At 33.7% G+C, this 72,089-nt stretch overlaps 1 protein-coding gene and 3 long non-coding RNA genes across 5 annotated transcripts; 3 read left to right on the top strand and 1 right to left on the bottom strand.

Moving 5' to 3' along the window:
* The first annotated feature begins 37,183 nt into the window (after positions 1 to 37,183).
* LOC141645977 (uncharacterized) lies at positions 37,184 to 38,121 on the top strand. The gene is made up of 3 exons (XR_012545245.1): positions 37,184 to 37,421; positions 37,858 to 37,963; positions 38,052 to 38,121. It is a non-coding gene; the product is annotated as an uncharacterized LOC141645977 (long non-coding RNA).
* Positions 38,122 to 39,221: 1,100 nt separating this feature from the next.
* Positions 39,222 to 48,012, top strand: LOC141645979 (uncharacterized). 2 transcript variants are annotated; one of them, XR_012545248.1, is made up of 4 exons: positions 39,222 to 39,292; positions 46,415 to 46,487; positions 47,215 to 47,299; positions 47,387 to 48,010. It is a non-coding gene; the product is annotated as an uncharacterized LOC141645979 (long non-coding RNA). The 2 variants fall into 2 exon arrangements; XR_012545247.1 differs by having other exon boundaries at positions 47,215 to 48,012.
* Positions 42,741 to 43,705, top strand: LOC141645978 (uncharacterized). The gene is made up of 2 exons (XR_012545246.1): positions 42,741 to 42,913; positions 43,576 to 43,705. It is a non-coding gene; the product is annotated as an uncharacterized LOC141645978 (long non-coding RNA).
* A 1,670-nt stretch (positions 48,013 to 49,682) lies between the features above and the next one.
* LOC141647337 (oxysterol-binding protein-related protein 1B-like) lies at positions 49,683 to 51,863 on the bottom strand. Its single transcript, XM_074455477.1, has 4 exons — positions 51,633 to 51,863; positions 51,015 to 51,170; positions 50,652 to 50,819; positions 49,683 to 50,514 (listed from the first exon to the last, which is right to left on the bottom strand). Exons 2-4 carry the CDS (start codon positions 51,156 to 51,158, stop codon positions 50,011 to 50,013), a joined length of 816 nt encoding a protein of 271 aa, XP_074311578.1. The 5' UTR covers positions 51,159 to 51,170; positions 51,633 to 51,863; the 3' UTR covers positions 49,683 to 50,010.
* Positions 51,864 to 72,089: the final 20,226 nt, after the last annotated feature.

Consider the following 72,089-nt stretch of genomic DNA (forward strand, 5'->3'; position numbering starts at 1 on the left):
TTATAGAGTATTACTTTTGAGTTGAGAAATTATTGGGCAAACATTCAAATTGTGTTCCAAAAATGTGATGAATTTTCCAGTCTAGCTACTACTGCTGTTAGTACTTCCTCCGTCTCAGTTATTTATTGTTTTTTTTTATTTTGGTTGTTTTAGTTAATTGTTATCCTTTTTATTTTAGGAATACATTTGATGAACAATTTTATCATTTACACTTAATTTTGTCAAATTGTCATCTAGTAATTGTCTTCCTCCTCTTTCCTTAGTCTTTGTGGCAAAACTAAAGGACAACCATTCAAATTCAATAAATCCCTATTAAAAAGTCATATCCGTCAGCGGAACAAGTACATACTACTACTCCGTAATTGTCTTCATATTTGATCCGTTTTGAAAATGCCGTCTTAAATTCTAAATTATGGTCAAAATTAGATGGTTGAATTATAGACCTGTCAAAAGTAATTCCGATTCGAAAAGGCTGACCCGATAACCGGAATTGACCCAAACTACATCACCTGAATGTCACCCAAAACTTGATTTTACCTGACGCGGCCCGTAAGAACACGACCCTAACTTTCTTGACCCGTAACTGACCCGACCCAAAAATGACGCGATTCGAAACCACCGAACCCGAAAATGACCCGACAAAACATAACTCTAATTGAACCGAAAAGACTTAAAATAACTTTTTCTCTCTTATTCATTGACCCGAAAATGACTCGGCTCGAAACAACCCGACCGGTTTGACCCGAAACAGACACGACCAACAAACTCAAAACAGACCCAAAACAACCTCACCCGAATTAACTCGAAATCAATGAAAGACCGAATTGACCCGCCCCGAATCCAACCTGATTGACCCGTTTACCGAGTCTAGTTAAATCTTATATCTTATATAAAAAGAGAATACGGGGTTTTGCTATTTTGGCACAACTCATACCCGTGGACGAGAGTCATATTTACAGTCAAACCATTTTGGCTTTACTTAATTTACCAAGCAGAAATATTGCGGCTGCTCCATTGCTTTTTCATCCACCGTCAACGAAAGCGGTGCGTTTCCAATCTTCTATCCACCGCCAAATACGCAGAAATTGATTCGGTTTTATTTACTAGAAACGATTATTGGTTCATTTCATTACAAGAAATTTCTGCGGAGTTTTCAATTTGGTAAATCTGGGACATTCATAATGGGATATTTGTCGTTAGACATCACATATACAAGGTAATCGAATTTATTTATTTTTTATTTACCTTCCAAACAGCAATATCACGAAAATCGCTTGTCTTTTGCTTGTGCTATTTATTATTTACTGTCTTGAATTTCTGCGTAGTATTTTTTTTGTGCATTGCAAGTGTTTGTTGAAATGTCTCATAGAAAGGTAACCGAATTTGTTCATTTTTTATTTACCTTCCAAACAGCAATATCACGAAAATCGTTTGTCTTTTGCTTGTGTTATTTATTATTTGTTGTCTTGAAATGCTATATTCTTTTTTTTGTGCATTGCAAGTGTTTGTTGAAATGTCTCATAGAAATGATATGTGTTACCACTCTCCGCTAGCCATAATTCGAATCAGAGAGGGAAATCAACTACTCGCAAGTGAGCTTTGCTATACTGGGTATTTTTAAATACATATTGCATGTTGATTAACTTAGGTTTCATTTCCATTCCCTCTATTTATTTCCTTTTACATGATGATGCGGTCGTAACTAAGGTAATGTGAATACACGTCTTATTTCCACGTTGTCAAAGAAAATACTCTTGAAGTGTAGAGTCCAGACTCCACTGTGCTTGCTCGGATATTCATAGGCCTTGAACTTATTTGACTTTCTGTTGGATTTGCTTAATTTTCGCTTGTTTTCGTGTTTACATTATATGCCCCTATACCTGTTTGGAACTTTGGCAATCACATGGATCACCATGATATTAGCAGTTGTCCAGATAGCTTCTGTTTTGAAATTTGGTTGAAATATGTTTTACGATTGTCCTTCAAGCATGCTATAAGGATTAAGAATGGTGTTTTTGTACAGTCTTTCTATTTGGTGTAATTTGCGATATTTTCAGGACAAAAGTATTAACTTGAAAATCTCTGTTAATAACAATCACAAAGTTCTAGGTTGTGATTTAGTGATGTTATGCTGTAGGATCCATCTTCAAAGTTAATCTTTTTTTAGTTTTGCATATAAGACTGCTACCTTGTAGTATAAACCCAGTTTTCTCCCTTTGAATTCTGGTTGAAACTCTGCTAGTTATGTAGAAAACTCAAGATTTTGAAAAGAACTTCAAGTATGAAGTTGATCTAAACGGCCAGTGAATCCTACATCGTCCCGGGTGATACATAACCGCTTTTTAATTTTCTAATGGTTGCTTAAGTTAAATAAAAGATGCAAAGGATACTTGCTAAAGAGGAACCTTGTTTCAACACCTGTTGTGCAAATTTCACTCTAAAATGGGTTCAAAAAGTCACAATAGGCCTATGCACTCCGTCGACGTTCGTCCAATCTACAACTCTGTTATCATTCTGATTGTTGTTCAAGGGAGTTTACCCAGACACCGAAAATATGGGATAGGAAGGCGACTAGGTTGTAGAGTCATAGCAGTGTCGCGCTTGACGGCCATTTAGAAGGGCAATGAGTCGATGACTACCAAGTTTGAAAGACCTTACTTCCTATTTTTTTTTGTTATACATTTTAAATAGGGGCCAATGTATTTTCCTAGGGCCTTAAAAAGATCAAGATTGAAGCTGGATCGTAGGCATGAAATTTCATACCTTTCATATAGATGTTTGTTGGTTTGTTGAACATCTTCTAATGTATTGGTAGTTTTGAAAAGTAGATATCATTCATATAGATTTAGGAAAAGTCGGCTATGTACATAAAAGGTGGTTTAATATAGTTCAGTCAAAATTCATTAGATTCTTAATTCTTTATACTCAGTATGCTTAATCATATTTTTTTCCTAATAAAACTTCTCTATTGTGTATACACCCTACGTCCAAATAACTCATGATTATCAACTAATTTTTATAATCCGTAAGTATTCGTAGTACGCAATAAGTTTAGTATTATTCCCACTATAATTCGTCGGTATAATGTATCGTCAGTAAAAAGAAGAAAAGATGGAAAATAACCCGAATGGTACTGACCGTAAATAAAGATAGAATTAAAGGGCAGAAGAGGTGTGTGTGAAAGAAAGATTTGCAGGTAAAGAAAGGATAAGGAAAATACATCGTATGGAGTAAAAAAAGATCATGAACTTACTCATAGGAGTCACGGCATCTACACATTTCGTCTTCAAGGACAGTTTTACCATTTCATAAATGATGCACTTCCAACACAAGAACAACCACGATATATTCAATTATATTTCTTCGACACTGATGTAGAACTTTGGCATCGTTTATGAAGTTGCCCCGATCTCACGCAAACTGTCGTTAGTACACTAATGAGGATTATGAATGTTAATCCTTACGCGGTATTTTTTCGGTTTTTGCGAGAAGTTGGTATTAATGCAGAAAGTCGTATTGTTATTCGCGCTGATCCAACCCAGGATCAGTGTACTCAAAATGCACCTACTACATCTCAAGTTGCAGCGATTTGGGTTGAAGATGAAGGTTCATCTGAACCTCAGAGACATGATATTGTTGTATTGTCTCGATCAGGGGCAAGCCATCGTGTACGACATTATTATGGTTGTTATGACCCTTTATAATATCCAGTTCTTTTTCCTTACGGGATTGATAAAGAGAAGACGGATGAGACTCAAGATCAATCCAATAGCCTTGGAAGTGATTAGGTTGATTAGAGAGGTCATAGGCGCAGTTAGGTTTTGTAAAAAGTGATTTGTAAACTGATAATACGAAATTTATAATCTCTAATCACCTTAATAAAAACCGCGGAATTAATCCCGTCAGACCGGTTACTCGGTCGAGTACGTGGGGTACTCGGTCGAGTACGTGGGGTACTCGGCCGAGTACGACCCACTCGGCCAAATATCTCACTACTCAGCCGAGTTTCCATGGACAGTAACCTGACCAGAAGTCACCCGACAACCTATTCGGTCGAGTTGCAGTTACTCTACCGAGTTACAAAGCACCGAAAAACCGTGGTATTACACATTAGGCGTAACCTTACTTATTATTTCCGTCTACTTCCGTTAATTATTGATGTTAAATGTGGAGTGGATAGCATGACTTGGCGTTGACTTGGTGTCAATAAGGCATTGACGTGGATTTGTGTTTATGACTTGGATTAACCCTATTGAATTATTCTTACCTCTTCTTTGTTTTACTGCAAACTTCAAACCTTTTCACATCCCCTTCCTTTGTTTCTCTCTCCATCTACTTGCAACCCAGAACTCCACAGCCTCCTGCCCTTCTCTCATGCAAAACCAGTTTCGGAGTGCCGAGCTCGCGCCATCACACATCACTAGGTGGAACGACCACCATCGCCTTCCAACCACGCAGCCATAACCACCAATTTAACCACCATTGTAGATTTGCAATTCGAGCCGCCACACCTTCACCACGTACTGTATGGGATTCGTCCTTTGATATGGCACCTACTGATTCTCAATGGTTGTTGATTATCACCACCACCCCTTCTTTTCTTTTTAGAAAACCCTCTTTCAAACCAAACTTTTAATCTTTGTCAATTTTTATCCCAAAATTCAACTCTTCCAACGTCACTCCTTGTTTCTCAACTAGCTTAGAGTTGATAAAAAATTGAGTCAATTCCAATTCCAAATTGTAGGGGTTACCAAACACTTAAAATGTCTCAATTATGAAATTTAATTCTAGGTTTTCAAACATATAATAAAGGAATTCTTTAAATCATGCTTATATTATATGAACCAGATTCAGGTTATATAGGCCACCTTACTCAATATTTATTGCTAAATATACATTTGCTTAAATAAATTCCTAACCGCTTTGTCTCTAAATAGTAATTTTTGATACATAACATCTCCAGAAGCTGACGTTCTCTTCGGAAGAAGTGATTCCAGAGCAACAATAACAGTTCTGTTTTTGCTAGTCTCTGTTACCTCTGAAAGAGGTCTTTTTCTTACGGCTTTCATTTATATATATGTATATAAATTATAGAAAAAAAAAGAAATATTAGAAAGAGCAAGTGCCTGAAGAGTAAGTAGGAAGAGTACAATTTATAAGGAATGCAAGAAGAGAACAAAACAAACAAGGTTAAATGAAAGCGGTGGATGTTGGCGATTGTAATTTAATGAGAATAGAAAAAAAAATGAAACCTATCCTTAATGTTTAATATTACAAATCAACGTGGCTTCCATGCATATTACACTTAGGCATACCACTATGTTATATTTGTATCTAGCGCTTTGACAAGCGCCTAATATGACAGAAGCGATAGAATTTGAAATTTTTGTTTTAAAACAGAAATTAAAAGCAGAAGAAGTTCAGTATTAAAGATAAGACACTTTCGATTACGAAAGCAATGACATCCTAATAGCATTATACATATCCATATACACGCATCCTTCTGATTTAAAGATAAGTACAAAAATTTCAGAATTAAAAGAGAAAACAATCTGTAAAACGCACACACTGACATAAACAAATTTGTACATATCTCTTAAAAATAAAAATAAAAACTGCACAATCCGCACATATATAGACATATATGATAAGATAGTGCATGATAACAACTACATGTAGCATATCTACTTCTGAATATCAGCTTACCTACGATGTGTGACAATCACCGTGCAAGAAGTAAGCAAAAAAAAAAAACAAGTAATGCAGGAAACAAAAAAACAGCAGTATTTATGAACTGCTACCAGTATTTATGAGATTCGACCTGCCAGTATTTATGAGATTCGACCTGCCAATGCAACCTGCCACATGTTAAATTTTATCGGTTATATAGTAATTTAGATGGTAAAACTTTATATAAGGTTAAAACATTTTTAAAAAAATGTTCTTTAACTGAGGGAAATCGATTTGTTTAAGTAAATAAATTACCCGATTCATTATGTTTAATATGACATCATTTTATATGGGGAGAAATTTTCACTAAACTGTAAATTACATATGTACTGAGAAAAGTAGAGATAAATAGAATTAGGAAAGTTGATTGTGGAGTAAAAGAGAGTGTCAATGCAAAATAAGATAAGAAAAGAGTAGGAAAACAAAATCAGTTTGTAAAGTGTGCGAGTCCTCCATACACAATTATATTTTAGCAGTTGTTTTCTTGCTCAACAAACGCTTGATCGCTATCATTTCCGCATTATAAGATTAGCTATCATCACAAAAGGTTACAAAAGCAAAACCTTCCAGGGACTTCGCAATACACAATAGTTAGTTTAACATAAAATTAGGCTTCCATGATTCACAGAAAACTAACACCTGGAATAAAAGTTAATCACGAGAAAAGATAAGACATTATACGAAATAAAGAACAAAAAAAAATTCGATACAACGTAGTTACTGAGATAACACTCATACTTGTCTTTTACGGTTAATCAAATATTTTGCAATCAATCTTGAAAAAGAATTTAATTTTAGAAACACACTACAAAGACAATTATGTTAAAGGAAGATAAGCATAATTAACCTACATCCATTCTAAAGTAGATCAAACAATTGAACAAAATTTATGGGGTGATAGACTTTAGCTGAGTCATTAATGCTACCCTAATGTAGACACTCATGCATTAGTAAATACTTGGTACTATGTTAGTGAAAAAAAAAATACATAACTTACCAATCGTATCATCGTCCCAAAAAATACCGTAAAGATAGAAGCACTTAAACTCTTTAAGCTATACGCAGGGGCAATAAATAACTACAACGATCGAAAGAGAGCCGCACAAAATTACCTCTAGTTTTTTTTCTTCCATTGAACTTCTAATTCCGCATTTTGAAGATCTAGCTACGAACTTTTGGTTTCTTCTCTTCGATATCTTGTAAATAGAACAAATTTACATAATTAGTCGTTACCGATGAATCTCATAAGCAAATTCTATCTTCAACAAACACAATAGTAACTAAATTTGGGTTCAATGATTGCTCATCTACGAAACCATTTGCTTTTAGATTCTTATTCACAAGCACACGCTATATACTCTGAAATCGAATCGATCTTCCTTCAAAATTCAAAATGCCGAGAGCGCATGGATATCTCTTCTTCATCCTTCTCTTTAGAGATTGAATTTACCGTAAACAATAAGAAGGGGTTAACCCAATTTGAACCGCCTTAGCAAGATTACACTCTTGCGCTTTGGTGGTCCGTCATTGGCAGGAGTAAAGATCTGATATCCAGCGTGTTTTAGCAATGCAGTCAGTTACTCTTGAAGATTGTGCTACAGCCGATGTCTTAGATCTTCCTAAAGCTGGGAATTCAGTGCAAAAGTCCCAATGTGCATCTCCTTATATGGAATAATTTCGGTGGAACCATATTTCACTGGCTTATTGTCAAGTTTGTGGATTATATTAAAAAAATTGTCTTTTGTGTGTTTTGATTAATTAAAATTTGGTTTATATAATCCAACTTCATCTGTTTATTTTATTTATCTATCTTCATTGTCAAATTCATGCACATCGTAGCTGTTTAACTAATCTTAATTTCAAAAAAAAAAATAAGTAAACGATAACTCCTTAACTCCCTAACATAATTGAGCATGAAATTTGGTCCTTTACTTGAACTATCTTACAAAACACGACATTAGACACTTAACCCTTTGTAAAAAAAAAAAATAATTGAAAACTTCACAGAAAAAACAAAATGACATTCAAATAGCTTATCTTACGCCACACTTGTGGCCGAGTTGGACATAAATATACGATATGACATCAATAATGTTTTAAATGAGCAGGAAAAAAATCAAACAAATTACGAAACATCAATTCATAACAAGCAATACCAAAAAGTAACAATGCCCACATTTATATTTGACGATTCCGCACCAAAAAAGGTATTACTCTAGTAGTTCAAGACATCATATAATAAACACAAAAAATTTAGATGGGAAATTTTGATGGAATTGCAGCTTTGAATGTAAATAAGAAAAAAAACCCATTTTTGCATCCAAACAACCCCTAATAGTATAAAAGAAAGATATGATTGGAAACTACGGGTAGGTATCAAAAGCAAATGCTTAATTTAATTAAAATGTGTTACATTTAAAGGGATGAGTAACATACACAAACACCACGTTTCTATAAGATCACAGTCACGGACGTCAATATCAGCATTAAGACTTCTTTAAAACAGAACTAGTTTTAATCCCGTGCAAAAATTGCACGGGGTTACTTATTAAACAATTGTTATTATTAAATTATGAATGAAGAAAATGTAGAAATATTGAATTTCAAATATACAAAATTATAAGTAAGAATATCAATCGACAATATTGAATATAGTAAAGACAATAACATTAATACAGTCGTTATTATATGAGATTGTTTTACACGGTGAGACGATTTCATTGTATATAAAAACAACTTACTTATTAGTATTAGACAGTGGCGGACCCAGGGGTGCGCCCCCTTAATTACGGGATTTTTTTTTATATAAAAGCAGTGAAAATCAAGTACCTATATTATTTCCGCCTATTATGTATCATTAATGTGAAGTCGCTTAGTTGGTAGTGCAACTGTCACTCAGGCGTGAGATTGCGTGTTCAATCCCTCTCAGCCTCCATATTCCCCCTCCCTTTGTTCCCATGTTTTTTATTTGGTGTAAATCGCTGACTACAACATTCCTTTGTTTTTTTCCCGAGGAAATTCGATTTCTTTTTTAATTTGGTGTAAATCCTCAATCTTCAAACTCTAACTTCTAAATTCCCTCTACCCATTTTTTAAATTAATTTAGATTGTTAGTTTCAAATTCTCTTTTATTAATTTGTATTATGAATTTTTTAAGTTTTATTTTTAATCCATAAAAAAAAAAACGCATAAAAACCCTCAATAGGTAGTACTTACAAGCTAGAGATAAAAAATACACCATTTTCATTAAGTTAAAAAACTCAATAGTTTAAAAGACGATTTTTAACTTTTAGGATGATTTCAAATCCTTATCATTGGTAAAAAAAATTTGGCAAGATGTTTACTATGTAATGACAATGATGCAGTTGAATCATTTTATTATGTTGTCCGAAGTTTTTCGTTTTTTCAAGTGTGCACTCCCATTCTTAAACTCCTGGGTCCGCCACTGGTATTAGATAAATAGTTTATTTGTAGAAATAAACCCTCTTAGAGGGTGATCCGTCTTACTCTATAATTCGTTTCAATCTAAATAGGCTGAATAACAAACTGTTGGCTCAAAATCTAAATATGATTAAAATAGGCTTAAACAACCTCAAACTAACCCATTAAAATCCCAGTACATATCGCCAAAGCCCCCACCTTCACCTAATATTAGTAAATCAGTAATGCTAACCTAACATACTTCACACGTCTCTTTCTCCCTCGCTCTCTCTCATCAAACACACCGTCACCAGTCACTGTCATTATATCACTCCCTCAAACTCATTCTCTCACTTCTGTCTCAACTTTATCTCTCGTAAATCTCATGGATTCATAGTCCCTATAGTTTCTCTCTATAATCCTCATTCTTTAAACAATATATCATCTCCTTACTCGATAATGTTTACCTAATTGTCAATCTCTCTCATTATCAGCTATGTTGGTTTCATTTTTTGTTCATGTTTCTGTGATTTTTTTCTATTCAATTTCTCATAGATCTGATGGTTATTTTTCTAAAAGTTGATTTTTTATTTTTTTTTATAAATTTTAAAATTATTAGTGAATATCATAGATTTAATGAGTATTGTTTTTTTAAATAAAATTACTCAATATAAGTAAATATGTGTTTTTAAATAATATTCTTTTACTTTATTTCGTTGCCTATATTATGTTTAAATTATTTTTTTCATTTATTTAAAACTTATTTTCGTTAATTTTAAAAAAATTCATATTTTGAATGTAATCTTCCCCTTTTTTGAAGTTTCTTTATTTTATTTTTTTTGACAAAACAATAAAGTATTTCTAAGAATGGAAATCAAATCTATTAAATTTAAATGACTTGAATATTTTCTGAAGAATATTTATCAATTAAATTTCTAAATCTTATTTTTTATATAAGTTTTTTATGGTTTAATGGCATATTTTTCCTATACTGAATTACAGGATTTTTAAAGAGAATTTTTTGAAATAAATTGTTAAATTTAGTTTTCGGATTTTTTTGAAGATTTTAAAACAATTTTTTCAAAAAAAACATAAGTAGTTTTTAGATGTTAAATATTTGTTATCTCTTTTTTGAGATCATTTAACAGAATTAGATTATATTAATTCAAATTAGATTAGCTTAGATTATACAGAGTATTAATACATTGATTTTATTATAAAAATAACGTGCAAAATAAACTCAAAATCGTTTTCTTCGGAGTAATTTTTCAGATTTGAATTGGTGGAGGAGATGAGAGGAGAGAGGGTAATTAAATGGTGTATAGAACATGGTGGGTCCTATATTGACCAAATTTCTAAAAAATTCAGCCAATGAGAAGCCTTAAAAGAACCTAGCTTTTATACTAGGTAGATACGGAATATAATACTTTAGTTGCAAAAACAAAGAAATAAAATATCAAGCAGGGTAATCGCTGAAAATACAACCCATACGCAACAAAGTCTCCATATACAAAAATAAAGCAAATATATAAAGATTACCTTCTGTAGAAAACCATTAATCCTCTCCAGTAGACAAGATTGCAAAGGTCTGGCCACCGAGAAACAATCAAATCACTAAGGGGCCGTTTGGTTCAAAAGGTCGGAATTGATTGGAATGGAATGAGATACCATGAGGGAATAGATTTAGAACCCCATACCTATTGTTTATTGTTTGGTTCAATCTAAAATTATATGGAGGGGGAATGGAGTTAGAAACCTGAGTGGGAAGTTGGGTATGGGATTCTAAGGGGTTGTGGTGGAATTAAAATCCTGATGGGTTCTAACTCCATTCCAAAATGATCCAACCAAACACTAGAATCACTCAAATTCATTCCATTTCATTCCAACACCCCCAACCAAACACCCTCTAAGTTCATGGAGAACTTTCATAAACAGCTTGTAACAATGAAAATCGATTGAATGAAATGCGGAGCCACACTATAGCTAAATTGTGGAAATAATACTTTATTACTATCCTTTTGAGCATAAGGAGAGTACTCCTTCGTCAGTCTCACTTTTCCTTGTCCTTGTCGATTAAATAAAATGACAAACTGAGTAAATCAAGTCCAATAGAAGCGTTCAAGCTATTGACCGGTAACAATCAAATATGAAGTAACTACCACATAGACAGGTGTAAGGTCTCATTACACAAAATGTGGTAAACTACATTCCTCACAAAATGGATGATATCTACTACTTAGAAGGTGTTCTGTTTTGTTGTTGGTGGAAGTCATAGTTAACCCAATGAATTAAGTGATGGTGATGAAGGGTGTTTAGTTACTGTGGCCATGTTGGATCCACCTTTAAAAATAATAACAAAGGACCAAAAGCAAGGATGACAACTCTAAAGACTAACCATCCTTGTATCACCAAACTTGACCCAATCTTTTGGAATTGACATGTTCTTACAATCCTACTTGTCTACATTCTTTTGTTTCAGCATGTTGTTTAAGTCGGGATTCACGCCATTTCTTTTTCACATTTTCCTCCCTCGATTACCTAATTAATTGCTGAGATTTTCTATGCGAAATTCCAGTGCACACTTGGTATGGCTATAATATAAGCAAACTCACTGTATTCACGGCAGCATAAACTATAATTCTACTATATTGTTTTCGATTTGCAGCTTGGAAAGTAAATAAGAAAGCACACCATCAACCGCGCACTTAGGAAAATGAAGTTAAAAATGAATAAGAGGTTAAAGATGATGATAGGAAGATAATAATAGGATTAAGATGAGAAACTCGTAATCTTCCATATGTATAATCAGCGCAAAGGATGAGGACCTTCTTCTGAGTTTTGTTTTCCGCCATTATTGGTGTAATTGTTCTCGAGTTTAATTGTTTGTACTTGTACAGAAATTTTAAAGAAGTGACAAAATTAAATTCCCTATTCTCAGTAATCTCAAATCAATTAACATAAATTTAATTTTTACATAGAAGATAAGTAAAAAAAATTAACATGGGGAGAATGGAGGATGAAAACGATAAGAATGATAAAGGAAAAGTTTCTGGATAAGAATGTCATAAATGATGTTCCCAAATTTGTTCTAACCATCCCTAAGCTATGAGATGAGACAGGACGACTTTTAGAAGTCGATTCAAGTTCATTTTCCATGGGAACCGAAAAGCATATAAGTAAGCAATACAGAGTCTATCATTGTTAATTTAGATAAAAAGTATAGTAAGTGGATCATACAGAGTCTAGCATGATGTTTGAAGTATTTGTAGAGTGAAAGGTGATTTATTAAAATAGGATATTTGGCCTCTAACTGACTATAAGCGATGCGTACAGTCATAATATTTCAGCACCATGGATGCAGCCCCCATAAAATAAAAACACAATCCACGAGTGAAAAAGTATACGACTTTGATAGCATCAAGAAACAAAACGAACTACGCATAAACAATCCTCCCAAATTTAAGAACTTTAGAACATTCAAAATCAATTAACCAACTCAACCAATTCAACCGAAAAATTATTAGATTAAGTGACCAACCTATGACAAGAAAATAGATAAACACCGTATTATTAAGTTTGAAGTTCAATTACAATGAATTCTTAACAACCCTCAACATACCACACAAGACAACAACTTCATGTTCGTCTAGCATGATTTCTTATTCCCATGGTCTGATTTCTTCACGTTTTCAGATACTGTTCATAAGAGACAGTATTCTATTTTTACGTGCAACCAACCCCTTCAACTAAAAGCCATCACCCATCAATCTATCCCTTAACTCGTTAAAAAACCAAAATAAGCAAATAGCTCATCTCGTGATAATCTTATCATGCTACCACCTCAATCTGACCAAATAACAATAACCAAACGGATTCCAAAATGTGGTGATAACCACACGAGAATTAAATTTAGTAGCAACAATACACGGAGTAATACAGTACCTAATAATCTCAAACCAACCAACCATTCCCGTCCTAACCCTAGCCTTTAAAATCAACACTTTGGCAAACTACTTCCTTTATCTCTTGCATTTGTTTACTTTTTATAATTATTCTGTGTATTGAATATTGTTTTATTTTGAAATATATAGTGCAATCATCATGTCAGCATTAGATCAGGCAAAGAAGCTGGATGAAAATGAAATAGGTTTAACAAAAGTGGTTGGAATAAGGTCCAGTGTGAAATGATCTTGGCTTTCCTGTCATTTGCTGATTACTTCCGCACTAAATATTTTCTTCTGGAGAATGTTAGAAACTTTGTGTCATTCAACAAAGGGCAGACCTAATGATACCTTAATCTTGCACGTAAAACTGTCTACAGGGCAGGGCAGATGGTTGACTTGGTACCATGGTGTCTGCCAAACACAACAGAAAGACACAATCAATAATGGAAGGGATTATTTGGATGGAAACTTAAAGAGGCAGTTGAGAACAAATGTCTGCAAAGATCATAGGTTGGAAGTACTGATGCATTTCGGCTTTACCATTTCTGGTGTATGTAATCTTCGTTGTAAGACGTTAGACTTGAAATAGTTCTTGAGGGATCCAAACAAGTTATAAATGTACTAAGAAGAATTTTGAATTTCGTGGTTAAGAAGAGGAATATTACATGAAATCCATACTTCACTCTGAATCAATTGCCAAACCATTAAGTTATTCAAAAACAATATTACTTATACAAATTAAAGTGACTTGAAACTATTGATTTCCACTTCTTTACAGCGGAATAGGAGTCGACCATGGGCTTGATGTGAATGGCTCCACCGACTGCAAGTCTTTAACGATGTCCAAGTTGCTAGGGTAATAAAAATGTTGCAAGGATTTATTTTCACATCGAAGAGCATGACAGTTGCTGGGTGAGATACGAAATAAACCTCATCTTTTGCAGCAGCACCCACGAAGGACTCAAATATCAGACGTTGTTGATCACAACTATCATAGCTAACATCAACATTTTTAACCCACACCTTATTACCATAATCCACAAGATCCCAAGCCACGAGTCTTTTGGGTGTAAATGGTTTCACCAATCTGAGGCTCCCTTCAAATGCTACCAAAGTGAAGAATTCACTAGAATTAATATCAAGCGGATTCATTGGTGGGAACGGAATGAGATCACACTGCAGAGGTTTGCAGAAAGGGTTATATGCAGCAATGTAGTTTTCCCCACACCAGTGAAACTTTCCATTGGCAAACACGACCTTATTCCCATACGGCACGCTCATCCAACTAGGAGGAAAAGGAACTCGGAAAATGTTCCATCGACCCACTTCATCATCGGCAGAGGACAGTACATGAATAACAAATACACGAGCATGCTCATTCGGTTTGATGGACACCACATTGAAGTCAATCTTGTTTGGGTCATAATTAGCATTGTGCTTAATGAGGTTATCATCATAGAAAATCCTAGAAGCTAGACCTTATCCTTCTCCTTGAGCTTGTTGTAAATAATAGCAAGTGAAATCAATATGATCCAAGGTTGGGATCATAGGTAGTTCCCCCAGTGCTTGGTGATCGGGTTACAGACATAATAGTAATAATAATGTGGCGGACACTGATGCAATGAAGAAACAACAATAGGGTCTCTAAATTCGCCCTTTAGTAAGACCAAGCCGCCATAGGTGCCAATCAGGTTGATGCTCATCAGCAACCTGTCTTTGACTTTCCTAGGGTTAAGGAAGTAGTAAAGGTTAACATCATAGTTATTAGGTTTGAGGGGTGGGATGAAATCAAATGAGGAATTGTCGACGAGATGATCATCATGTACAAGGGGAATGGCATAAACTTGTCCCATACATGGTAAACTACGTTGAAGTTTGAAGAGTAGCATCTTGTTAGCAGGAACATTGGAAAGACGACAGTTAAGGATAAAGGAGCGGGCGAAAGAAGAGGAAGAAATAAGAGAGAGTCAGCACTTTGAGACGGACTTGCAGCGATGAAGGATTTTGGCAGGAAGCCTGAGCAAGATCTCAGCCAAGATATCATCAGTAAGATCATTCAACCGTTGTGTTATCCAATCGTAGTACGGTTTCTTAAATATACAACCACAAACACCGTCGCTTGTACAATCACATAATCTCTTCCTTTTTACTACTCCACATAATCTCTCCATTCTCAATTTTTAACAACAACAACAACAACAAAGGCATTGGTTTAGTTATGATTTATGAAGGTTTGTAGATTCCTCCTATATATACTCTCTCCTATTCACAATAAACTTCCTCTTTCTTTCCTCTTTCTTTTTAACACAAAAATTAAGGAAACACGCTAGCCCACCCTATAAATAAATTTGGACCACACAAATACATTATCCCACTATACAATTAAATTTGAACCACACAAATACTTACAAAAAAAAAGGAATTAAAGAAGTTATTGTGAATAGACGGAAAATGAAATATGGAAGTTTATATTGAATAGGAGAGCATATATATATATATATGGGTTTTTCTAACGTGTGCCCTAAGGGCACACATTAATAAACCAAATATGGAAAGATTCATAGGATATTCTCATCATAAATCCAAATATAAAGTTAGTTTTACAATAATTAGTGAGAATATCCTATGAATCTTTCCATATTTGGTTTATTAATGTGTGCCCTTAGGGCACACGTTAGAAAAACCCTATATATATATATATATATATATATATAGAATTAGGATCTATTGAGTCTAGCTTTTAGGGTGAGTCCGGCCTATCAATCCTGACCGTCAGATCTGCCTTGATCAACGGCTGAGTATCGCGCATCTAGGTAAGGGCAAAATTGTAAATTCCCCGATAATTACAAAACTTGTGGCACTTCTCAACTTCCGTCATTCTGTGTGTTTAACTTTCTCTCTCATCAAATTTGTGCTTCACACTTCTCTGTGAGTTTTTTTCTCGTTCCACCTCATTTCCATCATTCAAGTATTCAACAGGTCTAGTTTCTCTCTCATCAAACTTCATTTACGTTTTCTTGTTCAAGCGCATCTGAGTTCTCCAATTTTGCACCCAAATTTATCCTGCAATGATAACTATTTCATCTATTCATTGTTATGGTTCATTTTTTCGTTTCAATTACGCCTAATTGTTAAAACCCTAAATTGAGCGTTTTAGAGTTCTTGAAAATCGTGTGTGCTTTTTTCACTCAAATTGAGATTATACCTCATTTCGAAGTGTTTGATATTATTCTCCGTCGTAGTTGATTATTAATTGATGTGTGCTTAAGCGGCAGATTATCCTTAATCTCTATATCTTTGTAGAATCTTTAACTATCTCGTTTTTCTCTGAATGAAGGACATAATGCACATATTATGTTCTCCCTAATCTACCGCATCTCCGGCGACAAATAAATCGACGGCAGTGCGTAATCGGCTACATTGCTTTGCTATATGTGTTCTCTGAAGTGACAAAACCATATTTAGATCTTTCAATTTCTTAATTTGTGAACTCAATTGATTTCCTTTGATATAGAGTATTTGAAACGAACTGAGCAATTTTCATATTGTTTGATTGTTAGTTTTCTACGGTTTAGTCATGTTACATTAACGGTTATACTTTGTTACAATAACGGTTTACTCGTGTTACAATAACGGTTATACTTTGTCACAATAATTGTTTAGTTGTGTTACCATAACAGCTATACTTTGTTACAATAATGGTTTACTAGTGTTACAATAATGGCTATATTTCTTTACAATAACGGTTATACTTTGTTACAGTAATAGTTTACTCATGTTACAATAACGCCTATACTTTGTTACAATAATGGTTATACTTTATTACAATAATACTTTAATCGTGTTACAGTAACGGTTGAACTTTGTCACAATAATGGTTTACTCGTGTTACATTAACGGTTAAACCGTGTTACAATAATAGTTACTATAATCGTTTAATTGGATTTTACATATTTTGTTATTGTCTAACATAAAGTCATAATTTCCCTCTTTTTTACTCTCCTTGCACGATAGTGATACCCACCAAATGAAACTTATTGAGAGTGGAGTAATGTTGAATTATAGTTGAGCATTTGCATTATTTTGCACAAGTTCATATTATTGTACTATTGTTGCCTTAATTATACCAAATTAGGAGTTCCTCTGGTTTTGCTTTGTGTTGCAACAATATCGAAGTAGTTCAACGTCTATTAGCTCAAAGGGTAGAGCATTGTGCCATTGCACAAGATGTGGGTTCAAATCCTACATAGACAAATAAATATAATTAATTTAATGTCGCAATGCGATTAAGTTAATGTCGCAAGCAGGTGTGGTCCTTTAGTAGCGTTAAAGAAATTTATCAAGAAGATAAAAAAACATGTGCTTACATTTTATTCATCAACATGTTCACAATAAGGATATCAGAAGGTTACAGAGATTTAAGCATGGTTAAGGCTTGAAGTTGAAGAATGGAATGACTTATTAAGAATTTCCTGTTGGACTGTAAAACCAGCTGCTTGTCAATGGGCTAGCTTAGTAGCTTAGCTTTTGTTTCTGTGCTGGTCTGATACCTGCTGTCTTGTGGCATGTATTGTAACATTACTCCTATTTGTAAATTCTTGATTCAATTAATAATACACCTTACATTTCAAAAAAAAAATCATTAGAGACATTTATCGATCATTACCTAGTCGCATTAGTTAATAAGTCAGCGTAATATGGGATTTCCAGTTCGCGAATTTAACAATTTTTGGGTTGTTATTCTAATTATGTAAGCGTGTTGTTCTACTCATTTAAGTGTGTTATTTTAATATATCGATCAATCAACCATGTACACTTAACAAACCGAGTACTATTTTTTTATTCACAATCTGTTATATCAATGGCCTTTGATGATTTTGGGTATAATTCAATTTACGAAAGCGTGTTATTCTAAACATGTTAGTGTGGAAATATAATCATAGAAGTGTGTTATTTTATCAAATTCGAAAATCACAACAGAATTATGTTAAAAAGTCTATTGATAAATGATAACAATAAGCCCATGTAGGAATTGAACCTACATCCTTTGCGCAAGTGCACAAATGCTCTACCAATTGAGCTAATGAGCTAGTTTATTTAGTAGAGATTTGGATGGTCCACCAACACACTAGATTTGATAAAATCACCATAGTACAAGTTTATTCACCTGTATATTCCAGTGACTTACTTGTTATTTTATTCCATATAGCCACTTATTATTGTTACTGTAACACAAAAGTCAGGCAGCATAACTCCATAACCCGTTACGATAACACTGTTATTGTTAAGAGCCATAAAACGCGAAATATTAGTTCCATTGCAACCTTATGAACAAGTTATATGCATTGGAGTTCTGACTTGATTCAACAACAAATTAACTAAAGCATTATAAAAATTGACAAAATCCGCAACGAACTTGATGATCTTGTAACAAGGCTAAAGATAGTTAAAAGCTGACAAATAAAACAAAAGAGCGACAATCAGAGGTATGAGTCAACTTGAATAACATAAAGAGTGAACATATTCACAACATCATCAAGCATAACAAAATAAAGTAAGGGGAAAAACTATACCAGTATAACAAAGATATGAACTTTTGCACCTAACTGAAACTAATTGGACGATGCACTTGTTCTGTAGCATCTGTACCTAGTGTTACTTCGGGGATTACTTGTTATTCCATAGAGTAATCAGTGTTACTCCAACGACATAAAATGCACTCTGAAGTAACAAAAGTTATTCAATAGAGGCGCATAAGTTATTCAAATCCGTAACATTATTATAAAATTCAATCACACAAAATAGTTAATGGAATAACACAAGTTCTAACAATTCAATTACAAAAACCAAATGATTTCATATTTTTCACACTCGATTTAACATTTTCCTAAATCGTTGCTGCAAATGAGATATCAGAAAAGATTTATACACAAAACTAAAGCGCACTCAAAAATCAGATTAAATAAAACATTAGGACAAATTAGAGCAGTAAAAACTGAATCAAACATAACTATCTGAATGAAACAAAACTCACCAATTCAATTGTATCTTGTACCTCATTATAGGTAGAAATAGAGAATATCCCATCATTTGTTTAATTTTCTTCGCGCTGTAGTAAAGATTTTGTTGAATTCGCGTCGAATCGTCATAAAATTAAGAGAATTAGAAAAGAAAAAGGTTGAATAAATGATTAGATGAGAGTTGAACGGAATTTTTTCGAGATTTTCTAGGGTTTTCTTTGATTTAGCATGAATTCAAAGAGAGATTTGCGAGAGGAGAGAGAAACTGAAATGAAGAATGAAGAGGACGATCGATTTTAGGGTGGTGAATGAAATAACTCGGGTGACGTGGCTTAATCTGGCGCATCTAATTCTATTAGATCCTACGGTTTATAATTACGGGACGGACTCATTTAAAACCCTGGACTCACCGGATCCTTGCTATATATATATATATATATATATATATCCATGGCTCTTATACTATGTTGGTACAGTAAAAAGATCCGCTTAAATTTGGTATCAGAGCCATGGAAGTATATATAATTTATGATAGTTAAGTCATAATTCAACATTTTCTCATCTTATGAGTTTACGCGTACTTAATACGGGTAAGTCTACTGTGAAAAATAGTATGACTGAAGAGGTTGAATATCCTCAGAATTTAGAGTTGCTAAACAAATGGACAATTCCAGAAGTTAGCAAAAGAACTATTTATAATTATGGGTTTTTTGAATATATCGGGTTAAAACACAGAGTTAAAACCACAGAGGAATCTATTTCTCTAAATAATGAAGAAATGTATCTTCAACTTTTAAACAATAATGACTTAGAACCACTAAGAAAATCTAAGCACCAATTTATTCATATTGGTTTAGTCCAAGTGGCCTTTAAACCACTAACTCGGAAGGATTACGAGAAAGTTTTATTGCGACCTTAAGAGATGGCGAAATTTAAATTGGCAAAAGTCAATTATTGGAGTTGTTAAATCGATTTGGCCCATGGTCGATCTATTTTGACGTTTATCCAAATTTACAATTATCTTTGTGATTCTAATATATTAGATGCTTTAACTTTGAATGTTAAAACTCATGGTTACAATTATGCAAAAGGATCTGAGTTAATTTGTATTTGCTACAGGATTTATTATAAACCTTTATATACTTTAAATCCTCACTGTAGATTAGCTGATAAAGCTATAAATGAGACTATTATTATTGAAACTAATTGTAACAGATCTAATATCACTACTAGAAAGGCTATTAAATGGGAAGAAATATCTTTCCCTGAAAATTGGACAATCACCTAGGCTATGCCTCCTCAACCGATTATGGAGACTAATTTACTTGATGTACAACAAACTCTGAAGGATTTGTTACTTTAAATTTTGGTAATAAACATATTCGACCAAGAAGTAGTACTTCAAAAATGACTAGATCTTTTTCTAATAGGACTTTTATTTCAGCCCTTGATCAAGATTTAGATATGCCTAGTACATCTAGGTGTTCAACTTCTCAATTAAGAGATGAAGATTTTATTGAAACAGATGAAGATGTTTTAAGAATGCATTTCGATAAGATTTTAAGACGACATTCTAAAAAAGAAGCGGACACATTGTCCCAAATAAGTTATCTTGATGATTAAGAAGGCCTTACTAGATTTTTCTCCTGGTTCCTTAACCAGTAAATTAATTAGTAATGAATTTGAATCTCCTATTTGGGAAAAATTTAGAAATTGGTTTTTTCATAATTTTGATGAAGAACAGCAAGACATTTTGCAAGATGAATTTTATGAATACTGCAAATCAGTAAAATGCGATTATTTATTTTGTCCCTTGGTATTGTTCAACTTATTTATATAATCATTTAACTATTCTTGAAAGAAATTTTGAACTTCTCAATGGTAATGAAGTTAAGGGAGTTTATCCTCCTCTTAAGAAATTTAAATTAGATGGGTGTTCTTACATGCCCCTTTCAAAAATGTATGAAGATGGAACTATTAGCACGACTACTAAACATTTAAATTATTTAAGCGAACAAAATAATTATGCTAATCTATCTTTAAAAATTCTTGGAGAACATGTTACAGATTTACACCATAAGGCTAATAAAGTCATAAATCTTCTTAATGAAGTCATTCAAAATACCAAGACTAAAGACCTTTCTTCTTCGCAAGAAATAACTCCTATTATAAAAAATCCTCCTGATATAGAGAATTTTAAATTTTTATCTGACATTAACAATGAACAGCTTATAAGTCAGTTGGCAAATAAGGTTGCAAATTTAAAATTGCAAACTTTAAGTGAAGAGTTCAATCCAAATCCAAAAGATGATTTGAATGCTATTTCAAGAAATAAATGGAGTCAAAAACCTATTGATACTCTATATTATAATAGAAGACCTTCACCTGTTGATATTGGGCATGAAGAAAATGCTGAGATTATCAGTAATAGTTATAGTGGATCTCATATCTATGAATGGAATATAGATTATTTTGCTGAAAAACAAATTCATAACCAATGCCATAGAATGCTTATGTATTCACAAGTTTGTAAAAATGCTAATAATAGTGAGTCTACTATTGCTAAAATGATAGCATCAGGATTTACCGGTCAACTTAAAGGATGGTGGGATAATTACCTCACTAATGAACAAAAAACAGCTATTTTTACGAATGTAGAAATTAAAAATGAAGTGCCTACAGAAACTGCGGTTTACACTTTACTTGTCAATATACTTGATCATTTTACTGGTCAATTGGGGAATAATTATGATTCCACAAGAACTCTTTTACAAAATTTTAGATGTAAAACTTTAAGCGATTTTAGGTGGTACAAAGACACCTTCCTTAGAGAGTCATGCTTTTACCGGAATGCAATAGCTCTCATTGGAAAGGTAAATTTATTGATGGTCTACCACACTTATTTCTTTGAAAGAATTAGAAAAATTCTTCGTGGAGAAAATCCTTCTATTAATTACGAAAAATATAATTATGGTCACCTTATTAAAGCTTGTACAGCTGAAGGAATAAACCTTTGTAATGAGATTAAATTAAACCAACAGCTCAAACATCAGAACATTATTGAAAGAAGCCAATTAGGTGAATTTTGTGAACAATTTGGTATGGATATGCCTTCTAGTTCTCGTAGAAAACAAAACAAAAGCAATGATAGAATTTATTCTCCTAGATATAAAAAGAAAAGATATTCTAAAGCTAAACTTGAAGAAAAAACTTATCGGAAAAATCAAAGAAAATTCCATAAAAAAAAAGTATAGGAAAAAGGGTTATATACCTTCAAAAGAAATAAGGTGTTTTAAATGCAATAAAAAGGGTCATATGGCAAACAATTCTTTGGACCCAAAAACAAATTAATAATCTTGATATAAATGATGATCTTAAAGACAAGATTTCAAAATTATTTCTTAATGAACTTGATCTGCAAAGTGAATCGAAGCTATGTCGATAATTCGATAATTCTAGTAATTCTAGTAATAATTTAAAAATCCTTAAAAATGATTCTTTTTACACAGACAGTAGTTCTGAAACTACTAATTCAGAATGTGAACCCTGTGGACGAGGGGAAAAGTTTGTATTAATCCCAAAAGGATGAATACTTTAATCTTTTATCCAATTTTCAAGATGCCAAATTACAAGTTCTCACCAATAATGATTGGTTGGATGTTTTAAAAGCCATCCCAAGTGCTGATTTAAGATCACAAATCATTGAAAATATACCTAGCACTTCTCATAATAATTTGGATTATAAAAATAAAAATTTTGAGAAGAAAAACCTTATTCTTTAAATGAAGTTTATAAACGTCTTCAAAATAAAAACACAACTTCTAATCCTTCTTCTTTACAAGATATTTTGAAAGAGATGGATAATTTAAAATCTCAGATTAAACTTCTAAAAATTGAAGAACAAAGAAATGATACAAGAATTTCTAATCTTGAACAACTTTTTATTTTTCAAAATGATTTGCTAAACAATGATCAAGAATCTAATGACAAAAAGGTTGATAACCATGAGATTCCTATTCTTAACCCTAGTGGCAAAGATCAAGCTAATCAACTTGTTACTACTCTCCCAGATTTAAAGAGGAATAAAAAATTTCTCCAAACCATAAATATGGTTCTTTGGACAAAAATGGTATGTTAAGATTCTTCTTAGAATTAATAATCAATTTTCTAAAGAATTTATTGCTTTAATTGATCTTTGGAGCAGATTTAAATGTCATACAAGAAGGAGAAATTGACTCCAGGTATTTTGTCAAAACTACTCATAGTTTATCTCAAGCAGGAGGAGATAAATTAGATATTGATTTTAAACTCCCAAAAGCTGATATATGTGTTAATAACACCTGCATACCTTTAAGCTTTCTTTTAGTAAAAAATAAACTCTCGGTTCCTATTATTCTTGGAACACCTTTTATAACAAAAATTTATCCTTTTACTGCAGATAATAAGGAATTTAAGCGCAAATTATCAAGGAAAAACTATTACTTTCAGTTTCATCATGAAACCCTTTATGAAAACTATAAATGAGATTTATGATAGAATTTCTTTAAAAGAAAATCAATTAAGTTTTTTAAAACATGAAGTTAACATTTTAACTATAGATCAAAAACTTAATAATCCTAGATTAAAACAAAAAATTATTGATATTGAAAATCAATTTTCTTTATCTATTTGTAATGACCATCCTAATGCTTTTTGGAACAGAAAAAAGCATATAGTAAATCTTCCTTATGAAGAAGATTTCAGGGAAGATAATGTTCCTACCAAGGCTAGGCCTTGTCAAATGAATTCAGAATATTTAGAATTTTGCAAAAAAGAAATAAGTTCTCTTTTAGAGAAAAAACTTATTGGACCATCCAAATCACCATGGTCTTGCATGACTTTTTATGTTAACAAAAATCTTTGAAAAGGAACGAGGAGTTCCTAGATTAGTCATTAATTATAAACCTTTAAATAAGGTCTTAAAATGGATTAGATATCCAATACCTAATAAAAAGGATTTATTAGACCGTTTGTATAAAGCTCTAATTTTTTCTAAATTTGATTTAAAATCTGGTTATTGGCAGATTCAAATTGACCAATGACAGAGATACAAAACTGCTTTTAATGTTCCTTTTGGACAATATGAATGGCATGTTATGCCTTTTGGATTGAAAAATGCTCCATCGAATTTGAGAAAATTATGAATGATATTTTTAACAATTATAGTCATTTTATCATAGTTTATATTGATGACATTCTCATCTTCTCTATGAATATAGAAGAACATTTTAAACATTTAGATATTTTTAAAAAGATTGTCATATCTAATGGTTTAGTTATTTCTAAAACTAAAATGTCTCTATTTTAGGACTAAAGTCGATTTTTAGGTCATAATATTGAGAAAGGCCAAATTATTCCTATTAATAGAAGTATTGAATTTGGATCTAAATTCCCAGATGAAATCATTGACAAAACTCAACTTCAAAGATTCTTAGGAAGTTTGAATTATATTTCACCTTATTATGATGATTTGGCAAAAGATACTGACTATTTTATATGACGGGTTGAAGAAAAATCCGTGCCTGGTCTAATGATCACACTAGAGTATCGGGAAAATTAAGAGTAAAGTTATATCTTTACCATGCCTTAGTTTGGCAAACCCTCATTGGGAAAAAATAGTAGAAAGCGATGCTTGGACATTGGTTATGGAGGGATTCTTAAACAAATAGATCCTAATAATAAACAAGAATTTTTAGTCCGTTTTTACTCAGGAAAATGGAACTCTGCACAATCTAATTATGCAACGGTTGCTAAAGAAGTTTTAGCCATAGTCAGATGTGTTTTAAAATTTCAAAATGATTTATATAACCAAAAATTTACGATAAGAACTGATTGTAGTTCTGCGAAATTTATGTTTCAAAAAGATTTTAAACATGATGTTTCCAAACAAATGTTTGCAAGGTGGCAAGCTCATTTAGCCCCTTTTGATTTTGAAATACATTATAAAAAAGGATCTGATAATCATCTCCCTGATTTCTTAACAAGGGAGTATCTAACTCTATAAGAGTTTGTTAATTGTTTCAGGAATGGAGTTTGGTCGAGGCCGTGGCCGTGGCCGCTTTATGCATCCTTCTAATAGAGGGAGAGGAAGACAATCATCCTCAATTATCAGATATGGGAATACCCATAATACAGGACAATTATCCTCAATTATAGGATATGGGAATAACCCAGAAAAATCATCCGAAATTATCAAAACTGGGAATAACCCAGGACCAGGATCCTCATCTGGTTATATAAGACCAAATAATATTTTGGCACAATATGGTGAGAAAAGGCTAATAGCCAAAAATTTATGTGATAATATCACAACGGATGAATTTGAAGAATTCCAAATATGGAAACAAAAAGGACTTAATATAAGTTCCCCATCTTTCAAAAAAATTATGAAAGAATCTCTTGATGAAAAAGAGAAAATGGTGAAATCACCAGAAGAAAGGGAGATTATTATACTCCAAAATTCTGATAAAAAATGGGAAGATAACCCTTGGTTATTATATAACCGTTATTTAACCAATAATCATTATCCTATGGAGACTTATAAAAGTCGAGGATTTTATGAAGGCATTCTCTCTGATAATGAATGCAATTTTAATCATTGGGAAGATCCGGAAATTTCGGAGATTTTCAAAAATCAATATTAAAAGAATAATATCCATTGAAGAATGGGGAATAACTCCATCTACTTCTAAAACCTTAATAAACAAGAATAATATCAAAGTTGAATACAATTCTTGGGATTATGTCCAGGCTTTTGATCAAGTTTTCTTATATGAAAATCCTACGAAAAGCCACACATGGCTAATAAAAATTTACCCTGAAGTTTTTGATCAAAATCTGCCAAATTGGTTAATCAAATGGTGGCAATTTTATGGACCTAATGAAAATATTCTGCCACAAATCTTTAAAGATCTTTATGACGAATGGAAGGAGTTACTTCAAAAAACTGATCAGGATGATATTCCTGGCATTATTCAAATGAATTTCTTTATTGAATTTTCTATTCCCTGGATTTGGAAGTTTATCCCCAAAACAGGATATAATAATATCAAATTATTTTGTTTAAAAAGAGAATCATATTCTCGTTTTTGGGACGCCATGTTAAGACAAGATAAAGACACTAATGAGTTAAAGTGTATATACACAATCAATCTAATTCAGGACAAGATTGATAGTCTAATTATCTTCAATGCCGAAGAAAGCGGAGATTTGGAAGAATTCCAACAATCGAAGAATTACTTGATTTAAAGGTAAAACTGAAGATGAAATTCTTTGCCATTACAATAAATTGGCAGAAAGGGCTTTAGCTCAAAAAAGAATGAATGAGGATAATAAATCCCAGACAAGTGATGTATCAATGACAAAATCAACAGCATCCAATAGCAAGAATAAATTTGAACTTCTTCAAGATGCTCAAGAAATGGAAGAAGAAACAGAAGTCCAACTTTTAATAGAAGAAGAAATAATCAACAACAGGGTCAAAAATGCCAAATCAAAAGACAAAGGGAAAATAGTGGAATAAAAACCACCAGAAACACGCATGCAATGACGCATGATAAGCATGGACAATAATGGGCACTAATAACAGTTCCCGCACTAATTTTTGCAATAGTTTTTTAACACTAATAAAGTGTTTTGTAATAGTTGTGAATAGCTTTTATTTTTGCCTATATAAACGGGCAAATGTTTTAGTTAGAGGCAGGCTTCTCCTACCCCTCTCTCTTAGCTCTCTCTCTCTCTCCCCCTTGTAAATCTTCTTTCTTATTAATAAAATCTCGTCAACCGTACCTCTTCAATTCTGAGCACAACTTTAAGTTTGTAAGTTTTTCTTGTTTTTATTTTTCTTGTTTTAAATTTATTTTAATTTACTCTAAGGATGAGCCTAATAGGCTAAATCCTTTGTTGAATTATGACGACACTTGATTAAGTTATATATTAAACCATGGATGTGTTATTATTTTAAGATGGTTTTATTACCTATCAACATAAAATAAGAAGGTTTAGTGAGGGTACACATTTTGTTCAAACTGAATTGATAACTGCGGAAGGAGAGACACCGTTTTGCCGTTATGCCGTGGATAGGCGCTAGGCGTTTTTTTTGTCATCTCCGTACAGTTACCAGTTCAGATTAAACAATTTCGTGGTAATATCCCAATCACTTATAATGAGCACTTGGGTGTGCGTCCTCGTTCTTATACTATGTTGGTACAGTAAAAAGATCCGCTTAAATTTGGTATCAGAGCCATGGAAGTATATATAATTTATGATAGTTAAGTCATAATTCAACATTTTCTCATAACTGCGGAAGGAGAGACACCGTTTTGCCGTTATGCCGTGGATAGGCGCTAGGCGTTTTTTTTGTCATCTCCGTACGTTACATTGATTAAACAATTTCGTGGTAATATCCCAATCATATAATGAGCACTTGGGTGTGCGTCCTCGTTCTTATACTATGTTGGTACAGTAAAAAGATCCGCTTAAATTTGGTATCAGAGCCATGGAAGTATATATAATTTATGATAGTTAAGTCATAATTCAACATCTTCTCATCTTATGAGTTTACGCGTACTTAATACGGGTAAGTCTACTGTGAAAAACAGTATGACTGAAGAGGTTGAATATCCTCAGAATTTAGAGTTGCTAAACAAATGGACAATTCCAGAAGTTAGCAAAAGAACTATTTATAATTATGGGTTTTTTGAATATATCGGGTTAAAACACAGAGTTAAAACCACAGAGGAATCTATTTCTCTAAATAATGAAGAAATGTATCTTCAACTTTTAAACAATAGTGACTTAGAACCACTAAGAAAATCTAAGCACCAATTTATTCATATTGGTTTAGTCCAAGTGGCCTTTAAACCACTAACTCTGGAAGGATTACCAGAAAGTTTTATTGCAGCCTTAAGAGATGGCAGAAATTTAAATTGGCAAAAGTCAATTATTGGAGTTGTTAAATCCAGTTTGGCCCATGGTCCAGTCTATTTTGACGTTTATCCAAATTTACAATTATCTTTGACAGATTCTAATATATTAGATGCTTTAACTTTGAATGTTAAAACTCATGGTTACAATTATGCAAAAGGATCTGAGTTAATTTGTATTTGCTACAGGATTTATTATAAACCTTTATATACTTTAAATCCTCACTGTAGATTAGCTGATAAAGCTATAAATGAGACTATTATTATTGAAACTAATTGTAACAGATCTAATATCACTACTAGAAAGGCTATTAAATGGGAAGAAATATCTTTCCCTGAAAATTGGACAATCACCCAGGCTATGCCTCCTCAACCGATTATGGAGACTAATTTACTTGATGTACAACAAACTCCTGAAGGAGCTGTTACTTTAAATTTTGGTAATAAACATATTCGACCAAAAAGTAGTACTTCAAAAATGACTAGATCTTTTTCTAATAGGACTTTTATTTCAGCCCTTGATCAAGATTTAGATATGCCTAGTACATCTAGGTGTTCAACTTCTCAATTAAGAGATGAAGATTTTATTGAAACAGATGAAGATGTTTTAAGAATGCATTCTGATAAGATTTTAAGACGACATTCTAAAAAAGAAGCGGACACATTGTCCCAAATAAGTTATCTTGATGATTAAGAAGGCCTTACTAGATTTTTCTCCTGGTTCCTTAACCAGAAAATTAATTAGTAATGAATTTGAATCTCCTATTTGGGAAAAATTTAGAAATTGGTTTTTTCATAATTTTGATGAAAAACAACAAGACATTTTGCAAGATGAATTTTATGAATAATGCGCAAATCGTAAATGCGATTATTTATTTTGTCCCTTGGTATTGTTCAACTTATTTATATAATCATTTAACTATTCTTGAAAGAAATTTTGAACTTCTCAATGGTAATGAAGTTAAGGGAGTTTATCCTCCTCTTAAGAAATTTAAATTAGATGGGTGTTCTTACATGCCCCTTTCAAAAATGTATGAAGATGGAACTATTAGCACGACTACTAAACATTTAAATTATTTAAGCGAACAAAATAATTATGCTAATCTATCTTTAAAAATTCTTGGAGAACATGTTCTGATTTACACCATAAGGCTAATAAAGTCATAAATCTTCTTAATGAAGTCATTCAAAATACCAAGACTAAAGACCTTTCTTCTTCGCAAGAAATAACTCCTATTATAAAAATCCTCCGATATAGAGAATTTTAAATTTTTATCGACATTAACAATGAACGACTTATAAGTCGGTTGGCAAATAAGGTTGCAAATTTAAAATTGCAAACTTTAAGTGAAGAATTCAATCCAAATTCAAAAGATGATTTGAATGTTATTTCAAGAAATAAATGGAGTCAAAAACCTATTGATACTCTATATTATAATAGAAGACCTTCACCTGTTGATATTGGGCATGAAGAAAATCTTTGAGATTATCAGTAATAGTTATAGTGGATCTCATATCTATGAATGGAATATAGATTATTTTCTTTGAAAAACAAATTCATAACCAATGCCATAGAATGCTTATGTATTCACAAGTTTGTAAAAATGCTAATAATAGTGAGTCTACTATTGCTAAAATGATAGCATCGGGATTTAGGTCAACTTAAAGGATGGTGGGATAATTACCTCACTAATGAACAAAAAAGACTATTTTTACGAATGTAGAAATTAAAAATGAAGTGCCTACTGTAAACTGCGGTTTACACTTTACTTGTCAATATACTTGATCATTTTTCTTGGTCAATTGGGGAATAATTATGATTCCACAAGAACTCTTTTACAAAATTTTAGATGTAAAACTTTAAGCGATTTTAGGTGGTACAAAGACACCTTCCTTAGCGAGAGTCATGCTTTTAGGAATGCAATAGCTCTCATTGGAAAGGTAAATTTATTGATGGTCTACCACACTTATTTCTTTGAAAGAATTAGAAAAATTCTTCGTGGAGAAAATCCTTCTATTAATTACGAAAAATATAATTATGGTCACCTTATTAAAGCTTGTACAATTTGAAGGAATAAACCTTTGTAATGAGATTAAATTAAACCAACAGCTCAAACATCAGAACATTATTGAAAGAAGCCAATTAGGTGAATTTTGTGAACAATTTGGTATGGATATGCCTTCTAGTTCTCGTAGAAAACAAAACAAAAGCAATGATAGAATTTATTCTCCTAGATATAAAAAGAAAAGATATTCTAAAGCTAAACTTGAAGAAAAAACTTATCGGAAAAATCAAAGAAAATTCCATAAAAAGCAGTATAGGAAAAAGGGTTATATACCTTCAAAAGAAATAAGGTGTTTTAAATGCAATAAAAAGGGTCATATGGCAAACAATTGCTGGACCCAAAAACAAATTAATAATCTTGATATAAATGATGATCTTAAAGACAAGATTTCAAAATTATTTCTTAATGAACTTGATCTGCAAAGTGAATCGAAGCTATGTCGATAATTTCGATAATTCTAGTAATTCTAGTAATAATTTAAAAATCCTTAAAAATGATTCTTTTTACACAGACAGTAGTTCTGAAACTACTAATTCAGAATGTGAACCCTGTGGACAGGGAAAAGTTTGTATTAATCCCAAAAAGGATGAATACTTTAATCTTTTATCCAATTTTCAAGATGCCAAATTACAAGTTCTCACCAATAATGATTGGTTTGATGTTTTAAAAGCCATCCCAAGTCTTTGATTTAAGATCACAAATCATTGAAAATATACCTAGCACTTCTCATAATAATTTGGATTATAAAAATAAAAATTTTCTGAGAAGAAAAACCTTATTCTTTAAATGAAGTTTATAAACGTCTTCAAAATAAAAACACAACTTCTAATCCTTCTTCTTTACAAGATATTTTGAAAGAGATGGATAATTTAAAATCTCAGATTAAACTTCTAAAAATTGAAGAACAAAGAAATGATACAAGAATTTCTAATCTTGAACAACTTTTTATTTTTCAAAATGATTTGCTAAACAATGATCAAGAATCTAATGACAAAAAGGTTGATAACCATGAGATTCCTATTCTTAACCCTAGTGGCAAAGATCAAGCTAATCAACTTGTTACTACTCTCCCAGATTTAAAGAGGAATAAAAAATTTCTCCAAACCATAAATATGGTTCTTTGGACAAAAATGGTATGTTAAGATTCTTCTTAGAATTAATAATCAATTTTCTAAAGAATTTATTGCTTTAATTGATCTTTGGAGCGATTTAAATGTCATACAAGAAGGAGAAATTGACTCCGGTATTTTGTCAAAACTACTCATAGTTTATCTCAAGCGAGGAGGAGATAAATTAGATATTGATTTTAAACTCCCAAAAGCGATATATGCGTTAATAACACTGCATACCTTTAAGCTTTCTTTTAGTAAAAAATAAACTCTCGGTTCCTATTATTCTTGGAACACCTTTTATAACAAAAATTTATCCTTTTTTCTGCAGATAATAAGAATTTAAGCGCAAATTATCAAGGAAAAACTATTACTTTCGGTTTCATCATGAAACCCTTTATGAAAACTATAAATGAGATTTATGATAGAATTTCTTTAAAAGAAAATCAATTAAGTTTTTTAAAACATGAAGTTAACATTTTAACTATAGATCAAAAACTTAATAATCCTAGATTAAAACAAAAAATTATTGATATTGAAAATCAATTTTCTTTATCTATTTGTAATGACCATCCTAATGCTTTTTGGAACAGAAAAAAGCATATAGTAAATCTTCCTTATGAAGAAGATTTGGGGAAGATAATGTTCCTACCAAGGCTAGGCCTTGTCAAATGAATTCAGAATATTTAGAATTTTGCAAAAAAGAAATAAGTTCTCTTTTAGAGAAAAAACTTATTGGACCATCCAAATCACCATGGTCTTGCATGACTTTTTATGTCAACAAAAATTTGAAAAGGAACGAGGAGTTCCTAGATTAGTCATTAATTATAAACCTTTAAATAAGGTCTTAAAATGGATTAGATATCCAATACCTAATAAAAAGGATTTATTAGACCGTTTGTATAAAGCTCTAATTTTTTCTAAATTTGATTTAAAATCTGGTTATTAGCGATTCAAATTGACCAGCAGACAGATACAAAACGCTTTTAATGTTCCTTTTGGACAATATGAATGGCATGTTATGCCTTTTGGATTGAAAAATGCTCCATCAATTTGAGAAAATTATGAATGATATTTTTAACAATTATAGTCATTTTATCATAGTTTATATTGATGACATTCTCATCTTCTCTATGAATATAGAAGAACATTTTAAACATTTAGATATTTTTAAAAAGATTGTCATATCTAATGGTTTAGTTATTTCTAAAACTAAAATGTCTCTATTTAGGACTAAAGTCGATTTTTAGGTCATAATATTGAGAAAGGCCAAATTATTCCTATTAATAGAAGTATTGAATTTGGATCTAAATTCCCAGATGAAATCATTGACAAAACTCAACTTCAAAGATTCTTAGGAAGTTTGAATTATATTTCACCTTATTATGATGATTTGGCAAAAGATACAGCTATTTTATATGACAGGTTGAAGAAAAATCCCTGTGCCTGGTCTAATGATCACACTAGAGAGTCAGGAAAATTAAGAGTAAAGTTATATCTTTACCATGCCTTAGTTTGGCAAACCCTCATTGGGAAAAAATAGTAGAAACTGATGCTTCAGACATTGGTTATGGAGGAATTCTTAAACAAATAGATCCTAATAATAAACAGGAATTTTTAGTCCGTTTTTATTCAGGAAAATGGAATTCTGTACAATCTAATTATGCAACGGTTGCTAAAGAAGTTTTAGCCATAGTCAGATGTGTTTTAAAATTTCAAAATGATTTATATAACCAAAAATTTACGATAAGAACTGATTGTAGTTCTGCGAAATTTATGTTTCAAAAAGATTTTAAACATGATGTTTCCAAACAAATGTTTGCAAGGTGGCAAGCTCATTTAGCCCCTTTTGATTTTGAAATACATTATAAAAAAGGATCTGATAATCATCTCCCTGATTTCTTAACAAGGGAGTATCTAACTCTATAAGAGTTTGTTAATTGTTTCAGGAATGGAGTTTGGTCGAGGCCGTGGCCGTGGCCGCTTTATGCATCCTTCTAATAGAGGGAGAGGAAGACAATCATCCTCAATTATCAGATATGGGAATACCCATAATACAGGACAATTATCCTCAATTATAGGATATGGGAATAACCCAGAAAAATCATCCGAAATTATCAAAACTGGGAATAACCCAGGACCAGGATCCTCATCTGGTTATATAAGACCAAATAATATTTTGGCACAATATGGTGAGAAAAGGCTAATAGCCAAAAATTTATGTGATAATATCACAACGGATGAATTTGAAGAATTCCAAATATGGAAACAAAAAGGACTTAATATAAGTTCCCCATCTTTCAAAAAAATTATGAAAGAATCTCTTGATGAAAAAGAGAAAATGGTGAAATCACCAGAAGAAAGGGAGATTATTATACTCCAAAATTCTGATAAAAAATGGGAAGATAACCCTTGGTTATTATATAACCGTTATTTAACCAATAATCATTATCCTATGGAGACTTATAAAAGTCGAGGATTTTATGAAGGCATTCTCTCTGATAATGAATGCAATTTTAATCATTGGGAAGATCCAGGAAATTTCTGGAGATTTTCAAAAATCAATATTAAAAGGATAATATCCATTGAAGAATGGGGAATAACTCCATCTACTTCTAAAACCTTAATAAACAAGAATAATATCAAAGTTGAATACAATTACTGGGATTATGTCCAGGCTTTTGATCAAGTTTTCTTATATGAAAATCCTACGAAAAGCCACACATGGCTAATAAAAATTTACCCTGAAGTTTTTGATCAAAATCTGCCAAATTGGTTAATCAAATGGTGGCAATTTTATGGACCTAATGAAAATATTCTGCCACAAATCTTTAAAGATCTTTATGACGAATGGAAGGAGTTACTTCAAAAAACTGATCAGGATGATATTCCTGGCATTATTCAAATGAATTTCTTTATTGAATTTTCTATTCCCTGGATTTGGAAGTTTATCCCCAAAACAGGATATAATAATATCAAATTATTTTGTTTAAAAAGAGAATCATATTCTCGTTTTTGGGACGCCATGTTAAGACAAGATAAAGACACTAATGAGTTAAAGTGTATATACACAATCAATCTAATTCAGGACAAGATTGATAGTCTAATTATCTTCAATGCCGAAGAAATCGGAGATTTGGAAGAATTCCAACAATCGAAGAATTACTTGAGTTTAAAGGTAAAAGCGAAGATGGAATTCTTTGCCATTACAATAAATTGGCGAGAAAGGGCTTTAGCTCAAAAAGAATGAATGAGGATAATAAATCCCAGACAAGTGATGTATCAATGACAAAATCAACAGCATCCAATAGCAAGAATAAATTTGAACTTCTTCAAGATGCTCAAGAAATGGAAGAAGAAACAGAAGTCCAACTTCTAATAGAAGAAGAAATAATCAACAACAGGGTCAAAAATGCCAAATCAAAAGACAAAGGGAAAATAGTGGAATAAAAACCACCCAGGAAACACGCATGCAATGACGCATGATAAGCATGGACAATAATGGGCACTAATAACAGTTCCCGCACTAATTTTTGCAATAGTTTTTTAACACTAATAAAGTGTTTTGTAATAGTTGTGAATAGCTTTTATTTTTTGCCTATATAAACGGGCAAATGTTTTAGTTAGAGGCAGGCTTCTCCTACCCCTCTCTCTTTGCTCTCTCTCTCTCTCCCCCTTGTAAATCTTCTTTCTTATTAATAAAATCTCGTCAACCGTTAGTCTTCTATACTGAGCACAATCTAAGTTTGTAAGTTTTCTTGTTTTTATTGTTTTAAATTTATTTTAATTTACTCTAAGGATGAGCCTAATAGGCTAAATCCTTTGTTGAATTATGACGACACTTGATTAAGTTATATATTAAACCATGGATGTGTTATTATTTTAAGATGGTTTTATTACCTATCAACATAAAATAAGAAGGTTTAGTGAGGGTACACATTTTGTTCAAACTGAATTGATAACTGCGGAAGGAGAGACACCGTTTTGCCGTTATGCCGTGGATAGGCGCTAGGCGTTTTTTTTGTCATCTCCGTACAGTTACCAGTTCAGATTAAACAATTTCGTGGTAATATCCCAATCACTTATAATGAGCACTTGGGTGTGCGTCCTCGTTCTTATACTATGTTGGTACAGTAAAAAGATCCGCTTAAATTTGATATATATATATATATATATATATATATATATATATAGAGAGAGAGAGAGAGAGAGGTGAGATCCGGTGAGAACGACCATTCGGTGAGAACGGTGAGAACGCACTAGATACCTTAGAATCCTTAACTCCTATAAAAGTTTATACTTGGGATAACTGTAGCTATGAATAGTTTTACCCAAGTTTTCCCTCTGCCGTTGGATCTTTCCCTTTGTATCTTGGCCCTCCATTTTCCATTCACTCACAACCACAACTTTCTCATTCTGTCTGACTTTCTACTCCAACCACATCTTTCTCATTCTCTCTTCTCTCTCACTCTCTACTCCACTCATTCCCGTCTCACTACTCACTACTCACTACTCACTACTCATCTCACTTTAACAATCGACTTCGAAGAGACGGAGCTCCGTCTAGGGTTACCTGGTGGCATCAACAACACTAATATGATCAAGATCAAATTGCTAAGAATAATAATGGGAAAAGAGGGTTTGTTGAGACTGAGGTTAATGAAACCGCTAATGTTGATCTTAAGCCTGAAACTAAGCTCATGAGTTTACCCGAAAGCAAAGCACTGCAAATAAAGAGCGCATGCCCAAAAACCATGTGATACCACAAGAGAGCCGATGCCTGAAAACCATTTGAATATGTGATACAACCAGGGTCCGCAAACATTCCAAGTTTCCGACATCCATAAGCTGCCATCAATCCATCATGCTAAACCAGTACTAAGGTATCAAGCCACGTTATCATCCTCTATTATGCTTTTCGGTGTTGATTATTTTCATTGGTGTTTTTGTTCAGTTTAATTTTATTTGATCCGATTTATTGTTAATTATATTGTTGTAGTTTCATTAGGCGATTCCTTCAATTTAATTTTGTTAATTTCAAATTTAATTTGCTCAATTTGTGTTTATCAAATTACCGCTTAATGATCTTATTCAGCTGAAAATTAGGGGGCTTTTGGTGTTTTGATGGAAAAAAATGAGCACGTGAAGTTAAGGATTGATGAATTGGGGATTTTGTTGTTGAAGTTGTTGTGATTGTGTAATTAAAGTTCATCGGCTGGTTACTTACTGTATTAAGCTGAAAATTAGGGTTTTTTTGGTGGTTTGATGCTTCGAGAGTTGAAGAATTTGAGCTCGTGAAGTTAGGGATTTGCTGAAATTACGGATTTTAGAGTTGATTTGTTGTTGTATTTGTTTTGATTTGGGGATTTTGATAGTTTTAGTGGAAGTTAGGGTTTACTAATTTTGGAAGTAATTAGTAATTATGAAAAATCTGCAGAATTTGAGCTGAAATTATTTGGGTTTGCTGAATTTGAGTTGAAATTGGGGTTTTTGTTAGATTTTAAGTAGGAAAGTTAGAGGAAGAACAAGGAAACGTTTTATTCACAGTTTATATTGGCTAAAAAGGGGCCTTTGGGAACTAAACGGATTGCAGCGCATTTAGAGAGGAAGGTGAGGAAGAATCAGGTTGCCGACGGTTTTCGATCGATGAGCTTAGGGTTTTTGATTGATGAAATTAGGGTTTTAGTGATTTATATAATCATTTTTTGGTAGGAGAGTTAATTAATTTGCGCAAATTTCTTGATTGATTGGATATTGATTGAAGTTCTTTGAGATTCGGGTTTTCGATTGATGAATTTAGGGTTTATTTATTTATTTATCATCTGGTTGTAGGAGAGTTGTGATTAATTTCCGCAAATTTCTTGATTGAATTGATATTGATGAAAGTTTTTGAGGTTAGGGTTTTTGATTGATGAATTAAGAGATTTCTTTTTTATCAGCTGTTGAGGTAGGGAGAGTTAATTAATTTGCACAAATTGCTTGATTGATTCTATATTGATGAAGGTTCATTGAGATTAGGGTTTTCGATTGATGAATTCACGGATCTTTTTATCAGCTGTTGGTAGGGGTTGATTAATTTGCTCAAATTTCTTGAATTTTCGAGCTAATTATGTTGGTTTTTTTTTTTGTTCTGTTGTGAATGCAGCTCAAAGGAGAGACCCACTCTCGGGTAAGTTCGGTTGCAACTGCTTCTTGTAATTGTAATTACTTTTTGATGTTGTAATCTTCGATATATGATTAGTTTGTTAGGTTATGTTTCATTTATCGCTATCTTTTGATGGGGTTTTCTAGATTATTTTGCTTCCTTTGTTTAATTTATTTTCAGTTCGACTCGTTTTATTCAGTTATAAATTCATGTTTACAATGTAGTCTGTATAGTATCACAACAGACGATGTTATGACCTTAACTTCAAATTAATAGAAATTAGCCGTCACACCTGTTTATGCAAAAATGATACATGATCTTGTCTTGTGTGGTAGTTCTCATAATCAGCTATACTTATTTGGTTTAGGCGAGTACTTATTGTCATGGGTTCATGGTGGTAGCTGGAGTTTTGGGGATCATGCTCTTATTTTTTTTGATATTTTTTTAAAATTTGGAACAGTGGTACGCGGATTAAGACCCGCAAACGGAATATTGCTGCTCCTCTTGACCCTGCAGCTTTTTCAGATGCAGTGGTCCAGATTTACTTGGATAATGCCGGTGATCTGGTGAATACTTTTTCTCCGTTTGTCGTTGTCCTTCCCCAGGCGCAAGTATGAGAGATGTAATGATCTGATGATTTTTTCTTCAATGCAGGAATTAATCGCTAAGAGTATTGAATCTTCTGAACTTGACTTCTTGAGATACGGGGATACTTTCTTTGAGGCAAGCATCATATACTTTCTTTGAGGCAAGCATCATATACTTTCTTTCGGAGGTACCAAGCTGCTTTTCTTTCTTTCAAGCCTCGGCAACAATTACCTTTTCTTACTTTGGTGAGCACTCATGTGAATATTGGTTGCCATCTTGATATTTGTCTGAATCGATAAAGTTTCTTTTTGGACCGAGGATATTGATTATTTTATCAGATTCCCATGTATAAATGTGTCAGTTCCCACAGTAGTTTCTTACGCCTTATTTTCCTCGTTCCGTTTGGCCTCAATTTGACCCCCACCTGGACTAATTTTGTATTTAAATTTCCCTAAATTTCTGATTGTTTGTCTGTTGAGTTGCTTTCGGTTTCCATTGTTTTTTTGGCTGGTGATATGCATTCATTATCTGCAGTTCATTCGGCCTTTACTACCCCTAACATTATGTTAGTTGTTTTAACAATACCGCCATTTGAAACTACATTGTTAATCAACAACTGGTTCTTTATTGTTTTTTTTGTTAACAACAATTGTTAACAATATTCGTGAGTATGCTCTCTTATTAATCAACAACAAATTTCTGAGGCGTCCTTGTTTTTTTTTTCCCTAAATTATTTAATTGATGGCATGTTCTTTATTGTTTTACCTCGAATCCCATAAACTTATATAAGATGATCTCACATGTGAGACCAACGCTTTAACCCTATAATTAAATGAGCAATACAAAAGGATTTGGCCTTTAGGTTTGGTCTTTCATATGAGACCGTCTAATACAGGACTCACTGTCCTCGAATTGCTGTGATTGATATAACTTCAACTGAATTGTATATTTTGAATTTTCTGGTGAATTTGTTAATCTTCTGTCGAACATTGTTGCAGCAAGTGCACTAGGACATTTATCTTCCTGCATATTTCGAAGTCCCAAGTAGGCAGACGGCAAAATACCTTGACGACCCAAAGCGATCTGGGGTACTCATGGAGGGTTTTCGGTTCCTCGACGTCCGGTGAGAAAGTCTTTACTCCACCGGTAATCCCTTCACCTTTATATCTGTTTCGACTAGCCGAGAGTTGTTTCTTTAATTTTTGTTTTATATATCTAATTTGTTTGTTTTTTGCAGGGTTAATCTCATCAACCACATACTGAAAAGCTGCCTGCGAGCGATTTGCATGATTTTGACGTCTATCGAGGTATATGCATTTACGCTGATTCACCAATTAATTTTAGATTGTCAATGCAAATCAGCGAGTGGGAGAATGAGGGCGTAGATTGTTAGAATTGATCATCATATGTTTGCTATGCATAGACTTATAGTTGTTTTAGAAGTTTGAGGCAGGGTACAAGTTTTTTAAAGGGGTGAGTCGACTTTGTTGATACCAAGGCCATAGCTCTGAAACTAAACATGAGACTTATTTATGATCGATAGCGCATTCACTTCAGGAGTGTAGAAGCATATTGTGTATTGTGAGTTGTGTCCGACATAGGCTGATTTGCTAGGTTTCTTTCCGTTTGTTTGGAATATCATTGATCAGAAACATTAGGACACAATAGTTCTTTTCTGCCAATGAACACTACTACTACGCCCATAAACTTCGTTATAGCGGGTTAAGGGGTTCCGGTTTACACAAGCTCACCCTTTGTTGAAATATTTAGGTGTTTCAAACTGGATCTTCGATTGTTCTTTTGGTTGATTTTTTTTTTTTTTTATTATGACAGTCCAGTTGCGACCTTTTACTACGGCACTGAATCTCTCTCCGACACTTGATCACAAATTTTGTTATTTTCATTGAGATAATAATCCACAGTTCCACACAACATCTACAAATGTTTGTCAAAATTCAAAGAACACATAAGAATTGAACACTATTCAACCTCTTTTAAATAAAGATCGTTAATTAAATAAGAAGCTTATGCATACCCTCAATTATAACGTTTTTCTTGATACGGGATCATTGTGTCCTTTAAAACCTTGATAACTAGGTCGTGATGCAATGTCCCGATCCATTTTAAATATCATGCCTTCTATAGCACAATTGACGCAGCTTTAGCTCATGTTGTAGTCCGCTTTCTAGGGTAGTACGGTGTTATAAATTGGTTCTAGCATTTTGATAATGTACCTGATGGACATCATTTTGCTGACAAAGGTATGTGAACCGTGCCCTGTATCTACTGCATCTGACATGTGGTCCTTCGCATCCAAACACTGCTGCTACCTACATAAATGTGGCGATGATGGAAGAAGGTTTAGGAAATGCTCATGTTGCGCTAAGATACCTTCACGAAGCTCTGAAATGCAATCAAAGACTACTTGGAGCTGATCATATTCAGGTCATCTCTCGTCCTATACCCTTTCCACTCTATTAATATATTCATATTCAACTCAATATGTGGTTTTCTCATGCAGATCACTGCTATGCCGGCTATCATGCCATTGCAATTGCTCTGTCATTGATGGAAGCTTATTCCTTGAGTGTTCAGCATGAGCAAACTACTCTGCAAATCTGCAGCAAAACTTGGTCCGGAAGATCTAAGAACTCGGGTGAAGTTATTTTATTATCTTACAAAAACACTTTTAAAGTGAAAATAATTCTTATATTAGTTAGATGTTTTCAACACTGGGAAACCATCAAGTCTCGGTTCTGAACTATTGTATGTAGGACGCGGCTGCCTGGCTTGAGTATTTTGAATCTAAAAAGTCAGAGAATGACAGAAGAAGTCGCACGTAATGGATCTCCAAAGCCGATGCGTCTATTTCGATAAAGGCCACTTGAGGTATTCAAATTGATGTAGTTTTCACGAATTTGGTGATAACTTCTAAAAATAGCGTGTTCATATTTACATTGGGACTTGCTTTTGAAAGTCACTGCTTATTTGTTACCCGTTTATTTCATGTTGCAAGTTATGCATAGTCCTGGGCGCCTTCTTGTTTGTCGGTTGTCTACTTGACTATTACTTTGTAATCTAAGAATTACTTCCATCTTCCAAGGTTCTTAATGTGTAGAGCCTCAGAGATTTCCCTTTTTTGTCCCATTTACAGATCCTATTGAACATTGGCTTCGCCAATGATCACTTGAACAATGTACGATCATAATGGGGTAAAAATCATAGATCTTATAAAAAAAGCATATCAAAGCCTATGTGACTTTTACATGACCATTATGTCGGAAATTTTAGTGTTAACAAGGCAAGTCTACACACATGATTTATGATATTTGTAGCAAGGAGTTGGGGAGTGATACTATAATAGTATTATCAATGTATTGTATTAGTATACCAAGGAACTAAGGAATTGAAATGTAAGTAAGGTATCTAATAAATATTATATACTGTATAAGGTACACATACAAAAAAATGTATGCTTTGACTGGGATTGTGTATACGGGTGATATGGATGCAAAAACAACATGGTTTGGGTGTGTAAATGTTTCACAAAGAAACAGCACTTCTATAGTGCACTTAAATATTGTTGTGCTTGTGTAAACCGGAAGTCTTTTACTATATATCTACTTTGATGCTTTTCCATAACGTTTATCGATAATAAGCTCCATGGGATACATATTGTTGTGCCTTTTAACAAGACTAAGGCCTTGTTTGGATACCCAAAAAGGAGGGAAAGAAAGGGGCGAGAGGAGGGAAGGGAAAGGGAGGGGAGGGATAATGAAGAAGGTGATTTTTCTTCCAAATCTTTTATTTGTTGGAGGGAAAATAATTTGGCTTGTAGGACACTCGAACACAATAGTTGGTCATTTTTGAAATATTGGTGTTATCCAAGTCTTTGATGTGTCATCTCGGCATTTAGACACCAGGGAAAAGAATTGGAATAACATAGATTATAGTCACCCTAAGTACATGGCTACAAGCTATGCAGCTGTTTGTATACTAGCAGCACTTAGAGACTGAATTTGTGCATCACTGTTTTGTGTTAGTCTCTCAACATGTTATCCTTTTTGCGATTTTGTGTTTTATGTTTTATCTCCTTAGCCTTTGTTTTCTGATATTGTCTTTGTTGTGGATCCAGTTTTATCAGGTTGTGAAGTGAGGTCTTTAGCTCAGAACACGAGGTACTAGAATGCTAATCGTAAAAATTGTTACTAAGTCATGACCGCACTGAATTGTTGGTTCCTCGAGCTTATAATTTCTTGTTTGTCCCTATATTCCATGCACATATTAGTGCTTATATATGGGGGTTTGGGGGTTGTTGCAGTTGTTAATGCCAATGACAATCGCCCTAAATTGTTTAGCAGAGTTCAATGACTATGATGGTGACGAAGAGGTTTTAGAAGACGCGAAGGTTGCTTGTAGAAGTGGCGGTGGTATCAAGGTAGGCCCCAAATACGGCTAGCATTATGTTCCTAGGCTTTAATTGAGTTTATGTGAGAGTTCTCTAATTTATTTATGTTCTGTGTTTTTTAAAAGCAGATAAAAAGAAGGGGACAAAGAGGCAGAAACTCTGAACACGGCAATGATTGCTATGGGAGTATATGTGATCACTACATTGCGACGATGATGGTGGTTAATATTTTGATATTTTCACTTTAAATGTGCTTGTCTGAGGTTTCCGGGTGTGATTGGCCCGCTTTTATTTTTTTTCGCAGTCTCAGACTCGTGATGACTTTGGTTGTTTGTTGTATGCAGGGGCCATACAATTGTAGTATAGGAGCTGACAAATCATTTGAGCGTGATGTAACAAATGGTCACTACAAGGCATTTTTTAAACTTTAAGTTTAAATAATATTTCAGGGCTTCACTTTGGAAGAAAGTTACTTATGTGAGTTTGTGACGGTCTCATTTTTTTGCCCCGTCTGCTACTGGTAAACTCCCTTGCTCTTTTGATTCAGATTTTAATTTGGCCTTTTTTTTTCTTATTATTAGAATGTAAAGTTGCGTTTCGGTTTCCATTGTCTTTTTTGTTGGTAATATGCATTCATTTTCTGGCTACAATACCATGTCAAATCTGTTAACAATCTCGCCACTTAAAATTGCATTGTTAATCAACATTTATATTCACTCACATGCCCCATTATCTCTCTCTTAATTATTCACCCTTTACTTTGCTCATTTCATTTCATTCTTTCTCCACTACTCATTTCACTTGACACACTTTACCTTTGATGCCATATACTCAGCTCAATTATTCATCGTCTCTGCCTCTGAGTACTACAAATCAAAATCATAGTTTTGGTCAAGACTCAAGATCCCATCTATGTTTTCGTGATGTTTTTTAATGCGGGATTTGCTTCCGCGTTATTTTTCCCGTTCCTTTGCTTTGTTCATTTCTGATTGTTCTGAGCCGATCTCCTGGGACTGGAATTTCTGAAGAGATCTCCTGGGGCTAGAGTTATGGTCGGTGTTTTATAATCCCGGCTTACGAGTTAAAATTAGGACCGGATGATTATGAGAAAGTTGCATGTGTTGGTACAATTGCTGTTAAATAACCCTATAATTTATTTGCTCATTTCTTACTCTTTTGCAGGGTATTAGGTTGTGTGTCTTATCCATGTGATGACGTATCTCCATAAGCATCACTTAATACTCCATGAATTTCTGAAGAGATCTCGTTGTTTTGTTAATTTCTGAAGAGATCTCCTTGGCCTAGAGTTGAGGTCAGTTATTTATAATTTCGGTTTCTGAGTTAAAGTTAAGTCCGGATGATTATGAGAAGGCTGCCTATATTGGGACAATTGCTGATTTTAATGCAAGTTCAGATGTTTGCCCTGTTTGGGGATGACATTCTTTTTTTTGGGTGGGTGTTAGTTAGTTATGAATTTGCAGAGTGATTTAAGTGTTTAAAATGATTCGGGTATTAGGGGAATAATGGTGATTAATTGATTTACGGTTTTAACGTGCATTTACTGGTCCTTAGCGATATTAACCACCCCCACCCCCTCTCATTGTTGATATCTCCCTTACACTCCTCACCACCCCTTTTTTTTTACTTAACCCTCATTCATTCCCTATATTTCATTCTTTTTTTTTTTTTCATTTCATTACCTGCTCTCTTGTTTGCTAATTTCATTCGTTCATATGCTCAACGACGGTATAACTGGCTCTTCTCAGTTTGTGGTGCTTCTCACCGTACCAAAGAGGCAAAGATTCTTACTTTATAGGTGTTGATAGGTCAAATAAGCTTGATGTGCCTCAAATTAGTGCTTCTCACGGGAATAGATGCTAGATTCTTACTTTATAGGTGTTGATAGTAAATACATTTTTTAGTGTCTAAATAATTATAACATTGATAATTAGGTTGTGTGTTTTTGATGAAGTTTGAATCTTTGATTGTGGGTTTTATTGGTTTAGTGCCAGGAATTTATAGGATGATGATTTGAGTGAGATGAATTCATTTATGTTAATACTTAGTCGGTTCCATTTGATTGTATATGTTTTAGAAAGATGTGAGGGTATCAATGAAGTATCGTTAATTGAAAAGAAATTGAGGAGGGATGCGGCTTGTTGCCTTATTTAGATTTTTCAGTGTATCAAATCTGTGAGAATTCGTTTTTTATTACGATTAAGTTGATATGTGAGTTTTTGTTTTAGCAAAATCAGGAAATGAGGTTGATAAATTTGGGTCTTGAGGTGTGGTTTGAGCTGATTTTATGTTCTATTGTTTACTGTTTATGCAGCTGCATGAGTATTGTAGCAGCTGTAGATTCTGAAAAATTCTTGACTTGCTTTCATTGCCTCCCCACCCTTGATTCCCCCCTCTTAATCCTCACCTTCCACTCTATGTTTTACACTCTTTCATTCCCTATCTTTTTCATTTTGCCTCTCATTCCCAATTAATCCGTGTTTCAACCATTCATTCCCTCCTCTTTCTCTCATACATGTCTTCCCTTTAAAACCACACAATCCTTGCCTACTTTCTCCTATTTGCTCTACTTACAGCTCTACTACTTTCTCCTCGATCCTCTACTATTCGGGAGATCAACTCTAAGGTAGTTTCCTTGTTGAATCCTGTGTCGTACGACTTTTTTGTTTTTGTTGTTTGGTGCCTTGTTGATTCTTGTTTCCCTGTTGAATCTTGCTTTTTGTTATTACTTTTCTTTAGCTCTCTGAGAAGCCATTTAACTTTGATTACCTTTTATTTGTAGAAAAAAACAAGTAAGCATCAAATGACCTGACCGAGTTGAATCAGCTTGACTCGGGAACTACCGGGCAAACATAACCAGCGCGTTCATAGTGTATCAACGCTTTGTCAGATTACGAAGGTGAAGTCACAAGTGCATCCTTGGCATTTAGGCTAAACTTTTAGCGTTCTTTATGAAACAAAATAATTGTAATATTTTTTCATTCTCATTTGTGTTGTTGAGATTGGTCCTTTAGGCGGTTGGCCATTACGTTGTTAGTGTTTAGGTTTTAACAAAGAAACATGGGAGGCGAGAGGGCAAAGCTGGAGAGGGTGGGAAAGAGTTCAGTAGGTTACTTTATTTTAAAAAAATATACATTTGAGAGGGAGGGATAAGGAATAAAAAAGGACGGAGGCCATGAAGAAGTTAGTTTTAACAGATGTAAGTGAGACCAGGGGGAGTGAGCGAGTTAGCAACTGGAATCGACAAACTTCATGCTTAAAATCAAATCTAAGTTGATTTACCATCAAATCTGCAGAGTATGGTCAAAGTATCATTTATGCTTCTCGTTTGATTTAGCACCTTGCTACTTACTTTGAAAGTTGTTTAGAAAGAAATGTTTGTCTGATTTAGATTTTTGCGCAATAGCTCTTGTTATCAATGTGTGATTTCGTATGGTGTAGTCTATGTTAAAGATTTTATTAAAATGCTCCTAAAGTCAGCTGTTGCGAAGCATTGCAAGAGTGTTGGTATTGTAGCTTAGGATTAGTATCATAATGTTGCGTCACTAAACTCTTATATTGCCTTTTGTATTTCATTTGTCTTCCAGGACTGTCTAAGTAGTTACTAGAACTGACAATTGCCTTCACTTTGCTATAATTTTCAGCGTTCCTCCTTTTTAGCAATCTTTCATTATGCTTTTTCTACCTTATCTCTGTTTGCTCTAAATTCAAGAGCTAAGTATAGGCATAACCCCTCGCTTTATATCTCCATATGTCTTCCTCTTGTGTCGCTTGATTTAAACCTTGCACTCTGGTAGCTAATCTCATATGTCGCCTAGATTCAGCTATTATGATACCAAGCATAATGGAAGACCTTATTGAGATGCCTCTCGCTCGTGATGAGTAGTCTGTGCTTGTGTCGGTGTCGTGTGTTTGTGACAAGGGCGTTATCTTTCTGTTGTTTTATGCGTGATATATTTAGCGTACTACTAACTTTCGTGGTAATGCTTCGCGATAATTTCAGGTTTCACCTCAGTAGCAACTCCTTTGTTATTAAGTGGTCGGACGACAACCATAAGAACCTTGCAGAGTTGCAGGTAATCGTTTCCTCCGCCTTTCCTTCTTTTACCGACTCTTTGCTTGTCTTTTAGATCTTGAACATTTTCTAAGGCTTATATTTCGTTTTAACGCTTAATTGCTCCGAAGTTAGATAGGTATTGACGTTTCTGACGATGGACATAGGCCTTTAGGTTGTGGATTAATACATCACTTATTGATGCGGTTATTAGAACTGATTGTATTGTGCCACTGATTTGGTCATTGCTTTCAAGCCTTTGTTTATGGCATGACTTGGTGTTTGTGCTAATATTTGGCGTTTAACGGAGCTTGTAGTTATTCATCTACAACCCTTAGAAGTGACTGTGGCGCCACCACGAACTACAAGTAAGGATGTAGTATATATTGGTAGGCTTGCAGATGTGTCAATTGAGTGTAAGATATGGATTGGATTATTTATTCAAGTAAAAATCATTGAAAAGGGAACCAAAAGTAAGGTTATAAAGGCGCTACTAGCTAGATTCACTAAAGGGTCTCGTGACTTTATGGATCATATTTTGCTGCTAAAAAAATGTTCTCAGCTACTCGCATCAAATGTTATTTTGTATCCCGCTCCCTCCCATTCACCTTGCCGCTATCACAGTGCCCACGTGAATTAATGCACTGATTTTCTATTACTGGTAGCATAAGGATTTTGACTGTGGTCGATTGTTAATTTGAGAAACTCATACTTCTTATCACTAAATTTGAATGCTTTCCTCGTCACAGAGGAAGATCTGTTTCTTGTTGACCTTCTAACTCTAAAGCTTGTTGGGAGAAGACACTTGGGGCCAACCTGGATGACAATTGACAAGTAAACCTTCCTTTTGTCTCTCAAATTTACGTGTAAGTCGAGGTGCATATGTATTGTATGTGACCACTATTCTTAAATCATGCTTAGGTTTATAGATTCAGGCCCAGTACTAGAACCTGGCAAGACGGGCGTTTTGGCGGTGTTCGAATACTGAGTCACTTTAAGAGTGGGAGTACATCCCCGAAGTTGAAGGACTATAGCTCAAATCGACAGGAGAAGACCGATGAGCCTTTTTTTAAATGGGAATGTATCTTAGGGAACACGTAATTCTAGAGGTAGTCTTAACCGCTTTAGTGATTTGTTTCTCTATACAAGACTCGAACCTTCTAAGTCAACATATGTAAATTCTCATAGGAAGGGACATATATTTATAGCTCACTATCAGTATTAAATGTAAAACCTTCGCCTTACAAGAAACCTTTGAAGATGCATAAAAGATAACTAAGGCTTAGGGTAACCTGTTTTGATGGCAGGGTTGTTCTCAGTTCTCACTACTCATTTAGGCTAAGGCGCAAGAGTCAGCGTTCAGTGTATTTGTGGTCTTATGTGACACCTATAATCATTTTAAGGATCTGCTTCTACCAGTAAAAAATCGAAATCCATAATTGTTTTGACGGGTAAAGGATCTCTAGATAAATGTTAGTAACTATAGAGAAACATGCAATTTGCTACATTGATCTGTTTGGAGCAATATAGCTACTGCAATTTCAGAATTTATGTAAATGGTTGGTGCTTATTGATTTTGTTATAAAAAATCTCGGCACGTCGTTGCCACTGTTGCTGTTTTTGAAAAAAATGGGGGCAAATATTAAAGAAGATAGGCTAGCACATTTAAAGAACAAGTGGGTACTCAAACATAAGTCTCTAATCTAAACACAAAATAGTTCATGTTTATCTTGTCAACTTCTGGTACACTTTTGTAACGGGTGCACACTTTCAAGCATAAGAAGGAAAGGTTTCAGGTTCAATAGCCCAAAAACAGTTGTACGGAAAGTTGTATTGGAAATAAAACTAGCAGTTAATTTCTGGGTGTAGCGGATAGTAACATATGACTACTAGACAAACCCTACTTTTTTTCCTTACACATACCTTACTTTGTCCCATCTTAATCCTATATAGCATGCATCATCGTGCCTTTATTGTGACTTTACAGTGCTGCACACTGTCCAAATTCATGACCCAGCTGTAAAATTGTACGTTCCAATCCCTAAGTCATCCTATATGAATTTGACCACCCAAAATAGTGGAGTAAGGTTCCCGATATGTCTGATAAATGGTTTAGACCAAATTGACAAAGTAATTAACATTCTATTCTATACGACAACGCACGGTATCTCAAAATAATTTAAGTTGGTCTTTTTTATAAATGATTTAACCGAATTGGGGCTCCGCGCCCGGGAGGGCGCGGCGCAACAACTAGTATATATAAAAGGTGCAATTTTTTTTTTTTTTTTTTTTTTTTTTTTTTTTTTACCAAATCTTATATACACTTTTAACTAAAGTAGGTACACTTTTTACCAAAATTCTATATACGCATTTTAAGGATGTAGATACACTTTTTTTTTTCTTTTTTTTTTTGTTTTTTTTTTCTTTTTACTAAATCTCATATACACTTTTAACTAAAGTAGGTACACTTTTTATCAAAATTCTATATACGCATTTTAAGGATGTAGATACACTTTTTTTTTTTTTTTTTTTTTTTTTTTTTTTTTTTTTTACCAAATATCATATACACTTTTAACTAAAGTAGATACACTTTTTACCAAAATTCTATATACGCATTTTAAGGATGTAGATACACTTTTTTTTTTTTTTTTTTTTTACCAAATCTCATATACACTTTTAACTAAAGTAGGTACACTTTTTATCAAAATTCTATATACGCATTTTAAGGATGTAGATACACTTTTTTTTTTCTTTTTCTTTTTTTGTTTTTTTTTTTTACCATTTCTCATATACACTTTTAACTAAAGTAGGTACACTTTTTACCAAAATTCTATTACGCATTTTAAGAATGTAGATACATTTTTTTTTTTTTTACCAAATCTTATATACACTTTAGACACTCCTAGGTACGTTTTTTCAAGAATTCTAGATACACTTTATAACAATACAGATACATTTTTTATAGATACTTTTTTTTTCTTCACCAAATCGTAGATACACTTTAGACACTCCTAGGTACGCTTGTTTCAAGAATACTAGATACACTTTATAACAATACAGATACATTTTTTTTCCTTTTTTTTTTTACAGCTACTAGATACATTAAAATACATGTCAGATACGCCTCTTTTTTTTGGGTAAATCCAAATACACTTTACAATATTATACATTTATACGTACGTTATTTACATAAATTCTATACACACTTTATGACGATGAGATACAATTTTTTTCCATAGTAGATACACTTTTTTTTTTTTTTTACCAAATCTTATACACACTTTAGACACTCCTAGGTACGCTTTTTTCAAGAATTCTAGATACACTTTATAAAGGGCATTTGCACACTACTATACATCTCAAACATATACAGCCTTACCCATCCGCACTTAGATAATTGGAGAACCACATAATCAACGGGTTCAAGCAAGCTCCAATCAATAAGTTTTTTTAAAATAAACAATGCCATAAGATGGTCAAATAAACAGATCCCAAAACAAAAACACAAATTTTTGAAAATCATTCTATTGAAGAAATAACCAAGTTTAAGAGTAATCATGTAGTGAGATGCTTTTATAATCTGCAACACTTGCGAGTCTGCCGGCTCGTAATCCAGTCCCACCAGGAGACTGAAATGCAACACGCCAAACCATGTCAGTGTGGTTTGTCATGCTCTGTACAGCGGCTCGCATGCCAAGGTCCCACAGCTTCACCGATTTATCACTTGACCCACTGTACAGAGCAGCTCCATCCGGGCTTGCATCCACGCTCAGAACCCAGCTTGAGTGGCCCGACAAAGACCCGATCAAGCTCTTTCCTTCGGCGTCATACATGTGTATGTGCCCATCATCAGACCCCGAGAAAAGGAGAAATGTTCCAGTGAAGGATAACTGGATAAGGGAACTGACCTGATTAGGGTTCCGGTCGAGAAAGGATGGCCCTTTGAATTTAAGTGTACAAGAGTATTGGCGGTTGCCACGTATGGACATAGTTCCATGATGATCACAGTATAGTTTACCGATGATTAGGTTATGGATGCTTGTTGTCACCTGAAACCATCAAGCAAGCACATAAATAAATCTCTTCCCAGAACATGACGGATACAGTTCATACAGATATAACAAGATAGTAAACTAATCAGATTAGAGCAGAACATTTGCAAAATCATGAACATCACAGACAGCACCTTGCTCCACTGGAATATTTCTCCGTCATCGAACTGAAGTGTCAGAAGTCCAACTGGGTCAAGTTGAATTGATTGACCCCAGAATCTACTCTTGATGTTGCTGTCTGCCCAGAATTTCCACCCCCTGCCTTCACAATGACAGGCAACGAGAGTCGGATGGTGACTGACCTGTAACAAAGTATAGAATATTAGAAAACGTCCTCTAAACGAAGCCGAGACTCCAGAAATTAGCACCCTGGAAAACAGAACACCATCTGCAGAGTATCACTTCTTTTACGACATGCGTTATAAAAAACTTAGTCGGACTTGTAAACCATCAAATGTAGCAATGCATGATTTTTATAAGAAAGTAACAGAATCTACCTTTTCAGAGAAAAATCGAAACCCTTTCTCAGGATAATCTGCCTCATAAGTTTCTCCTAGCAAAGGATTAAATGGTTTACAGAGCCGTCCCTCAGTCGATGCATAACCTGAAACAGCAAAAGCTGCAACATTTACAATTCTCATGAAACTGTTCCCCTGAAAGCAAAAACAAATAACAATAAAATTGTGATTACTTATTCGACTGTACTAGAAATAATAACGAAATATCTCATTCACCCTTTCATCATTAATTAAACGTGGGATTAGTATTCAAAGTTAGGATCAACACTTGAGAGATTGGGCTAGCTAAAACCTTGATACACAAATGTAAACTGTCGAATGCAGATTAAATAACAGAAGTCCAGTATGAATGTTAAAGCGTCCAACTATGATATCACTACCTCATTCCTTGAAGTCTAGTTTTCTATACAAGGATCAAACTAGCAAAAAGAGACAGTCACCTTTTCCGTATCAGATGCTGATGTATAATAGTACCGAGTAGTATTCCAAAAATTTATTAGGACCAGCTTAACACAAATTACATGACCACAGTATATCAACCATTTGTTTTAATTTTCGCTACACAAGGTTTTAATCTCACCACAAACATAAACTAACCTTCTTTCGCTGATAAAATTGTTCGATTCTTCGGATTTTGCCATCCGTTCCTCCAATTGACGCGTCAGTTTGTATTTTTTGCAGCACTATATCTGGTGATTTTGAAATTCGCTTTTTAGTTTTATTTTCCGGCGAGTAATATCGGTGGGAACCGGCTAAGGTAAGGAGTTCAGATTGGATAGTTGATTGGCAGATTTCAAAATCAAAGGAAGGAGAATCAGGGTCTGTGATTTAAGAATCCGAAATTTTGGGGATTCGTGCCGTCGTGGTGAACTTCTCTCATCCCCAATCTTCATCTGCTTCTATCGACGGCAAAAGGATCACGACCGGCGACTCTGTCATTCCCGATCAGTCACTGTCGGTGATTTGGGTGCGGAATAAAAGAGAGGAGAGATGCGAGATAGGGACGACGACGGTGGTGGTCTCTGCCAACGTCTTAACAACGGCGGTCTGTGCCGGAGCTCGGTGTCGGCGATGGTGGTGGTCGCCGGATTCTGGTAATGGGGTAGATGGGGATGAATGGGATTTTGGTTTTGGCAGTGTGATGTTTACAATGGGGTATTGGGGTTTGTATGTCGTAGTGTTTAATAAAAGTGGCAGTTAGTCCGTTCTCACCGTTCTCACCGAATAATCGTTCTCACCGGATCCTAGATCTATATATATATATATATATATATATATATATATATATATATATATATATTGAATCATGTGAGGCACCCTTCTTAGGGTAAGGCAGCTGTATCCATCCTAAACCGTTGGATCATAGACTTACCAGATGATGCCACGTGTCCCCCTATATTATCCACCACATGCACAGCTAACATCTCATTTACTCAACTCATTTTACTGCGTCTCCTTCTCTCTCTTCAACTCAGCTCCATAATCTTCATCTCGTCAGTTGCCATTAACGCTGAGCTTCCGACCGCCATTGCTACTAAGCTTTTCATCCGCCATTATCCTCCTCAACTTAGTTATTGTCGTACTTGGAATTCCTAATTCGTAACGAATTAATCTCAATTTCATCCACTATACGATTATAACCTAATTCTTCAATTTCCCCTAATTCTTCTCATATTTCGTTCTAATTTACCGATCATCATCAATTCGCCAGTTAATCAATCCATAACTCCATAATCCGTAGCAATTTTCAAGGCGTTACATCACTCCTCTTTGCAACAATGGCGGATGGCGGTCTGCAATGTCGTAAAGTGAGTTAATTTATATCTCTTATTTTATTATGATTTTAATCAGTTTTCGATTGATTTCGTCTTTCGATTTCGTGTTTAATGTACTGGATTTCATCGGAATAATGTTTGTATCACTTCTCCGACATTAACTCAGGTACTTAAATAGGTAAGAAAGGTGAGCTTTCGGTCGCCATTAATAGTGAGCTTCACTTCGTCAATCGTCATCCGCCATTAACTCAGGTACTTTCGATTCAATACTTTGTGGTTTCAATTTATCCGTACTTTTCCTTCCGTCTTCTCCAATTAATCTTCTCCAAATTGAGCCAACGGCTCTCTTGAAGGCTTGGGTAATGGCTATTAGGCAATTAGCCTTCAACATATTGCAGATGACATTGTCTACTCTTAGTCTCTACTTGTGGTTTATTCTTCTGTATGACTAAATATTATTCAGAAGCCTTGTTCGATTTTCACTGCAGGCAGCAGCATTTCATCCTTGGGCACATGCTGCTGCTCGATATACTCACTCAGTAGAGAATGGTCGACGGCAACCAGTTCTACAGGGACTTCTGGCTATAGATCTTTTGGCAAAGGAGGTAATTTAGTTCACAGATTGATCTTTATGAGGGCTTGTTGAGTGCTGTAATTATAGAATAGAGCTTAAGTTCTATTAGTGTATCACTGAAATTCGGGATATTTGATGATGTATTAGATTTTTTCTGTCTATTTTCCGTTGTGGATCATGGGTGGCATTTAAGTGGTCACATCACCGGTTAATTGGTACGCTAATCAAATTGTTGAGTGAATGATTAAAACCAATTGAAACTAAAAATTATTGAAGTGTCTTTATGTGTGGATTTCTTATGGAAGTCTATCTGAATCTAAGCCCTCACTCCACGCCCATCTTATATAAACACGATCCACAAAGGAAAAAAGATATCCTTTTTATTGATTATTCTTCTTTCTATTTCGTTGATAAATGATCTTGTTGCCTGCATTATTCACTACCTTCTGTTTAATACGGTTGTCCCTTATTCAATCTACAATTTGTTTTGCATAACGCTTATTTTCGATAATTGAGTCCTTGGCACATAGATGAACGCACAAGTATTGAGACCACTAAATATTGTTTTTGTTGAAACATCATTATTTCAACAAGCTTGAAAAGATATTCTCTATTGCATGTAGCTAAGTGGAAGAGAAGCATACTAAGCAGAGAACACCACACCATAATGAAGTCAGTAGCACACCAAAGGATCCAACATCATTTGCTGATGATTACAGGAAATTCTGTGGATTGCCCTAAGGTCTTGCGTGTAGAAGTACAATTGGAGACCGTCTTTCATATACAGGTATATGGCGACTATCTTTTGAAGGGAGGAAGTTTCCAATTCTAGAATGGACTTTACTTTGCAAGCTCCTAAGATGGAGGCCAGACTGTACTAAACCTAATTCTATCTGTCTGAGAAATTTAAACTGCAAACTGGGATGGCAAGTAGAGAATATATGGATAACATTGATGCAGATGAACCCAATGATTTTATTATTTCTCTTACTGCAGAGGTATGGTTCTAACTTCATATTTCTAAATCATTGTTTGTTAACAGGAAAAGAATGATGCATGCTTACGAATTCCATTCGTATTATCATGGCCTAATTTGGCATTGTCTAATTCTATTCCTCATCTGATGTATTTGATGAGTCAATGCCAACTTTAGTTTTTACGTGGTAGCGATGACCTCCTTCCCCCGAGAGAGAAAATTGATAATTGGAAGGTGCCTGTTATTTCTTTCCCATGGTCCTTATGTATAGGAAATGTACTAGATTACTGGATTTTGCTTATTAAATTAAATGGGAAAAAATCAAGGACTAGAAGTGTGATGGTGTTGAAAGGTTATCGAGTGGTATCTCCAGCCTAGTGCTTAGTCTCTGCTGGCAGCTGGCCTAGAGGTCTACCACTATTGCTTTTACTGGATAAATGGCTGGAGTTCTGACTAAATTTTAATTATTTGTAATCTTTGGATACAAATCAGATAACACGAAGTGATGAAGTCATTGCTCCTTTTGTCTCGAAGGTAAAGCAAAATTATATTTTTGGAGGCGAATGTGGAGTAGCTGCTAATGCGTCTATCAAGGTTTGTATACTTCAACTGGTGACAAGATATGTGAACAATGAACATGCCATTCACTTGGGATCTGGTTTCAATTTGAAATGTTGTAGTTTTCAGGCATTGGCTGAAATGAAATCAATTAACCTTTTCGGAGTCCAACAGATATGTCGCAACTTCATTGTTGTAGAACAGGTGTGTATCTTCCTCTATGGGAAATATGATGTCAGCTCATTCTTGTGAGTCCTCTGAAATGGGATAGATACTGTATAGCTATTGGTTTTATTATTTTACAGCAAACATCCAAAGGTAAAGAAATTATGATGGTGACTATTACTTTTCTGCCAGCTGAAATCTGCTTGGGATGCAGTGAAGTACAGCCTTGTTGAAGCAGTCTCAATTGCAGGTTTCGTGTGGAAATACTCAAAGTCCTCACAGTATGTTTTATTTTTATTCAACTTAGTAGACTTATAATTGTTGCTTTTTAATGGATCTATGGCCTGCACGATTCTCTACCCTCAGACTTGTGTACTTGTGTTGCGGTTAAGTACTTTGGCAAATGGTCATTGCGTATTTTTCTGTCATAGAAAACTCCACCCTCACGAATGTCAGAGTGATAGTGCATATTTGTTCAACTTCTTTTAACGAAAAATCACATATTCTGACAGGATTACTAATAAGACTTAGCTAAACAATGTCAGAGTGATAGTGCATATGCTAGGTAGCACCAAAACGGACACGGACACGGGACACGGACACGACACGGACACGGGACACGGCATCCTTTGAAATTTAGGACACGGGACACGTTATTTAAATTTAATAAAATATATATTTTATAATTATAAACATTCGATTTTATTTTTATAAAATTATTTGATATTAAATTTAAATAAGTGAAGCTAAAACTTGCCCTTGATTATAGCTCGTTTTCATTTACCATCCAAATGAATCTTTTAATCTATCTCTTTCGACAGCTCATTTCACGCTTAAAGAACATAATTCATCCCAAATGATGTCCAAATGTCATGGACACGCGTCGGACACGGCCGAAATACCATGGACACGCGCCGCACACGGGCCCGAATAAATGTAGAATTAGACACGGCTTTATAGGTGTCCGACACGTTTCGACGTGTGTCCGAGGAGTGTCGGTGTCCGACACGGTGTCGGACACGGGACGGCTGATTAGGAGAAGTGTCTGTGCTACCTAGTGCATATGTGGTTAAAATGCTGAAACACTGTGGTCTGTAACATAAATTTTCAGTGCAATTCATTGCATTGAAAGATGCAGTTTCTGGTGGTCCAGTAGCTAGGGCTCTGCGTCCAAAGTTTAATGTCTTCTCAAAACATGTAACAACTCACACAGGGTTTAAACTGCCTCCAGTTGAGGTGAGAAATGAGTTCACCCTTTATCGTTGTCAAACATGAAGTCTGAAATGTCGTGTAAAATTGTGAATTCATTACCTTCTGTTGACCAAGTTATTGGTTTTGTTGAAGATGAAATATTTGATCACGGCGTCAGTAGCGTTGCAGGGTTGAAGGGTGTTGGCAGTCTTCTTTTCGATTTTGGAAGCAATATGGGAGCGTATGTCCAAGATACACAAAATAAAGACCCAGTTTCACAAAATTGGGCCACAGATTCACAAAATTAAGTCCAGCATTCACAAGATAATCGCCAAGTCACAAAATCAAGTCCAAGATTCGTAATATTAGGTCAAGGGTTCACAAAATTAGGTTCAGGAAGATTAGCTCCATGATTCACAAGATTAGGTCCAAGATTCACAAATTTGAGTTCAGAGTTCACAAGATCAGGCCCGAGATTCACAAGATTTGGTCCAAGGTTCACAAAATAAGGTTCAAACATAGACCTGATTTTATGAAACCTAGACTTGATTTTGTGAAGCTTGGAATATATTATGTGAACCCTAGACCTGATTATGTGAAACCTGATTTTGGCAAACATAGACCTGATTTTGTGAAACCTGAACTTGATTTTGTGAAGCTTGGACTAGATTATGTGAACCCTAGACCTAATTTTGTGAAACTTGATTTTGTCAAACTTAGGCTTGATTTTGTGAAATCTATACTTGACTTTGTGAAGCTTGGACCCGGTTATGTGAACTTAGGACTTAAATTGGTTAATTTTTTGCTAAGAAATAACTATATGAGGTTGATGTATCATGTTTCATGTGTTTGTTATTTGTTGATGCATTGTTTGTACTTATCATCTATGAGCTCAGAAGGTAGAGCATTGTGTTATTGCGCAAGGTGTGGGTTCGAGTCCCACATAGATGAACAAATATAAATATACAATTATAATATATTTATCAATGTTAATATATGTCCAATGTCAATTGTTTGTGTGTTAGATTCACAAAATCGGGTCTAAGATTCAGGAAATTAAGTCTAGGGTTCACAAAACCATGAAGTAATTTGGTGAGGCCGGCCGAATAAAACCATGAAGTAATTTGGTGAGGCTGCCCGCCTCGCCATAGTTAACGGCCTCACCAGATCCGGACTATATATATATATATATATATATATATATATATATATATATATATATATATAGAGTGAGAGAGAGAGAGAGAGAGAGAGAGAGAGAGAGAGAGTCAAGTTCAAATGAGTCCACCTAAAATGATGAGTCCCTAAGTTCTAATCCTAGCCATTAGATCTTCTAAGATTGATGGTTGGGATTTTAAATTTTTAGTATGAAACTTTAGTGTTATATGAATGTAACTTTAATTTATGAGTGTAACTTTAATTCTTTACAATTGTAACTTTAATATTTAATGCCATTTTGTAAATAAAAATTTAAATTTATGTTTTATAATGTTATTTTAAATATATAAAATTTATTTTTGAGTATAATTTTAATGTTTTACGAGTGAAACTTTAATACTAAAAATTCTAACTTTAATTTTTTGAGTCATGTATATATATATATATATATATATATATATATATATATATATATATATATATATATATATATATAGGCAAGATCCGGTGAGTTTGCCACTTTTCGTGAGTTTACCCTACGTATATATACAATTGACTAACAAAACCAATTGATCACATAATTTGCGTCAAACACACAAACCTGCTTTCTCTCTCTATCTCTCCCCCAATCTCTCTAACTTTTTTTTTTTATCAAAACAACGTCGTACTGTGTTACGATCAAAAAATGCGCACAAACTCTTCAAATTTATCAACAAATTTATCGATTCATCACAATGTTTTTCTAAAATCCATAATTCTACACGAAATTCATTCACAATTTTGAGTAATTCAATTGAAACTATGATTTTTTTCTTCAATTATTAATCAGATTTGCGAAAACCCTAACTCTTTAAATCAGAATGAAGGTATGTATATTTCTTACAATTTCATAATTAATACTCGAATAACTGCAGAATTTGAATCAAATAACAAATTCTTATGATTTATGTGTTTTTTTCGTGATTAATAACATTAGTATTTCGATTAATTGTATATTTTTTGGGTGATTTGTAGGTGGAATGACGTTGAACATGAACAATTGATGCTTAATGGAATAATTGAAGTCGTGTAATAGAATAATTGATGTTGTATGATAAAATAATTACGTTACTGTAATAAAATATCTTGTTTACTGAGAATAAGGTTCTCTGGTATGTATAGTTATTTTAATGTAGAAACTCGGTTATTGTAATGAAGAAACGTATCTATTTTATAGTTAACTCAGTTGTTTACTGAGAATAATGTTCTCTGGTATTGATAGTTATTCTAATGTATAAACTCAGTTATTGTATTATTAAAACTCAGTTATTGTATCTGTTAAGTTATAGTTAGCCTTTTGGTGATTTGCAGGTTGAATCAAGATAGACGCGAATAAGTGACGTTCAATGGAAAAATTGATGCATTTACTTGGTCATTTTTTGTTAGTTTTCATCTTGTTTAATTGAATAACCCAGTTTTTGTAATGTAGAAACTCATTTATTGTCATGTAAAATTCTGGTATTTGTAGTTATTGTAATGTAGAAACTCGGTTATTGTAATGAATAAATTGTGTTATTGTATTGAGATGAAACTCAAATATGTTCAAATTTCATGTTCACTCGTTGGTTGTCGTAACATTATATCTCGATTATTGTATTACTTTAACTCAGTTATTGTATTATCAAAACTCATGTATTGTATTTTGTAGTTGCTTCATGAGTGTTATGGTAAGTTATAGTCTCTTTTTCGGTGATTTGCAGGTGGAATCACGATAGATGCGGATAATTGACACTCAATGGAAAAATTGATGTCTATACTTGGTCATTTTAATGAAGAAATGTAGTTATTTTATAGTTAACTTAGTTGTTTACTTAGAATAATCTTTTCTGGTATTTATTGTTAGTGTAATGTAGAAAACTGAGTTTATTGTAATGTAAAACTCTGTTATTTGTATTTATTGTAATGTAGAAACTCAATTATTGTAATGTAGAAACTCTAGTATTTGTAGTTATTCCAATGTAGAAACTCATTTATTGTAATGTAGAAACTCATTATTGTAATGTAAAACTTTGGTATTTGTAGTTATTGTAATGTAGAAAGTCAGTTATTGTAATGAGTAAATCACATTATTGTATTGAGATAAAATTCAAATATGCTCAAATTTCCATCTTGTGTTTGTTTATCTTGTTTAATTGCATAACTAGTCATTTCATTCAATCAATAATTGAGATTGGTTAATGCAATAACAAAATCTGAAAAATGAAATAATATATACTTCCTCCATTCAACTCCACTCTACCACTTTGCTTTTTCACGTTTGCCAACGCGTGTTTTACGCGGTAAATATACTTAGCTACGTATTTACAAAAATTATAAAAGTTAGATATTTTTAATGTACTTGTAAAGACGAATCAAACAACATACTGAATATATTTTCACTTATGTATTGAAAGAAAATCGACATTAAATGTGCATTTGTGAATAGTGTAAAAAATAGAAATAGGTAGAGTGGAGTTGAATGGAGGAAGTATATAACAAGGTTAAAAAAACCACTTACTTTCATTATATAACTATTTTGTTTCCAACATATTACATTTAAACATCTCCAACAAATTATATCTAAGCATCATCTTAATTATATCAATGCATTTCAAATAATACATCTAACAATAGTAGCATCACAAATATTACATATATTTATCTACAATACAACGTCTAAAATATTTCTTCCAACGAGAACCGTGTCTTGCTGTTGTTTCCACGTTTCTTCCACCGGTATTTCTTCCCAACGAGAATCATGTCTTGAAGATAGATGAGGGTTGAACCAGTAGACAACAAAAGCTCACTGAAAGAAATAAAACACAAAAAGGGGGTAAGTTATAAATAACTTTGCAACTGATATACAATAACCACCTATAAGTATTGAAATAACCGTAAAACAACAATAAAATAACTGAATATTTTAGAGAAGTAAAGTATACTATTATAACCGACTCTAAGCATATTATATGTGACCACAATAATAACTCCAAATTGAAATAACTAAGTTAAAACAATACAATAATTGAGGTGTAATATTATTATAACCAACCTAAAAAGATTATATAAGAATACGCCATCTTACAACAACTCTAATTTGAAACAACTAAGTTAAACCAATACAATAACTAAGTTTGAATAATACAATAACTCGGTTAAAGTAATACAATAACTATTATTAACAGAATATATTCAAACATAGCAAACAAGAAGTAAATACAAAATACAATAACTGAGTTTGAATAATACAATAACTCGGTTAAAGTAATACAATAACTGCAATTAACAGATGAACCAGAGAATCCGAGATATTATCAAAGATACAAAAACACAATTGAATAAAAAAACCTACTCAAACAGCTTACAAACAACATGAAAATGCACAAATCATTTAGAATTCTCATCTCAAACTCAAAACCTCATAAATTATTGGCAAAAACAATGAGAGAACAAATAATTTAAGAACAAAGACATAAGATGTGACACCCCGCGATAAAGCGGAAAGTATAACTAATAAATTAAAGCGGAAATTTGTGAGATTTTAAAAACTTTTAAATTACTAACTAAAGATTAATACGCGGGTGCCAAAAACGAAATGAAACAAATACGATAATAGACAAATTTAGGTTATTACAACCCAAGCCTGGAAAGCGGGGAAAAGATATCCCACGAATAAACAAATAAAGGGTTTCTAACTAGCAAACTAAGGTCCAAGGGTTTAGTTCTCGCTAGCCCACACGTCTTCCCCACGTAAGCATCTTCACAACCTGTCATTCATGTAAACATGAACGCCACAGTCAGTGGGGATTAACTCAAGGTTCTCCCAGCCACAATATGTCGAAACGAACATAATAAAGAACATAAACAAACAATCATATTAGATAGGCCATGGGTGAATCGAATTATATCTAAACATGGGATCATACGTGTTTAAACCAACAAGAATAAAAGAAATGATGGAATAAACAAGGCATAAGCAACAATGAATAAATGGAAAAGAAGACAAGGAAACATACACGACCACTTAGCCACGAGCACGTATTTCAAGGAGATATGACCATAGTAACCATCCAAATAATGCAAGACATTTACTATTCTTAGACTATAATTTCCCCGGGTAGGACTACGATAATGATACGGTCCTAGTCTAAATTTGCAGATTCTCGGGTGTACATCCCGATTCGACGTGCGCCAGCACAGCACGCACCCAAGACTCGACTACTAAGGAGACCGAGTACCCCAATCGCCAGAACAGCACGAAAGTGGTGGAAAGACTAAGATAAGACTCACTTGCAGAACAGACAAGTGGCCAAAAGCCGTACTTGCCAGAACAGCACAAGTAGGCCAAAACCGTACTTGCCAGAACAACACAAGTAGGTCAAACCCATGCTTGCCAGAACAGCACAAGCAAGGCAAAAATGTATGTCAAGCACGTACGATGGTAATATGGCATTTCTACAAGAATACGACTCTTACAAGTAATTAATTATAATAACCTTTTCATACTTGTAACATATAAATAAACATTTCATTTCATAATTATACATGCCGGTTAAATAGAATAAACAAGTACAACAGACAAGTACATGAGACGGGATTATTAATGTCACACTCATACTTATGGCTTGCATCTCACCATAAGTACGAATGGGAACATCAGTCCCGACGATCATATCGCAACTAGAGGGCCTATGGCTCACCCCTAGTGTCCGATAGGACCAAGGCTCAGGGACGGGATTATTAAGAATATGACTCTTCACAAATAACTATTTAATAATAATGACTCATACTTGTGTTATATTACTAAACATTCCATTTTATAATTTATCATGCCGTTTAAATAAAATATAACAAGCGATAAAGAGTAATTTACGTCATGTGAGAATTATGGTAATTATACGGGATAAAATGTGGAACCCAACAAGCGAAGCATACCAAGTCCAATGGATAGGACAAACTCAGCCCAACAAGTAAGCTAGACAAGTCCAACTAAATTAACGAGACAATTTCAATTAAATTAGCCAGACAAGTTCAAACAGCTAAATATGAGAAGTCCAATTAACTTAATAAGTCCAATTAAATTAATATGTAAATGAATGATATTTAACGAGTTACGTTATATAAAATACGAGACGGTTATTTAAACGATTCACATATACCAAATTTGGCGCCGCATGCACCCATACTATGAATGTGGCCCGAACACTACAAGTCAAGCCCAACAAACTAAATGTGGTGAGCGCAAAAGAAAGAGGGATTTGAGCCCAACCTTCAAACAAATATGAACCCCAAAAACAGGTTATTCATACTACTAAGGCACGAAAGTAAGGAGAGACTAAGGAAGGAGTACACTCCCAACCGAGACCACAACTCAACAATGTCGAGTCCTGGCTGAGGCCGTTCAGCCCACAGATATCGCCATAGCCACAGCCACCCATGGTCAGGCTACAACCACGACTAAGCACAGCCTATCACGCCCCCATTCCCGCTCAAAACCCACCCTCCAGCAGAGAGTAAAAACAGGACTCCGACAGTCCAAAACCCGAGTTTCCTAAGTGGCATCAATTGAGTAAATAGGTGACGACATTAGCGTAAAGATACAAGTAGGAAAACCAATCAGAAGGACCATTAAAACCGTCCCAAATAGAGAGCATGAGCAGTAAAACGGAGGGTAAAAACAGGGGTGAGCAGCCATAAATGCACGATTTCAGACGGAATACAAAAGACGAATTCGAGATGAAAGGACTACGACTAGATCAAGGATAACCCCATTAGTTTTCTGCCATAAATGAGCCCAGAAAACCAGCAAGAAAAGCATACGGTTATTCGAAGTGTCAACAAGCAACAATCGGGTTCGGAGATGACAAAACCGTGTCACTTAAGCCATTAGAGCGACCATTAACCAACTAAATTGATCACAAGCTTAACACGATAAACCACACATATGAGAAAACAAATAAAGGTTGGAACTTTAAGATAAATGAAGACAAAAACCGAGGAAGGAGGACGAATTCCCGACATATTATCGAGTAACCTATCATCGTTACCTTTTTGCTCTCCTAAACGTCCAAGAAATCGCCCTAGGATGATCTTAAACCCAAAAATGGCACAGAAAAGCTCAAAAACCGCATCCTTTGAAAGACAGACGAAATGAAACATGACGAAAGTTTGACTCTTTTTTATATAGAAAGAAGGAGAATGAGGAGGGGAAGCTAATGGTACAAAAATAATGAAATTTGGTTGAGAAACGGAGGAGGGATCTCGGGTTGACAGCGACGAAAATGGAGGACGGAGCTCTGTTATAATGTTGCTGCTGCTGTTATGTTTTTTCGAAAAGAAGGGATAAAGGGGTGTGGGGTTTTCGGGTAAACAACAACAACCACACACACAAAATATCTAATAAAAATAATATATAATAAATATATATATAATAATTATAATATATAATAATATATAATAATAATAATAATAATAATAATAATAATAATAATAATATACAAGATATTTAAAAGTAGAGTATAGGTAGGTGAATGTGTTGTTGGTTTTTGGTTGGTCCGGATTAAAGTAGGTACAAAATGAAATGTGACGGTCTAATGTTAGACGGAAATTAGGACGAAGATTATTATTATTACCGTCACTATTATTGTCCGACCAAAATATGTATACATAAATCCTTATATAAATTATGCCTCAAAAATATAATTTAATAATGCGTATTTTTATAAAAATGAGCTTTTATATTATACGTTTATAAAAATCGTATTTGACATAAACTTAATTACATTGAATAATTCAAAATTATAAAATAAAGTAACCAAACGGTTTAATAAATTTTAAATGTCAAAATGCGAAATTCGCGGGTGTTACATAAGAACAAGCATATATACAACGAATCAACGAAAATGAAACGAACATTAGATAAGAACGATAATGAAAACGCACAAATCAGATCTGAAAAAACAAAATTAGTACTTACCTATTGTGAAATTGAAGAGAAATACGAAGATGAGGCGAAAGTGACGACGAAATCTCCTTAATTGAAGACGAATTTGAACGAGTATGATGAAGACTGAGTTTGTAGCTGAAACTTGAACGAAATTGATGAAGATTGAATTTCATGATTTTTATCGATTTTTTTTTGTTCTGGTTTTTTAGAGGTTGAAGGAGGAGAGAGAGTGATTTTTTCTAATAATGGGGGAGATTGAGGGAAAAGTGGGTATTTGTAGGTTGGGTAAGATCTAATCTCAGTCATCCATCTTAGATTAGATTAGTGATTCAGATTTAGAGGGGTAACTCACCAAAAAAACCCAACTCATATGATCATATATATATATATATATATATATATATATATATATATATATATATATATATATATATATATATATATATATATATATATATATAAGGTTGAGATCCTATGAGAACTCTCTTCCCATGAGAACCTCGGGTTCAGAACATTTGTACCAAAAGTACAACAATATTATACTAAAGGTTCAGAACCTTTGTACCAAAGATACATGGGTTTATTTGGCCCTCCTTGACAATGAATATGTGTAAAACCGTCTTAAACAAATGTTTTATGATAAATTTGAGATTTTGAATCATCTTCAAATAAATTATTTTGGAAGAGCGAAAATAATTAAACATTAGAAGAAGCATTTCATTGTAGTCTTAAAACGAGAATCTTGATGAGTCATTAAATTGAATTGATATATATTGTTTGGTCTTGTACCAAACACCACAAATGTCATGACAACAACAATTCCTACAAAAGCACACAGTGATGACACCTCCACCGACATTAAGGTAGATAAGAACTAAGGCGACACAGAGTTGGAAAGGAAGTTGCCAGATAGAGTGGATCTAAAGCATTATATTAGAGAGCTGCTAACTGTCAACAACCATGTAGTTGACAATCTATCCAACTCCGTGAGCCTGCCTAGCCGAGCACGATAATTTTATCCCTTTCTTGTACAAATTAGTGGCTAATGTTGTCCGAATTAGCATTCCGAGTTTTTGGGAATTGAAGTTGAACTGATGGGTAGTGAGGACATCTATGGACTTGGCAAGCAGTAGAAAAATCACCAAGTAATGTAGTGGATGCGAATTCATTCTAGAAGTGAGAGGTGTTTTCACCTCCACTTAATAGTGTGACAGCAACAAGGTTCCTGCAATTTCAGATTTGTTGGGCCACTTCGAATCGAAGTGGTCGGAAATTATCTCTGCTTTATGTTGCGGTGATAGGTTAGGAACATCTTGAGAAGTGAGAGGTATCTTATATACTTTACTAAGTCAATAATTCCTTCATAGCCAAAATACTTTGGATATAGCGAAGCATATGCAAAGCCAGCGACTTTGTTGGTGTCGAGAAGCAGTTCACGTAATGAAATTTCACCACTTTGCAGCGAATTGTGAATGTGCGAACATGGAATGTAGCATCTTAAATATTTTGAACATTCGGTATAAAAGTTCTGAACATGAGGTTCTCATGGTTCTCATGGGAAGAGAGTTCTCATAGGATCCTAAATCTATATATATATATATATATATATATATATATATATATATATATATATATATATATATATATATATATATATATATATATATATATATATATATATATATATATATATATAATCGTATTCCAACAACAACAACATCATCAGAATCTTAATCCTAAAATGATACCTGGTCGGTTGACATGAATCATCCTATTCCAAATCTACTTAATGATTAATCCTATTCTGAATAAAATTACAGAATCCAAATCAAAAGCATCAAAATTAATTAATACTTAGTACTTGCTACTATACATGATACCTGGGAAAACCACGCTTCGTAACAGTGTGGAGCTCATATGTCAATAAATCCGTTTTTTTGTGGTGTAGACCATCTGATTTAGTCCGTATTGGAGCTGGATTGGATTACTAGAACAGTAAAAACTCTCCCAAACAAGTGAAATAACTTCGTTAATGCATGTGGATACTCATACAACTGTACAAGGTTGAGATTAGAGAAAGAAAGAAAGAAAGACAGACAGACAGACAACATGAAAACGCGAGGGTTTGTTCCTCGGTGGAGTTGGATACACTTGGATTTGAGGATATGTTCCTCCATATGGTTGGTTCGTTTAATGTTTTCTTTTTTAGAAAATATGAAAATAAACGGAAATCGATAAGAAAATACAGCCTTTTAAAAACCAATTTTTCTAAGGCTGAAATCGATAGTCTCAAGTTTATTTTAAACCGATTATAGTCTTTTAAAATCCATTTTTTTAAAATTACAGTCTTATATAATTTTTTTTGTAAATAACATCCAGAATATTACTTCTGATGAGAAATTACAACAAAACATTCACTCGGGTTGAAAATTGATGCAAATTTGAATTTTTATCACTTAAGTTTATCTTTTTTAACGAAAATGCTCTTATCTTCATCTTTTATGTTTATCTCTTACGTTCATCATATTTCACAACTTCATCTCTCCTAATTCTCCATTTCCTCAACATTCTCATTCAATTTGCCCTTTTTTTTTTCAAATTCTACCGTAATCAACACCGGCGGATCTACTAAGTACTAACAACATTCCGCGGTGCATGGACACCAGAAACAATTTTATTTTTTTTGCGTATTTTGTCTAATTTTCAGGTTAAAAAATAGATTTTAAATATTAATCAGGACCCCAGAAAGAAATTTTTCTGGATTCGCTATTAGTAATCAATTTAATTAAATTCTATTATTTCCATTTTCTCTTAAAAATAATGTCTTCTTCATCATCTCTCTTTTATACTTCTACTTTGTTGATCAATTTTCTCCAAATTGAAAAAAATTAGGGTTCTTCAGTTGTGGTAATATGTCTTTCTTTCTTCTCCATATTGATATACTTGGACTTCTGATGTGTCCATTTTATACATAGTTTAACCCCTCTATTTTAGCTCGATTTATTTGACTATTGCGCTTTATTTAGTGTTTTTGTGAGCTAATATTGCATTCTAGGTGTATTGCTCGTATTTGTTACATTTTGTAGGAATCTAAGCGATCAGAAACTTATTCCCGTCATTTTAGCAAACATCGGAATTTGCAAGGCTAAGTAGAGGCAAGCTTGATCATGGCATGGCAATTTATAAGGAGTGTTGGTCTAAGCAAAAATGACACTAACTTATGTTAGTAGAAAAATGAAGAAATGAACTCAAGTATAAAATCAAGTGTTAAAGCCCAAGTAGAGAAGATGGGAGAATGCTTTGGATGCTCATCTTAGGATGCTATTAGGAAGAATTATGAAGCATTAACCGGAGGAATTAAAGGACATTTATCGCACACTTAGGATTCCTCTAGCAATTAATCAAGAATTGAAGACAAAAATACCTGGATTGCTACGGCCCCGATCGGGGTTGGCAACCCCGAACGGGGTTTGCTCCATCTTGGTCTTTTATGTTTTTTACTTCATTTCCTATATAAAGGGTGTAAACTTCAACACTTTTACACAACTTCTTACACACCATTTTTCTTAGTATTTTCTACACTACTTTCATGTTTTTAGTTTAGTTCTTACTTTAGTTTAGATTAGATTTAATATAAACAATTTCCTTTAAGCATTTCAATTTATATTACAATTTCCATTTCAAGTTATATTCAAGTTATTTATATTTGCATTGTTCTTCAATTCCTTTTCCATTTCAAGGTAATTCTATTCCTATTTTCATTATGTTTATTTATATGCATTTATTCTAATACTTTGTACGCATTTCTATGCATATTGTGTAGCGTTTAGCTACTATTCCCCCGTGAATCGGCTACTTTGGGTTGTTTTGTAATCTTTGCAGGTTGCAGATCCAAGTATTAGCGAACGAGCCAAAACCCGCCTTTGGAGCTGCGTTTTGATGTTGCTAAGAAGTAAGCTCGGAAATTTATGCCTCGGTGTACGTGAAGACGCCGATAGGAGAGTTGGAGTGACGCCTGGTGTAGCAGGAATTGGTGTTTTAGTCGATCGACTGACTTCTGTAGTCATTCGACTGAGTTTGCTTTGGCGAAGACTCAAGTTGATGTTTTAGTCGATCGACTGACTTTTGTAGTCGATCGACTGAGTTTGCTTTGGCGAAGACTCAAGTTGATGTTTTAGTCGATCGACTGAGATTGTCAGTCGATCGACTGATATCTGTTTTGGCCGAAATTTTGCTCTCCTTATTTCGGCCCATTTAGCTTATTTTGTTATTTCTTTTGGACTCTTAGTATTTAAGAGATGGTTGAAAACAATTTTTGGGGTACGTTTCACACACTGAAAACAATTCCTACGTTACTTTCTCTCATATTTTTGGATCTGAAAAACTTGTAACCTTCCCTTAATTCGGTAATCAATTAGCTTTTATTCCTTCTTCAATTCTTTTCCTTTTTAGCTTTTCTTTGCTTCTCTTTTATTCTTGTTAATTGTTTATGATTAATTGTTCTTCTCATAAATTCGCTATGCCTAATTGAATCATCGTTATTATTATTAATTTCGTCAATTTTATTAAGTGTAACTAATTCCCCTTGCTAGGATTTAGGGGAGCCATGTTAATAGTACGGTCCTAATTATTTCATTAGATCTGTCATGAATTTGTATCTGTGTTGCTAATTGTAGCATTTAATAGCGATTAGTTGATTAATGCGCATGGTTAATTAGTTGATACGGTAAACTCCGACCTAAGATCGAAAGCCCGGTGAGAGTTAGACCTGCTACAAACAATAGAGGGCCCTAGTAAGTTGCGAGAGCCCGCTAGAAGCATTCTAGGGCGAATAGCGATCCGAGAGGACCTTTTCTCTACCCTGCAGACCGTTTTATGACTGATCTTTGACCCTATGCTTGACTGTTGCATTTTCATGGTGACTCGCTGTCCTAGTTATTTTCTCTCATTATTTGAACTCGTTTTCTATTCTTAATTTCTCTTCCCTTCATTACTTGTAGTTTAGCAACAAAGCTTTTAAACCCCCGAATTTTTTACCTAGACAAACTTTATTTAGCAAGTAGAACACTTATTAGTCTCCCTGTGGATACAATCCCGACTTTCCTAGCTATATTAGTTAGAGACCAGTTGGTTATCTTTGATAGGGTTGCGACAGTCCTGTCATTTATCATTTCATTTGTCATTAGTTTAGTTTACATTTGTATTATGCTAGAGTAGTCTACCTTGTCTAGGGAATGAAGGGAACCATGCATAAAAAGTATTTGTAACATGATAAACTAGGATGTTATAATATTGTTTCATTGTTTCTATCACATGTTTGTATCGTCACGTTTGATCTTTGTTTAAAGGCCTTATTCATTGATTAAGTTTGTTAATTCGTTCTATAAGTCGAAAGGCACGGAATCGGATTAGACTAAGCATGTGTAGTAGGACGACCTAGCCATAAACGAGAGTTTCTCTAGGACCCGGTCTATGGTTGACACTAATATCGTGAGGTGAGTGCCTCTAAGCCTAAACAATTAACGATTCATCAACTCCTATGTTTAAGTTAAGCATTTACATAATTTGCATGTGTGACCCGACTTCCCTAGACTATTTCTTTATCATTATTTTCTTCCATCATCCAAACCAACCAATCATACGATAACCGACCTTGATAAATTTCACTCAATAACAATTACTGTCTCTCTGTGGATTCAACCCCTACGTACTACATTTATTTGTGTCTAGGGTATTTATTTTTGCATAGGTGTGCGATAGCCTATCAACTTATTGATGATGCAATAACTGTTGATTTTGTTGTTGTTGTTTGTCTGATTAATTGATTTGGGAATGTTAGATTGATTTCTGGGAAATTAGGGTTAGGCTTTAGCAGAAATTGATGTTCAGGGTAAGAAATATGGGTAAGCTTTAAAATAAGATAAGGGTACATCGGTCATATTTTTTTTAAAATTGACGGAATCCTCAACTTAGTGCAATTTTAGAAGAAAAGTGATATTTTGGATGTAATTTACAAAAAAAATTATATAAGGCTGTAATTTTCAAAAAATGGTTTTTAAAAGGCTGTAATCAACAATTATCTCCTTTTAATAATTAAATTTTGTTTTTGTAGGGTGATGAAAGAAAAAAATACCAACCTTAGAAATCGATCATTTTGTTGTTGTGGATGGTCGAGGATGAGAATTTTTTTTTTTTTTTTTTTTGAAAAGTGGATGAGAATTGTTAGTATTAGGAAAAATACCAACTTATTATTATTGTGTAAAATTTTTGGTAAAATATCAATTAGTGATAAAAAGGAGGTGGATAGGTTGAGAGCTCACAAAAAACAACAAAAACTTATTGTAATTGTGGATGCTCTAAGGGCTCGTTTGATTACCCCTTGTAAATCATGGGAGTTGAAAAAACTCATGAATTACAAATTAGAGACTTGTTTGGTTGCCTATTTTTTTGGCAAATTGTAGGAATTCAATATTTCAAAGAGTTTCCAACTCCTCATAATGGAGGAGTTGGATTACCTAACCCCTCCTAGGTAATTGTAAACTCATGTGGAGTTGAATTCCTATATAGGCAACCAAACGGATTTGCTAAAATCCCATGAATTTCATGTGAGAACTTAATTCTCATGAATTCGATATTCTAGGGGAGTCGAATTCCAACTGACAACCAAACGAGCCCTAAGTCTTTATATAAGTAAAAAAGTGATTAAATTTGTTGCTTTTGTTGAAAATCTCGGCCAATATTTTTGATTTGATTCACCACTCGTTTGTGATGGCAATGGGTAGGGCTTGGGTAGGGTCCTATAGGATCCATATCCATATTATATACTCCCTCCCATCCAAACCAAATGTAGCATGGGAGGGACACTTATTTTAAGAAAAAATGAAAAAATAAGGGTAGTATTGGAAATATAGTAGGTCTGCTTGCAATTTAATTAAAAGAGGGTCACAAACATAATGACATTGTATGTAAATACACAAATTCTCATTTGTGACAGGTATATTCATCGCAAGCTTGCGACGAGTCAAGTATTATCCATATGGGGTAAATAAGACAAAAGCATAATGTCTAGAGAGTAACAATGTGTTTTGTTTTATCTACCCACATGGGTAATACTTGACCCATCGCAAGCTTGTGACGGATATGTCTGTCACAAGAGAGACTTGTTCATGTAAATAATAATGGTGTGTAAGGGGTTTGTAATAATGTTTTTTACCAGAAAAAATATGGGTAGTTTGGTTTGGATGATCCGTATAAGGTAAGTGTTAGCTTTGGTGTGGATGGGAGGGAGTATGTTGGATCCATATTCGCTTCATATCCACAGGGTCTAAAATTTTCAGACCCAGATCCATATCCATAGGATTTGGGTGGGATCTGGATCTTAAATAGGTCCGGTCTTTTTCAAAAAATTCGTTAATTTCTTCATCTTCTAAATGTACTTTCATTAGTAAAATTACATAAAATGAATTAGAATGTTTAATAGAACTATATAAATAAAATATGTTGATATTTATCATGATAAAGTAACAAATTAACACATAAGTTAGTATTTGTAAGATGAAAAAATTATTTGTTGCTTCTCGAATATTTAAATTAGGTTATAAATTCGTTAATGCCTATGAAATAAGAAAATTGACATAACAGAGTTGAATAAAAGATAAGAAAACAGAACTTCTATACAGATTAGTTATTCTTA

The sequence above is a fragment of the Silene latifolia genome, chromosome 3, assembly GCF_048544455.1.
Source record: "Silene latifolia isolate original U9 population chromosome 3, ASM4854445v1, whole genome shotgun sequence".
Taxonomy (NCBI): Eukaryota; Viridiplantae; Streptophyta; class Magnoliopsida; order Caryophyllales; family Caryophyllaceae; genus Silene; species Silene latifolia.

Excerpts from the sequence above, each read along its gene's own strand:
- LOC141647337 (XM_074455477.1), bottom strand. The coding sequence starts at position 51,158 with ATGAGAATTGTAAATGTTGCAGCTTTTGCTGTTTCAGGTTATGCATCG. Across the intron at positions 50,820-51,014 it reads TTCGATTTTTCTCTGAAAAG|GTCAGTCACCATCCGACTCT; the intron begins GTAGATTCTGTT and ends ACTTTGTTACAG. Across the intron at positions 50,515-50,651 it reads AAATATTCCAGTGGAGCAAG|GTGACAACAAGCATCCATAA; the intron begins GTGCTGTCTGTG and ends TGATGGTTTCAG.